At 61.2% G+C, this 66,805-nt stretch overlaps 2 protein-coding genes across 2 annotated transcripts in view; both read left to right on the top strand.

Moving 5' to 3' along the window:
• LOC140690636 (uncharacterized) overlaps positions 1 to 11,443 on the top strand; it is a 21,471-nt gene extending 10,028 nt beyond the window's left edge. Inside the window, exons 3-5 of the mRNA XM_072952521.1 lie at positions 3,405 to 3,597; positions 9,890 to 10,836; positions 11,053 to 11,443. Of these exons, the coding sequence (XP_072808622.1) occupies positions 3,528 to 3,597; positions 9,890 to 10,836; positions 11,053 to 11,172 (1,137 nt within the window). The 5' untranslated portion in view covers positions 3,405 to 3,527 and the 3' untranslated portion in view covers positions 11,173 to 11,443. The remainder of the gene's footprint in view (positions 1 to 3,404; positions 3,598 to 9,889; positions 10,837 to 11,052) is intronic.
• Positions 11,444 to 38,712: 27,269 nt separating this feature from the next.
• LOC140690621 (uncharacterized) lies at positions 38,713 to 52,501 on the top strand. Its single transcript, XM_072952495.1, has 5 exons — positions 38,713 to 38,839; positions 41,406 to 41,532; positions 44,463 to 44,655; positions 50,948 to 51,894; positions 52,111 to 52,501. The coding sequence occupies exons 3-5, from the start codon at positions 44,586 to 44,588 to the stop codon at positions 52,228 to 52,230; spliced, it is 1,137 nt and encodes a 378-aa protein (XP_072808596.1). The 5' UTR covers positions 38,713 to 38,839; positions 41,406 to 41,532; positions 44,463 to 44,585; the 3' UTR covers positions 52,231 to 52,501.
• The last annotated feature ends 14,304 nt before the right edge of the window (positions 52,502 to 66,805 follow it).

Here is a 66,805-nt window from a genome sequence, read left to right as displayed (position 1 = left end):
AGGTAAACTAGACATGGCTGATACATGGACAGTGAGTGCAAAGTTAGAAAGCCTCTGGGTTTTCCCTCTTTAGGGAGGGAGAGGGAGGCTCAGCATAGGTCCTTGAGCTTCCGCGAGAAAAGTGGCTCTCAGCCCAGGTCGGCTGCGGGCGCCTCTGGGGTTGTCACACCTGAGGGGCCCTCTGTGGACGGGTCCTGTGTTCTTGGCACTGACGTGGATTTTCCTCCTCCTCTTCCCCAAGGGGCGGTAGAGGCTCGGGGGGCAGCTTCCAGCCGATCACGGCCATCCTGCTGCCCTCATGCACGCTGGCCCTGCACGCCCGGCAGCTGGACGTCAGGCTGCAGCTGGACTACGTCTCCGCCTCGCAGGTAAGAGGAGCCCCGCTGCTTCCCTGGGGGCCGGCAAGGGGGTCCCTCGGGAGGGGTTTCGGTTGGGGGCTCCTGGCTAGACGCCGCAGCCTTGTGAGTGGCACCGTTGGGGTGAAGGAGGCTGGTGCCAGGGACAGGGCAGGCCCAGGAGTGTGCAGGCCCAGGAGTGTGCATGCCCAGGAGTGTGCAGGCATAGGAGGGAGCAGGCCCAGTAGTGTGCAGGCCAAGTAGAGTGCAGGCCCTGAAGTTTGCAGGCCCAGCTGTGTGCAGACAGAGGAGTGTGCAGGCCAAGGAGGGTGCAGGCCCAGGGGTGTACAGGCCCAGGAGTGTGCAGGCCCAGGCGTGTGCAGACTCCGGAGTGTGCAGAGACAGGAGTGTGCAGGCCCAGAATTGTACAGGCCTAGGGCTGTGCAGGCCCAGCAGTGTTCAGGCCCAGGAGTGTGCAAAATCAGGAGTACACAGGCCCAGGTGTGTTCAGGCTCAAGATTGTGCATGTCCTGGAGTGTGCAGGCCCATGAGTGTGCAATCCAGGAGTGTGCAGGCCCAGTAGTGTGCAAGCCAGGGCCAGAGAAGGCCCATGCCAGGGAAGGCCCAGGAGTGTACAGATCCAGGATTGTGTAGGCCCAGGAGTGTGCATGCCCAGGAGTGTCCAGATGAGGGGTTTGAGACCGTGGTGGGATGTACTTCACGGGCATAAATAGCGTAAAAAGCATAAAACTACATGGTAGTGATGGTCGGACAGCATGGGAATGCACTTAATGTTCCTGAAATGCACAATTTAAAAGGGAAAAAAATCTGTATTTTATTAAAGGAAGTGGAAAATGGAAAAATACAGGATGCCATAAATGATGTAAAACAAATAAGCTAAACTAAAGAAAAACAAAACAAAAGCAAATTCAGGGGTAGGGAAGTCAACTTCGGGTAGGGGAGGGGATTTATGGTGGGATTTTGGAGAAGGTGTAGGAGGGTGCAGAGGGGGCAGAGCCCTAGGGGGTGATGATGCCTGAAATGGTTCTCCACTGCCCAGCGGCCCAGGTGCAGGTGCAGGAACTGCAGGCTTCTCAGGAGCAGCAAGATCAGCAGGAGCGGCAGGCTCTTCAGGAGTGGCAAGATCAGCAGGAGCGGCAGGCTCTTCAGGAGCGGCGGGCTCTTCAGGAATGGCAGGCTCTTCAGGAGCTGCAGGCTCTTCAGGAGCGGCTAGATGAGCAGGAATGGCAGGCTCTTCAGGAGCTGCAGGCTCTTCAGGAATGGCAGGCTCTTCAGGAGCTGCAGGCTCCTCAGGAGCGGCTAGATCAGCAGGAATGGCGGGCTCTTCAGGAGCAGCTAGATCAGCAGGAGCGTCAGGCTCTTCAGGATCGGTGGGCTCTTCAGGAGCGGCAGGCTCTTCAGGAGTGGCAAGATCAGCAGGAGCGGCAGGCTCTTCCGGAGCTGCAGGCTCTTCAGGAGCGGCTAGATCAGCAGGAACAGCAGGTTCTTCAGGAGTGGCTAGATCAGCAGGAATGGCGGGCTCTTCAGGAGCGGCTAGATCAGCAGGAACGGCAGGCGCTTCAGGAGCGGCGGGCTCTTCAGGAGTGGCGGGCTCTTCAGGAATGGCAGGCTCTTCAGGAGCTGCAGGCTCTTCAGGAGCGGCTAGATGAGCAGGAATGGCAGGCTCTTCAGGAGCTGCAGGCTCTTCAGGAATGGCAGGCTCTTCAGGAGCTGCAGGCTCCTCAGGAGCGGCTAGATCAGCAGGAATGGCGGGCTCTTCAGGAGCGGCTAGATCAGCAGGAATGGCGGGCTCTTCAGGAGCAGCTAGATCAGCAGGAATGGCGGGCTCTTCAGGAGCAGCTAGATCAGCAGGAGCGTCAGGCTCTTCAGGATCGGTGGGCTCTTCAGGAGCGGCAGGCTCTTCAGGAGTGGCAAGATCAGCAGGAGCGGCAGGCTCTTCAGGAGCTGCAGGCTCTTCAGGAGCGGCTAGATCAGCAGGAACAGCAGGTTCTTCAGGAGTGGCTAGATCAGCAGGAATGGCGGGCTCTTCAGGAGCGGCTAGATCAGCAGGAACGGCAGGCGCTTCAGGAGCGGCGGGCTCTTCAGGAGCGGCGGGCTCTTCAGGAGCGGCGGGCTCTTCAGGAATGGCAGGCTCTTCAGGAGCTGCAGGCTCCTTAGGAGCGGCTAGATCAGCAGGAATGGCGGGCTCTTCAGGAGCAGCTAGATCAGCAGGAATGGCGGGCTCTTCAGGAGCAGCTAGATCAGCAGGAGCGTCAGGCTCTTCAGGATCGGTGGGCTCTTCAGGAGCGGCAGGCTCTTCAGGAGTGGCAAGATCAGCAGGAGCGGCAGGCTCTTCAGGAGCTGCAGGCTCTTCAGGAGCGGCTAGATCAGCAGGAACAGCAGGTTCTTCAGGAGTGGCTAGATCAGCAGGAATGGCGGGCTCTTCAGGAGCGGCTAGATCAGCAGGAACGGCAGGCGCTTCAGGAGCGGCGGGCTCTTCAGGAGCGGCGGGCTCTTCAGGAGCGGCGGGCTCTTCAGGAATGGCAGGCTCTTCAGGAGCTGCAGGCTCCTTAGGAGCGGCTAGATCAGCAGGAATGGCGGGCTCTTCAGGAGCAGCTAGATCAGCAGGAGCGTCAGGCTCTTCAGGATCGGTGGGCTCTTCAGGAGCGGCAGGCTCTTCAGGAGCCGTGGGCTCTTCAGGAGCGGCGGGCTCTTCAGGAGCGGCTAGATCAGGAGGAGAGGCAGGCTCTTCAGGAGCTGCAGGTTGTTCAAGAGCGGCAAGATCAGCAGGAGCGGCAGGCTCTTCAGGAGCGGCTAGATGAGCAGGAGCAGCAGGCTCTTCAGGAGCTGCAGGCAAGATCCTGGGGAGAGACCTGGGCGATGTCTGGGCAGGAGGCTGTGGTGGTGGGGAGCCCTTCATACCCAGACTCTTCCGGAGCCTGTGCTGGCCTTCCACAGTGTGGCACACCAGCCCCTCACTTGGGGAGCTGGCATGAGTGTGCTGGTTCCCCGGATCCTGCGGTGTCTGGCTCTGCAATGACAGTGACCGGCAGCCGGCCCGGCCCGCAGGTCTCAGAGCCCTGCCTGGCCAGGACCACTCCTGCTTCTGCCCCACTCGACCGTCTGCTGCCTGATCAGACTGGGACCTTGGTCATCTCAGTCACCCGGGAGGCAAGAGACACACCCTAGGGCATGGGCGCCACCTCGGGCAGCAGGGCCCTGCCCCGGTTCTCCACATCCCAGCCAGCCCGCTTGGACCCAGGTTGGTGACGTGATCGGCCCCCCAGGCCTCTGACCCTTCCTCAGCCTGCTCTTGCTTGAGGCAGGACCCCCCCAACATGACTGCCCCACCGCCACCAGTCAGGAAGGGGCTGTGGGGCCACCCGGGTGGGGTCTGAGTGGTGGCCCGGCCTGGGCGGGCCTGCCCTGGGCCTCCCTGTGTTACCTTTCGGTCCCTCTGGCCAAAAGGCCAGAGGCGCCTGGGGTGAGACCCGACCCACTGTCGGCACTGTTGGCAAAGGCCGTTGCTGCGGGCTTTCCGCGGGCCGCGACCTCGGGATCTTGGGATGCAACAAAACATATCTGAGCTGAGCTGAGTTCACCAGCCAAGTCAGTTGAGAAGTGTCCTTCTCTACACAGCGGGTGCCTGGTGACCTGGGTCCCAAGTTGTGTTGGGCTCTGTTGCCAGGGAAGTGAGGTCACTTCCTGGGGTCCCCTTCCCCAAGCTTCCTCCTTACACAAAGCTCCCCAAGGGCCTTTTTGGGCTGTTGATGGCTCACTTCCCACCCCATGCCATGTCCACCCAGTGACACCAACTCGGCCCCTCCTATAGCCCTGGGGAGGCCTGGATGCAGCCAGGGTCACAGCTCTGATGACACAGCTGGCTTCAGACCCGGCTCCCCCGCCAGCAGTGCTGTCACCCTGGACAAGCCACCTGCTTCTCAGGGTCTCCCCAATCCCCCATCGGCGCAGTGGGGATCATCTGGACCCGGCTTCCTAGGAGAGCCATCATGTCTCTAGAACCACAAACACCTACTGCACCTGTCACCTCTGTGGGCTGGCATCACAGGGAGCTCATGCACAGACTCAGCAAAGGAAGGGCCCCACAGAGGGCTGGTGTGCAGGCCCAGGTGTGTGCAGGCACACGTAGGAGCAGGCCCAGTAGTGTGCAGGCCCAAGAGTGTGCAGGGGTAGGAGTGTGCAGACAGAGGAGTGCGCAGGACAAGGAGGGTGCAGGCCCAGGAGTGTGCAGGCCCTGGAGAGGACAATCCCTGGAACGTGCAGGCCCAGGACTGTGCAGACCAAGCAGTGTGCACCCCCAGGAGTGTGCAGGGCCAGGAGTGTGCAGGCACATGTGGGAGCAGCCCCAGTAGTGTGCAGACCCAGGAGTGTGCAGGCCGTGGAGTGTGCAGGCAAAGGAGGGTGCAGGCCCAGTCCAGGGCAGGTCCAGGAGTGTTCAGGCCCAGGAGTGTGCAGACACCGGAGTGTGCAGAGACAGGAGTGTGCAGGCCCAGGGCTGTGCAGACCCAGCAGTGTGCAGGCCCAGGAGTGTGCAGTCCCTGTACTGTGCAGAACCAGGGGACGTCAGGCCCCAGAGTGTGCAGGCCCAAGAAAGGGCAGGTCCAAGGGTGTTCAGGCGCAGGAATGGGGAGTCCCAGGACCGTGCCCACCAAGCAGAGGGCAGGCCCAGGTGTGTGCATGCCCAGGAGTGTGCAGGCACAGGAGGCAGCAGACCGAGGAGTGTGCAGACCCAGGTGTGTGCAGGCACAAGTGGGAGCAGTCCCAGTAGTGTGCAGGCCCAGAGTGTGCAGGTGCAGGATAGGGCCGGCCGAATTGGGGGCAGGCCCAGGAATTGGAAGGCGCAGGAGTGTGCAGGGCCAGAAGTGTGCTGTCCCAAGAGTGTGCAGTGCCAATAGTGTTCAGGCCCAGGAGTGTTCAGGACCAGGAGTTTGTAGGCCGAGGAGTATGTAGTCACAGGAGGGAGCAGGTACAGGAGTGTGGAAGCCCAGGAGTGTACAGGCCAATGTTCGTGCAGGCCCAGGTGTGCACAGGTCCAGGAGAGTGCATGCCCTGGTGTGTGCAGTCCCAGGAGTCTGCAGGCCCTGGGTTGTGCAGGCCCAGGAGTGTGTAGGTACAGGAGGGAGGAGGCCCAGGAGTTTGCAGGCAAGGAGTGTGTAAGGATAGATGCGTACAGGCCCTGGAGTGTGCAGGCCCTTGAGTGTGCACACGAGGGATTGTGCGAGCCCAGGAGAGGGCAGGCCCAGCAGTGTGCAGGCCCAGGAGTGTGCAGACACAGGAGGGATCAGTCACAGGAGTGTGCAGGTCCAGGAGTGTACAGGCCCAGGTGTGTTTAGGCCCAACATTGTGCAGGTCCAGGAGTGTGCAGGCCCAGGAGTGTGCAGACAGAGGAGTGTGCAGGCCAAGGAGGGTGCAGGCCCAGGCCAGGGAAGGCCCAGGAGTGTGCAGGAGCAGGAGTGTGCAGACACTGGAGTGTGCAGAGACAGGAGTGTGCAGGCCCAGGAGTGTGCCGGCACAGGTGGGAACAGGGCTAGGAGTGTGCAGGCATAGATGGGAGCAGGCCCAGGAGTGTACAAGCCCAGGTTTATGCAGGTCCAAGTGTGCGCAGGTCCAGGAGTGTGAAGGCCCAGGTGTCTGCTGTCCCAGGAGTGTGCAGGTCCTGAAGTTTGCAGGCCCAGGAGTGTACAAGCCCAGGTTCATGCAGGCCCGAGTGTTCGCAGGTCCAGGAGTATGAAGGCCCAGGTGTCTGCTGTCCCAGGAGTGTGCAGGTCCTGAAGATTGCAGGCCCAGGAGTGTGCAGACAAAGGTGTGTGCAGGCCAAGGAGGGTGTAGGTCCTGGAGTGTACAGGCCCAGGAGTGTGCAGGCCAAGGCGTGTGCAGACTCCGCAGTGTGCAGAGACAGGATTGTGCAGGCCCAAGATTGTACAGGCCTTGGGCTGTGCAGCCCAGCAGTGTTCAGGCCCAGGAGTGTGCAAAATCAGGATTATACAGGCCCAGGTGTGTTCAGGCTAAACATTGTGCATGTCTTGGAGTGTGCAGGCCTATGAGTGTGCAATCCAGGTGTGTGCGGGCCCAACAGTGTGCAAGCCTAGGCCAGAGAAGGCCCATGCAGGGAAGGCCCAGGAGTGTACAGATCCAGGAGTGTGCAGGCCCAGGAGTGTGCATGCCCAGGAGTGTGCAGGCACAGGAGGGAGCAGGCCGAGGAGTGTGCAGTGCCAGGTGTGTGCAGGCACAAGTGGGAGCAGGCCCAGTAGTGTGAAGGCCCAAGAATGTGCAGGTCCTGGAGAGGGCCGGCCGAATAGGGGGCAGGCCCAGGAGAGGGAAGGCCCAGGAGTTTGCAGGCTCTGGAATGTGCACACGAGGATTTGTGCGGACCCAGGAGAGGGCAGGCCCAGGAGTGAGCAGACAGAGGAGTGTACAGGCCCAGGAGTGTGCAGGACCAGGAGTGTGCAGACACTGGAGTGTGCAGAGACAGGAGTGTGCAGTCCTAGGATTGTGACGGCACAGGAGGGACAGGCGAAGAAGTGTGTCGGCATAGGTGGGAGCAGGCCCAGTAGTGTGCAGGCACAGGTGGTAGTAGGCTAATGAGTGTGAAAGCCAAGGAGTGTGCAGACACCGGAGTGTGCAGAGACAGGGGAGTTCATATCCTGGAGTCTACAGGCCGAGGAGTGTGCAGGCCCAGGTGTGTGCAGGCACAAGTGGGAGCAGGCCCAGTAGTGTGAAGGCCCAAGGATGTACAGGTCCAGAAGAGGGCCGGCCGAATTTGGGGCAGGCCCAGGAGAGGGAAGTCCCAGGAGTGTGCAGGACCTGGAGTGTGCAGACACAGGAGGGATCAGTCACAGGTGTGTGCAGGTCCAGGGGTATACAGGCCCAGGTGTGTGCAGGCCCAACATTTTGTAGGTCCAGGAGAGGGCAGGCCCAGGAGTGTGCAGACAGTGGAGTGTGCAGGAAAAGGAATACGCAGGCCCAGGCCAGGGCAGGCCCAGGAGTGTACAGGCCCATGTGTGTGCAGGCCCTGGAGTTTGCAGGCCAAGGAGTGTGCAGGCCCAGGAGTGTGCAGACAGAGGAGTGCACAGGACAAGGAAGGTGCAGGCCAAGGAATGTGCAGACCCTGGAGAGGACAATCCCTGGAATGTGCAGGCCCAGGAGTGTGCAGACCAAGCAGTGTGCACCCCCAGGAGTGTGCAGGGCAAGGAGTGTGCAGGCCCAGGAGTGTGCAGGCACAAGTGGGAGCAGCCCCAGTAGTGTGCAGACCCAGGAGTGTGCAGGCCTTGGAGTGTGCAGGCCCAGGAGGGTGCAAGCCCAGTCCAGGGCAGGTCCAGGAGTGTACAGGCCCAGGAGTGTGCAGACACCGGAGTGTGCAGAGACAGGAGTGTGCGGCCCACGGCTGTGCATACCCAGCAGTGTGCAGGCCCAGGAGTGTTCAGTCCCTGTAGTGTCTGGAACCAGGGGACGTCAGGCCCCAGAGTGTGCAGGCCCAAGAAAGGGCAGGCCCAAGGGTGTTCAGGCGCAGGAATGGGGAGTCCCATGACCATACCCACCAAGCAGAGGGCAGGCCCAGGCGTGTACATGCCTAGGAGTGTGCCGGCACAGGAGGGAGTACGCTCAGGAGTGTGCAGGCCAAGGAGTGTGCAGACCGGAGTGTGCAGAGACAGGAGAGTGCAGGCCCAGTATTGTACAGGCCTAGGGCTGTGTATTTCAATCCGTGTGTAGCCCCAGGAGTGTGCCGGCACAGATGGGAACAAGCCTAGCTGTGCACAGGCATAAGTGGTAACAGGCCCAGGAGTGTACAAGCCCAGGTTCATGCAGGCCGAGGTGTGCGCAGGTCCAGGAGTGTGTAGGCCCAGGTGTGTGCTGTCCCAGGAGTGTGCGGGCCTAGGAGAACACAGGCTCTGGAGTGTGCAGGCCCAGGAGTGTGGAGGTCCATGAGAGGGCCGGGCGAATTGGAGGCAGGCCCAGGAGAGGGAAGGCCCATGAGTGTGCAGGCCCTGAGTGTGCACTCGAGGGATTGTGCGGGCCCAGGAGAGGGCAGGCCCTGGGTGGTGCAGGCCCAGGAGTGTGTAGGTACAGGAGGGAGGAGGCCCAGGAGTTTGCAGGCAAGGAGTGTGTAAGGATAGATGCGTACAGGCCCTGGAGTGTGCAGGTAAACTAGACATGGCTGATACATGGACAGTGAGTGCAAAGTTAGAAAGCCTCTGGGTTTTCCCTCTTTAGGGAGGGAGAGGGAGGCTCAGCATAGGTCCTTGAGCTTCCGCGAGAAAAGTGGCTCTCAGTCCAGGTCGGCTGCGGGCGCCTCTGGGGTTGTCACACCTGAGGGGCCCTCTGTGGACGGGTCCTGTGTTCTTGGCACTGACGTGGATTTTCCTCCTCCTCTTCCCCAAGGGGCGGTAGAGGCTCGGGGGGCAGCTTCCAGCCGATCACGGCCATCCTGCTGCCCTCATGCACGCTGGCCCTGCACGCCCGGCAGCTGGACGTCAGGCTGCAGCTGGACTACGTCTCCGCCTCGCAGGTAAGAGGAGCCCCGCTGCTTCCCTGGGGGCCGGCAAGGGTGTCCCTCGGGAGGGGTTTCGGTTGGGGGCTCCTGGCTAGACGCCGCAGCCGTGTGAGTGGCACCGTTGGGGTGAAGGAGGCTGGTGCCAGGGACAGGGCAGGCCCAGGAGTGTGCAGGCCCAGGAGTGTGCATGCCCAGGAGTGTGCAGGCATAGGAGGGAGCAGGCCCAGTAGTGTGCAGGCCAAGTAGAGTGCAGGCCCTGAAGTTTGCAGGCCCAGCTGTGTGCAGACAGAGGAGTGTGCAGGCCAAGGAGGGTGCAGGCCCAGGGGTGTACAGGCCCAGGAGTGTGCAGGCCCAGGCGTGTGCAGACTCCGGAGTGTGCAGAGACAGGAGTGTGCAGGCCCAGAATTGTACAGGCCTAGGGCTGTGCAGGCCCAGCAGTGTTCAGGCCCAGGAGTGTGCAAAATCAGGAGTACACAGGCCCAGGTGTGTTCAGGCTCAAGATTGTGCATGTCCTGGAGTGTGCAGGCCCATGAGTGTGCAATCCAGGAGTGTGCAGGCCCAGTAGTGTGCAAGCCAGGGCCAGAGAAGGCCCATGCCAGGGAAGGCCCAGGAGTGTACAGATCCAGGATTGTGTAGGCCCAGGAGTGTGCATGCCCAGGAGTGCCCAGATGAGGGGTTTGAGGCCGTGGTGGGATGTACTTCACGGGCATAAATAGCGTAAAGAGCATAAAACTACATGGTAGTGATGGTCGGACAGCATGGGAATGCACTTAATGTTCCTGAAATGCACAATTTAAAAGGGAAAAAAATCTGTATTTTATTAAAGGAAGTGGAAAATGGAAAAATACAGGATGCCATAAATGATGTAAAACAAATAAACTAAACTAAAGAAAAACAAAACAAAAGCAAATTCAGGGGTAGGGAAGTCAACTTCGGGTAGGGGAGGGGATTTATGGTGGGATTTTGGAGAAGGTGTAGGAGGGTGCAGAGGGGGCAGAGCCCTAGGGGGTGATGATGCCTGAAATGGTTCTCCACTGCCCAGCGGCCCAGGTGCAGGTGCAGGAACTGCAGGCTTCTCAGGAGCAGCAAGATCAGCAGGAGCGGCAGGCTCTTCAGGAGTGGCAAGATCAGCAGGAGCGGCAGGCTCTTCAGGAGCGGCGGGCTCTTCAGGAATGGCAGGCTCTTCAGGAGCTGCAGGCTCTTCAGGAGCGGCTAGATGAGCAGGAATGGCAGGCTCTTCAGGAGCTGCAGGCTCTTCAGGAATGGCAGGCTCTTCAGGAGCTGCAGGCTCCTCAGGAGCGGCTAGATCAGCAGGAATGGCGGGCTCTTCAGGAGCGGCTAGATCAGCAGGAATGGCGGGCTCTTCAGGAGCAGCTAGATCAGCAGGAATGGCGGGCTCTTCAGGAGCAGCTAGATCAGCAGGAGCGTCAGGCTCTTCAGGATCGGTGGGCTCTTCAGGAGCGGCAGGCTCTTCAGGAGTGGCAAGATCAGCAGGAGCGGCAGGCTCTTCAGGAGCTGCAGGCTCTTCAGGAGCGGCTAGATCAGCAGGAACAGCAGGTTCTTCAGGAGTGGCTAGATCAGCAGGAATGGCGGGCTCTTCAGGAGCGGCTAGATCAGCAGGAACGGCAGGCGCTTCAGGAGCGGCGGGCTCTTCAGGAGCGGCGGGCTCTTCAGGAATGGCAGGCTCTTCAGGAGCTGCAGGCTCCTCAGGAGCGGCTAGATCAGCAGGAATGGCGGGCTCTTCAGGAGCAGCTAGATCAGCAGGAGCGTCAGGCTCTTCAGGATCGGTGGGCTCTTCAGGAGCGGCAGGCTCTTCAGGAGCCGTGGGCTCTTCAGGAGCGGCGGGCTCTTCAGGAGCGGCTAGATCAGGAGGAGAGGCAGGCTCTTCAGGAGCTGCAGGTTGTTCAAGAGCGGCAAGATCAGCAGGAGCGGCAGGCTCTTCAGGAGCGGCTAGATGAGCAGGAGCAGCAGGCTCTTCAGGAGCTGCAGGCAAGATCCTGGGGAGAGACCTGGGCGATGTCTGGGCAGGAGGCTGTGGTGGTGGGGAGCCCTTCATACCCAGACTCTTCCGGAGCCTGTGCTGGCCTTCCACAGTGTGGCACACCAGCCCCTCACTTGGGGAGCTGGCATGAGTGTCCTGGTTCCCTGGATCCTGCGGTGTCTGGCTCTGCAATGACAGTGACCGGCAGCCGGCCCGGCCCGCAGGTCTCAGAGCCCTGCCTGGCCAGGACCACTCCTGCTTCTGCCCCACTCGACCGTCTGCTGCCTGATCAGACTGGGACCTTGGTCATCTCAGTCACCCGGGAGGCAAGAGACACACCCTAGGGCATGGGCGCCACCTCGGGCAGCAGGGCCCTGCCCCGGTTCTCCACATCCCAGCCAGCCCGCTTGGACCCAGGTTGGTGACGTGATCGGCCCCCCAGGCCTCTGACCCTTCCTCAGCCTGCTCTTGCTTGAGGCAGGACCCCCCCAACATGACTGCCCCACCGCCACCAGTCAGGAAGGGGCTGTGGGGCCACCCGGGTGGGGTCTGAGTGGTGGCCCGGCCTGGGCGGGCCTGCCCTGGGCCTCCCTGTGTTACCTTTCGGTCCCTCTGGCCAAAAGGCCAGAGGCGCCTGGGGTGAGACCCGACCCACTGTCGGCACTGTTGGCAAAGGCCGTTGCTGCGGGCTTTCCGCGGGCCGCGACCTCGGGATCTTGGGATGCAACAAAACATGTCTGAGCTGAGCTGAGTTCACCAGCCAAGTCAGTTGAGAAGTGTCCTTCTCTACACAGCGGGTGCCTGGTGACCTGGGTCCCAAGTTGTGTTGGGCTCTGTTGCCAGGGAAGTGAGGTCACTTCCTGGGGTCCCCTTCCCCAAGCTTCCTCCTTACACAAAGCTCCCCAAGGGCCTTTTTGGGCTGTTGATGGCTCACTTCCCACCCCATGCCATGTCCACCCAGTGACACCAACTCGGCCCCTCCTATAGCCCTGGGGAGGCCTGGATGCAGCCAGGGTCACAGCTCTGATGACACAGCTGGCTTCAGACCCGGCTCCCCCGCCAGCAGTGCTGTCACCCTGGACAAGCCACCTGCTTCTCAGGGTCTCCCCAATCCCCCATCGGCGCAGTGGGGATCATCTGGACCCGGCTTCCTAGGAGAGCCATCATGTCTCTAGAACCACAAACACCTACTGCACCTGTCACCTCTGTGGGCTGGCATCACAGGGAGCTCATGCACAGACTCAGCAAAGGAAGGGCCCCACAGAGGGCTGGTGTGCAGGCCCAGGTGTGTGCAGGCACACGTAGGAGCAGGCCCAGTAGTGTGCAGGCCCAAGAGTGTGCAGGGGTAGGAGTGTGCAGACAGAGGAGTGCGCAGGACAAGGAGGGTGCAGGCCCAGGAGTGTGCAGGCCCTGGAGAGGACAATCCCTGGAACGTGCAGGCCCAGGACTGTGCAGACCAAGCAGTGTGCACCCCCAGGAGTGTGCAGGGCCAGGAGTGTGCAGGCACATGTGGGAGCAGCCCCAGTAGTGTGCAGACCCAGGAGTGTGCAGGCCGTGGAGTGTGCAGGCAAAGGAGGGTGCAGGCCCAGTCCAGGGCAGGTCCAGGAGTGTTCAGGCCCAGGAGTGTGCAGACACCGGAGTGTGCAGAGACAGGAGTGTGCAGGCCCAGGGCTGTGCAGACCCAGCAGTGTGCAGGCCCAGGAGTGTGCAGCCCCTGTACTGTGCAGAACCAGGGGACGTCAGGCCCCAGAGTGTGCAGGCCCAAGAAAGGGCAGGTCCAAGGGTGTTCAGGCGCAGGAATGGGGAGTCCCAGGACCGTGCCCACCAAGCAGAGGGCAGGCCCAGGCGTGTGCATGCCCAGGAGTGTGCAGGCACAGGAGGCAGCAGACCGAGGAGTGTGCAGACCCAGGTGTGTGCAGGCACAAGTGGGAGCAGTCCCAGTAGTGTGCAGGCCCAGAGTGTGCAGGTGCAGGATAGGGCCGGCCGAATTGGGGGCAGGCCCAGGAATTGGAAGGCGCAGGAGTGTGCAGGGCCAGAAGTGTGCTGTCCCAAGAGTGTGCAGTGCCAATAGTGTTCAGGCCCAGGAGTGTTCAGGACCAGGAGTTTGTAGGCCGAGGAGTATGTAGTCACAGGAGGGAGCAGGTACAGGAGTGTGGAAGCCCAGGAGTGTACAGGCCAATGTTCGTGCAGGCCCAGGTGTGCACAGGTCCAGGAGAGTGCATGCCCTGGTGTGTGCAGTCCCAGGAGTCTGCAGGCCCTGGGTTGTGCAGGCCCAGGAGTGTGTAGGTACAGGAGGGAGGAGGCCCAGGAGTTTGCAGGCAAGGAGTGTGTAAGGATAGATGCGTACAGGCCCTGGAGTGTGCAGGCCCTTGAGTGTGCACACGAGGGATTGTGCGAGCCCAGGAGAGGGCAGGCCCAGCAGTGTGCAGGCCCAGGAGTGTGCAGACACAGGAGGGATCAGTCACAGGAGTGTGCAGGTCCAGGAGTGTACAGGCCCAGGTGTGTTTAGGCCCAACATTGTGCAGGTCCAGGAGTGTGCAGGCCCAGGAGTGTGCAGACAGAGGAGTGTGCAGGCCAAGGAGGGTGCAGGCCCAGGCCAGGGAAGGCCCAGGAGTGTACAGGTCCAGGAGTGTGCAGGAGCAGGAGTGTGCAGACACTGGAGTGTGCAGAGACAGGAGTGTGCAGGCCCAGGAGTGTGCCGGCACAGGTGGGAACAGGGCTAGGAGTGTGCAGGCATAGATGGGAGCAGGCCCAGGAGTGTACAAGCCCAGGTTTATGCAGGTCCAAGTGTGCGCAGGTCCAGGAGTGTGAAGGCCCAGGTGTCTGCTGTTCCAGGAGTGTGCAGGTCCTGAAGTTTGCAGGCCCAGGAGTGTACAAGCCCAGGTTCACGCAGGCCCGAGTGTTCGCAGGTCCAGGAGTATGAAGGCCCAGGTGTCTGCTGTCCCAGGAGTGTGCAGGTCCTGAAGATTGCAGGCCCAGGAGTGTGCAGACAAAGGTGTGTGCAGGCCAAGGAGGGTGTAGGTCCTGGAGTGTACAGGCCCAGGAGTGTGCAGGCCAAGGCGTGTGCAGACTCCGCAGTGTGCAGAGACAGGATTGTGCAGGCCCAAGATTGTACAGGCCTTGGGCTGTGCAGCCCAGCAGTGTTCAGGCCCAGGAGTGTGCAAAATCAGGATTATACAGGCCCAGGTGTGTTCAGGCTAAACATTGTGCATGTCTTGGAGTGTGCAGGCCTATGAGTGTGCAATCCAGGTGTGTGCGGGCCCAACAGTGTGCAAGCCTAGGCCAGAGAAGGCCCATGCAGGGAAGGCCCAGGAGTGTACAGATCCAGGAGTGTGCAGGCCCAGGAGTGTGCATGCCCAGGAGTGTGCAGGCACAGGAGGGAGCAGGCCGAGGAGTGTGCAGTGCCAGGTGTGTGCAGGCACAAGTGGGAGCAGGCCCAGTAGTGTGAAGGCCCAAGAATGTGCAGGTCCTGGAGAGGGCCGGCCGAATAGGGGGCAGGCCCAGGAGAGGGAAGGCCCAGGAGTTTGCAGGCTCTGGAATGTGCACACGAGGATTTGTGCGGACCCAGGAGAGGGCAGGCCCAGGAGTGAGCAGACAGAGGAGTGTACAGGCCCAGGAGTGTGCAGGACCAGGAGTGTGCAGACACTGGAGTGTGCAGAGACAGGAGTGTGCAGTCCTAGGATTGTGACGGCACAGGAGGGACAGGCGAAGAAGTGTGTCGGCATAGGTGGGAGCAGGCCCAGTAGTGTGCAGGCACAGGTGGTAGTAGGCTAATGAGTGTGAAAGCCAAGGAGTGTGCAGACACCGGAGTGTCCAGAGACAGGGGAGTTCATATCCTGGAGTCTACAGGCCGAGGAGTGTGCAGGTCCAGGTGTGTGCAGGCACAAGTGGGAGCAGGCCCAGTAGTGTGAAGGCCCAAGGATGTACAGGTCCAGAAGAGGGCCGGCCGAATTTGGGGCAGGCCCAGGAGAGGGAAGTCCCAGGAGTGTGCAGGACCTGGAGTGTGCAGACACAGGAGGGATCAGTCACAGGTGTGTGCAGGTCCAGGGGTATACAGGCCCAGGTGTGTGCAGGCCCAACATTTTGTAGGTCCAGGAGAGGGCAGGCCCAGGAGTGTGCAGACAGCGGAGTGTGCAGGAAAAGGAATACGCAGGCCCAGGCCAGGGCAGGCCCAGGAGTGTACAGGCCCATGTGTGTGCAGGCCCTGGAGTTTGCAGGCCAAGGAGTGTGCAGGCCCAGGAGTGTGCAGACAGAGGAGTGCACAGGACAAGGAAGGTGCAGGCCAAGGAATGTGCAGACCCTGGAGAGGACAATCCCTGGAATGTGCAGGCCCAGGAGTGTGCAGACCAAGCAGTGTGCACCCCCAGGAGTGTGCAGGGCAAGGAGTGTGCAGGCCCAGGAGTGTGCAGGCACAAGTGGGAGCAGCCCCAGTAGTGTGCAGACCCAGGAGTGTGCAGGCCTTGGAGTGTGCAGGCCCAGGAGGGTGCAAGCCCAGTCCAGGGCAGGTCCAGGAGTGTACAGGCCCAGGAGTGTGCAGACACCGGAGTGTGCAGAGACAGGAGTGTGCGGCCCACGGCTGTGCATACCCAGCAGTGTGCAGGCCCAGGAGTGTTCAGTCCCTGTAGTGTCTGGAACCAGGGGACGTCAGGCCCCAGAGTGTGCAGGCCCAAGAAAGGGCAGGCCCAAGGGTGTTCAGGCGCAGGAATGGGGAGTCCCATGACCATACCCACCAAGCAGAGGGCAGGCCCAGGCGTGTACATGCCTAGGAGTGTGCCGGCACAGGAGGGAGTACGCTCAGGAGTGTGCAGGCCAAGGAGTGTGCAGACCGGAGTGTGCAGAGACAGGAGAGTGCAGGCCCAGTATTGTACAGGCCTAGGGCTGTGTATTTCAATCCGTGTGTAGCCCCAGGAGTGTGCCGGCACAGATGGGAACAAGCCTAGCTGTGCACAGGCATAAGTGGTAACAGGCCCAGGAGTGTACAAGCCCAGGTTCATGCAGGCCGAGGTGTGCGCAGGTCCAGGAGTGTGTAGGCCCAGGTGTGTGCTGTCCCAGGAGTGTGCGGGCCTAGGAGAACACAGGCTCTGGAGTGTGCAGGCCCAGGAGTGTGGAGGTCCATGAGAGGGCCGGGCGAATTGGAGGCAGGCCCAGGAGAGGGAAGGCCCATGAGTGTGCAGGCCCTGAGTGTGCACTCGAGGGATTGTGCGGGCCCAGGAGAGGGCAGGCCCTGGGTGGTGCAGGCCCAGGAGTGTGTAGGTACAGGAGGGAGGAGGCCCAGGAGTTTGCAGGCAAGGAGTGTGTAAGGATAGATGCGTACAGGCCCTGGAGTGTGCAGGTAAACTAGACATGGCTGATACATGGACAGTGAGTGCAAAGTTAGAAAGCCTCTGGGTTTTCCCTCTTTAGGGAGGGAGAGGGAGGCTCAGCATAGGTCCTTGAGCTTCCGCGAGAAAAGTGGCTCTCAGTCCAGGTCGGCTGCGGGCGCCTCTGGGGTTGTCACACCTGAGGGGCCCTCTGTGGACGGGTCCTGTGTTCTTGGCACTGACGTGGATTTTCCTCCTCCTCTTCCCCAAGGGGCGGTAGAGGCTCGGGGGGCAGCTTCCAGCCGATCACGGCCATCCTGCTGCCCTCATGCACGCTGGCCCTGCACGCCCGGCAGCTGGACGTCAGGCTGCAGCTGGACTACGTCTCCGCCTCGCAGGTAAGAGGAGCCCCGCTGCTTCCCTGGGGGCCGGCAAGGGTGTCCCTCGGGAGGGGTTTCGGTTGGGGGCTCCTGGCTAGACGCCGCAGCCGTGTGAGTGGCACCGTTGGGGTGAAGGAGGCTGGTGCCAGGGACAGGGCAGGCCCAGGAGTGTGCATGCCCAGGAGTGTGCAGGCATAGGAGGGAGCAGGCCCAGTAGTGTGCAGGCCAAGTAGAGTGCAGGCCCTGAAGTTTGCAGGCCCAGCTGTGTGCAGACAGAGGAGTGTGCAGGCCAAGGAGGGTGCAGGCCCAGGGGTGTACAGGCCCAGGAGTGTGCAGGCCCAGGCGTGTGCAGACTCCGGAGTGTGCAGAGACAGGAGTGTGCAGGCCCAGAATTGTACAGGCCTAGGGCTGTGCAGGCCCAGCAGTGTTCAGGCCCAGGAGTGTGCAAAATCAGGAGTACACAGGCCCAGGTGTGTTCAGGCTCAAGATTGTGCATGTCCTGGAGTGTGCAGGCCCATGAGTGTGCAATCCAGGAGTGTGCAGGCCCAGTAGTGTGCAAGCCAGGGCCAGAGAAGGCCCATGCCAGGGAAGGCCCAGGAGTGTACAGATCCAGGATTGTGTAGGCCCAGGAGTGTGCATGCCCAGGAGTGTCCAGATGAGGGGTTTGAGGCCGTGGTGGGATGTACTTCACGGGCATAAATAGCGTAAAGAGCATAAAACTACATGGTAGTGATGGTCGGACAGCATGGGAATGCACTTAATGTTCCTGAAATGCACAATTTAAAAGGGAAAAAAATCTGTATTTTATTAAAGGAAGTGGAAAATGGAAAAATACAGGATGCCATAAATGATGTAAAACAAATAAACTAAACTAAAGAAAAACAAAACAAAAGCAAATTCAGGGGTAGGGAAGTCAACTTCGGGTAGGGGAGGGGATTTATGGTGGGATTTTGGAGAAGGTGTAGGAGGGTGCAGAGGGGGCAGAGCCCTAGGGGGTGATGATGCCTGAAATGGTTCTCCACTGCCCAGTGGCCCAGGTGCAGGTGCAGGAACTGCAGGCTTCTCAGGAGCAGCAAGATCAGCAGGAGCGGCAGGCTCTTCAGGAGTGGCAAGATCAGCAGGAGCGGCAGGCTCTTCAGGAGCGGCGGGCTCTTCAGGAATGGCAGGCTCTTCAGGAGCTGCAGGCTCTTCAGGAGCGGCTAGATGAGCAGGAATGGCAGGCTCTTCAGGAGCTGCAGGCTCTTCAGGAATGGCAGGCTCTTCAGGAGCTGCAGGCTCTTCAGGAGCGGCTAGATCAGCAGGAACAGCAGGTTGTTCAGGAGTGGCTAGATCAGCAGGAATGGCGGGCTCTTCAGAAGCGGCTAGATCAGCAGGAATGGCGGGCTCTTCAGGAGCAGCTAGATCAGCAGGAGCGTCAGGCTCTTCAGGATCGGTGGGCTCTTCAGGAGCGGCAGGCTCTTCAGGAGCCGTGGACTCTTCAGGAGCGGCGGGCTCTTCAGGAGCGGCTAGATCAGGAGGAGAGGCAGGCTCTTCAGGAGCTGCAGGTTGTTCAAGAGCGGCAAGATCAGCAGGAGCGGCAGGCTCTTCAGGAGCGGCTAGATGAGCAGGAGCAGCAGGCTCTTCAGGAGCTGCAGGCAAGATCCTGGGGAGAGACCTGGGCGATGTCTGGGCAGGAGGCTGTGGTGGTGGGGAGCCCTTCATACCCAGACTCTTCCGGAGCCTGTGCTGGCCTTCCGCAGTGTGGCACACCAGCCCCTCACTTGGGGAGCTGGCATGAGTGTCCTGGTTCCCCGGATCCTGCGGTGTCTGGCTCTGCAATGACAGTGACCGGCAGCCGGCCCGGCCCGCAGGTCTCAGAGCCCTGCCTGGCCAGGACCACTCCTGCTTCTGCCCCACTCGACCGTCTGCTGCCTGATCAGACTGGGACCTTGGTCATCTCAGTCACCCGGGAGGCAAGAGACACACCCTAGGGCATGGGCGCCACCTCGGGCAGCAGGGCCCTGCCCCGGTTCTCCACATCCCAGCCAGCCCGCTTGGACCCAGGTTGGTGACGTGATCGGCCCCCCAGGCCTCTGACCCTTCCTCAGCCTGCTCTTGCTTGAGGCAGGACCCCCCCAACATGACTGCCCCACCGCCACCAGTCAGGAAGGGGCTGTGGGGCCACCCGGGTGGGGTCTGAGTGGTGGCCCGGCCTGGGCGGGCCTGCCCTGGGCCTCCCTGTGTTACCTTTCGGTCCCTCTGGCCAAAAGGCCAGAGGCGCCTGGGGTGAGACCCGACCCACTGTCGGCACTGTTGGCAAAGGCCGTTGCTGCGGGCTTTCCGGGGGCCGCGACCTCGGGATCTTGGGATGCAACAAAACATGTCTGAGCTGAGCTGAGTTCACCAGCCAAGTAGGTTGAGAAGTGTCCTTCTCTACACAGCGGGTGCCTGGTGACCTGGGTCCCAAGTTCTGTTGGGCTCTGTTGCCAGGGAAGTGAGGTCACTTCCTGGGGTCCCCTTCCCCAAGCTTCCTCCTTACACAAAGCTCCCCAAGGGCCTTTTTGGGCTGTTGATGGCTCACTTCCCACCCCATGCCATGTCCACCCAGTGACACCAACTCGGCCCCTCCTATAGCCCTGGGGAGGCCTGGATGCAGCCAGGGTCACAGCTCTGATGACACAGCTGGCTTCAGACCCGGCTCCCCCGCCAGCAGTGCTGTCACCCTGGACAAGCCACCTGCTTCTCAGGGTCTCCCCAATCCCCCATCGGCGCAGTGGGGATCATCTGGACCCGGCTTCCTAGGAGAGCCATCATGTCTCTAGAACCACAAACACCTACTGCACCTGTCACCTCTGTGGGCTGGCATCACAGGGAGCTCATGCACAGACTCAGCAAAGGAAGGGCCCCACAGAGGGCTGGTGTGCAGGCCAAGGAGTGTGCAGGCCCAGGACTGTGCAGACGAGGCATTGTGTGGGCCCAGGAGAGGGCAGGCCTAGGAGTGTGCAGGGACAGAAGTGTGCAGGCCCAGGAGTGTGCAGGGCCAGTAGTGTTCAGGCCCCGGAGAGTGCAGGAAAGGTGAGGGCCATCACAGGAGAGGGCAGGGCCAAATGGGGCAGGCCAAGGAGTGTGCAGGACAAGGAGTTTGTAGGCCGAGGAGTATGCGGTCACAGGAGTGAGCAGGCCCAGGTGTGTGCAGTCCTTGGAGTGTGCAGGCCCAGGAGAGGGCATGCCCTGGAATGTGCAGGCCCAGGAGTGTGTAGGTACAGGAGGGAGCAGGCCCAGGAGTTTGCAGACGAAGGAGTGTGTAGGGACAGAAGCGAGCAGGCCCTGGAGTGTGCAGCGCCAGGAGTGTGCTGGTCCATGAGAGGGTCGGCCGAAGTGGGGGCTGGCCCGGGATAGGTCATGGCCAGGGGTGTGTAGGTCAAGACTGTGCTTGCCCAGGATTATACAGTCCCAGGAGTGAGCATGTACAGGAGTGTGCAGGCCCAGGAGTGTAGAAGCCCAGGTTTGTGCAGGCCCAGGTGTGCGCAGGTCCAGGAGCATGCAGGCCCAGGTGTGTGCAGTCCCAGGAGAGTGCAGGCCCTGGAGAGGACAGGCCCTCGAATGTGCAGGCCCAGGAGTGTGCAGGCCAAGCAGTGAGCACCCCCAGGAGTGTGTAGGCCCAGGAGTGTACAGGCCCAGGAGTGTGCAGCCCCAGGCGTGTGCAGACTCCGGAGTGTGCAGACACAGGGGTGTGCAGGCCCAGGACTGTACAGGTTAGGGCTGTGCAGGCCTAGCAGTGTCCAGGCCCAGGAGTGTGCAAAATCAGGAGTATACAGGCCCAGGTGTGTTCAGGCTCAAGATTGTGCATGTCCTGGAGTGTGCAGGCCCATGAGTGTGCAATCCAGGAGTGTGCGGGCCCAGTAGTGTGCAAGCCAGGGCCAGAGAAGGCCCATACCAGGGAAGGCCCAGGAGTGTACATATCCAGGGGTGTGCAGGCCCATGAGTGTGCAGGCCCAGAGTGTGCACTCGAGGGATTGTGCGGGCCCAGGAGAGGGCAGGCCCAGCAGTGTGCAGGCCCAGGAGTGTGCAGACACAGGAGGGATCAGTCACAGGAGTGTGCAGATCCAGGAGTATACAGGCCCAGGTGTGTGCAGGCCCAACCTTGTGCAGGCCCAGGAATGTGCAGACAGAGGAGTGTGCAGGCCAAGGAGGGTGCAGGCCCAGGCCAGGGCAGGCCTAAGAGGGTACAGACCCTGGAGTGTGCAGGCCCAGGAGTATGCATGCCCAGGGCTGTGAGTCCCAGCAGTGTTCAGGCCCAGGAGTGTGCAGAATCAGGAGTATACAGGCCCAGGTGTGTTCAGGCTCAAGATTGTGCCTGTCCTGGAGTGTGCAGGCCCATGAGTGTGCAATCAAGGAGTGTGCGGGTCCAGTAGTGTGCAAGCCCAGGCCAGAGAAGGCCCATGCCAGGGAAGGCCCAGGAGTGTACAGATCCAGGATTGTGCTGGCCCAGGAGTGTGCATGCGCAGGACTGTGCACGCACAAGAGGGAGCAGGCCGAGGAGGGTGCAGTCCCAGGTGTGTGCAGGCACAAGTGGGAGCAGGCCCAGTAGTGTGAAGGCCCAAGAATGTGCAGGTCCTGGAGAGGGCCGGCCGAATAGGGGGCAGGCCCAGGAGAGGGAAGGCCCAGGAGTTTGCAGGCTCTGGAATGTGCACACGAGGATTTGTGCGGACCCAGGAGAGGGCAGGCCCAGGAGTGAGCAGACAGAGGAGTGTACAGGCCCAGGAGTGTGCAGGACCAGGAGTGTGCAGACACTGGAGTGTGCAGAGACAGGAGTGTGCAGGCCCAGGAGTGTGCCGGCACAGGTGGGAACAGGGCTAGGAGTGTGCAGGCATAGATGGGAGCAGGCCCAGGAGTGTACAAGCCCAGGTTTATGCAGGTCCAAGTGTGCGCAGGTCCAGGAGTATGAAGGCCCAGGTGTCTGCTGTCCCAGGAGTGTGCAGGTCCTGAAGTTTGCAGGCCCAGGAGTGTACAAGCCCAGGTTCACGCAGGCCCGAGTGTTCGCAGGTCCAGGAGTATGAAGGCCCAGGTGTCTGCTGTCCCAGGAGTGTGCAGGTCCTGAAGATTGCAGGCCCAGGAGTGTGCAGACAAAGGTGTGTGCAGGCCAAGGAGGGTGTAGGTCCTGGAGTGTACAGGCCCAGGAGTGTGCAGGCCAAGGTGTGTGCAGACTCCGCAGTGTGCAGAGACAGGATTGTGCAGGCCCAAGATTGTACAGGCCTTGGGCTGTGCAGCCCAGCAGTGTTCAGGCCCAGGAGTGTGCAAAATCAGGATTATACAGGCCCAGGTGTGTTCAGGCTAAACATTGTGCATGTCTTGGAGTGTGCAGGCCTATGAGTGTGCAATCCAGGTGTGTGCGGGCCCAACAGTGTGCAAGCCTAGGCCAGAGAAGGCCCATGCAGGGAAGGCCCAGGAGTGTACAGATCCAGGAGTGTGCAGGCCCAGGAGTGTGCATGCCCAGGAGTGTGCAGGCACAGGAGGGAGCAGGCCGAGGAGTGTGCAGTGCCAGGTGTGTGCAGGCACAAGTGGGAGCAGGCCCAGTAGTGTGAAGGCCCAAGAATGTGCAGGTCCTGGAGAGGGCCGGCCGAATAGGGGGCAGGCCCAGGAGAGGGAAGGCCCAGGAGTTTGCAGGCTCTGGAATGTGCACACGAGGATTTGTGCGGACCCAGGAGAGGGCAGGCCCAGGAGTGAGCAGACAGAGGAGTGTACAGGCCCAGGAGTGTGCAGGACCAGGAGTGTGCAGACACTGGAGTGTGCAGAGACAGGAGTGTGCAGGCCCAGGAGTGTGCCGGCACAGGTGGGAACAGGGCTAGGAGTGTGCAGGCATAGATGGGAGCAGGCCCAGGAGTGTACAAGCCCAGGTTTATGCAGGTCCAAGTGTGCGCACGTCCAGGAGTATGAAGGCCCAGGTGTCTGCTGTCCCAGGAGTGTGCAGGTCCTGAAGTTTGCAGGCCCAGGAGTGTGCTGACACAGTAGGGATCAGTCACAGGAGTGTGCAGGTCCAGGAGTGTGCCGGCCCAGGTGTGTGCAGGCCCAACATTGTGCAGTCCCAGGAGTGTGCAGGCCCAGGTATGTGCAGGCCCAGGCCATGGCAGGCCCAGGAGGGTACAGACCCTGGAGTGTGCAGACCCAGGAGTATGCATGCCCAGGGCTGTGAGGCCCAGCATTTTTCAGGCCCTGGAGTGTACAGAATCAGGTGTATACAGGCCAAGGTGTGTTAATGCCCAAGATTGTGCAGGTCCTGTTGTGTGCAGACCCATGAGTGTGCAGTTCGAGCAGTGTGCAGGCCCAGTAGTGTTCAGGCCCAGGAGTGTGCAAAATCAGGAGTATACAGGTCCAGGTGTGTTCAGGCTCAAGATTGTGCATGTCCTGGAGTGTGCAGGCCCATGAGTGTGCAATCCAGGAGTGTGCAGGCCCAGTAGTGTGCAAGCCAGGGCCAGAGAAGGCCCATGCCAGGGAAGGCCCAGGAGTGTACAGATCCAGGAGTGTGCAGGCCCAGGAGTGTGCATGCCCAGGAGTGTCCAGAGGAGGGGTTTGAGGCCGTGGTGGGATGTACTTCACAGGCATAAATAGCGTAAAGAGCATAAAACTACATGATAGTGATGGTCGGACAGCATGGGAATGCACTTAATGTTCCTGAAATGCACAATTTAAAAGGGAAAAAAATCTGTATTTTATTAAAGGAGGTGGAAAATTGAAAAATATAGGATGCCATAAATGATGTAAAACAAATAACCTAAACTAAAGAAAAACAAAACAAAAGCAAATTCAGGGGTAGGGAAGTCAACTTCGGGTAGGGGAGGGGATTTATGGTGGGATTTTGGAGAAGGTGTAGGAGGGTGCAGAGGGGCACAGCCCTAGTGGGTGATGATGCCTAAAATGGTTCTCCACTGCCCAGCGGCCCAGGTGCAGGTGCAGGAACTGCAGGCTTCTCAGGAGCAGCAAGATCAGCAGGAGCAGCAGGCTCTTCAGGAGTGGCAAGATCAGCAGGAGCTGCAGGCTCTTCAGGAGTGGCAAGATCAGCAGGAGCTGCAGGCTCTTCAGGAGTGGCAAGATCAGCAGGAGCGGCAGGCTCTTCAGGAGCTGCAGGCTCTTCAGGATCGGCTAGATCAGCAGGAACGGCAGGTTCTTCAGGAGCGGCTAGATCAGCAGGAATGGCGGGCTCTTCAGGAGTGTCTAGATCAGCAGGAACGGCAGGCGCTTCAGGAGCGGCGGGCTCTTCAGGAATGGCAGGCTCTTCAGGAGCCGTGGGCTCTTCAGGAGCGGCTAGATCAGCAGGAGAGGCAGGCTCTTCAGGAGAGGCAGGCTCTTCAGGAGCGGCTAGATCAGCAGGAGCGGCAGGCTCTTCAGGAGCAGCGGGCTCTTCAGGAGCGGCTAGATCAGCAGGAACGGCGGGCTCTTCATATGCAGTTGGAGCAGCAGGATCTTCATGTTCAGCAGGAGCAGCTGGAGGGAGTTCGCGTTCTCCTGCTGGACCCTGGTGGTCCTGTTTTTGTTCTCTGGCGTCTTCCCCTGCCCCTGCCTGCTCTGGACCTGTAACTGTTGGACGTGGAGAGAGCTTTAAGTCTAGTGGTTGTGCTCAGGCACAACCTGGAAAAAGGTACCCACATGGCTCCCTTTCCACGTGCCTTTTCAAGGACAGAAATCTTCCCAGAGCTTTGCAGACAGCTCCCACCGAGCAAGTGCCCACAGGCACTTGTTCTGTGACTGAATTCTTCCAGACAGGTGGTCTGAGGCCCGTCTTTGTTCTGGTCCCAACAGCAGACTTTGGGAATGCCTCCCTGTGTGGCCCAGCCCTCCGCCCTCCCTCACCTACACACCCGCACCGGCCCTGCCCTTCTCACCTTTGGGCTGTGCTTCGGGGGGCTCCTGGCCCTCTACCTGAATCCCCGGGTGGTGGGCCCGGTGCTCCAGGTCAGAGCCGGGGGTGCTGAGCTGCCCCTCAGCCCTGGGCAAGATCCTGGGGAGAGACCTGGGCGACGTCTGGGCAGGAGGCCGTGGTGGTGGGGAGCCCTTCATACCCAGACTCTTCCGGAGCCTGTGCTGGCCTTCCACAGTGTGGCACACCAGCCCCTCACTTGGGGAGCTGGCATGAGTGTCCTGGTTCCCCGGATCCTGCGGTGTCTGGCTCTGCAATGACAGTGACCGGCAGCCGGCCCGGCCCGCAGGTCTCAGAGCCCTGCCTGGCCAGGACCACTCCTGCTTCTGCCCCACTCGACCGTCTGCTGCCTGATCAGACTGGGACCTTGGTCATCTCAGTCACCCGGGAGGCAAGAGACACACCCTAGGGCATGGGCGCCACCTCGGGCAGCAGGGCCCTGCCCCGGTTCTCCACATCCCAGCCAGCCCGCTTGGACCCAGGTTGGTGACGTGATCGGCCCCCCAGGCCTCTGACCCTTCCTCAGCCTGCTCTTGCTTGAGGCAGGACCCCCCCAACATGACTGCCCCACCGCCACCAGTCAGGAAGGGGCTGTGGGGCCACCCTGGTGGGGTCTGAGTGGTGGCCCGGCCTGGGCGGGCCTGCCCTGGGCCTCCCTGTGTTACCTTTCGGTCCCTCTGGCCAAAAGGCCAGAGGCGCCTGGGGTGAGACCCGACCCACTGTCGGCACTGTTGGCAAAGGCCGTTGCTGCGGGCTTTCCGCGGGCCGCGACCTCGGGATCTTGGGATGCAACAAAACATGTCTGAGCTGAGCTGAGTTCACCAGCCAAGTCAGTTGAGAAGTGTCCTTCTCTACACAGCGGGTGCCTGGTGACCTGGGTCCCAAGTTGTGTTGGGCTCTGTTGCCAGGGAAGTGAGGTCACTTCCTGGGGTCCCCTTCCCCAAGCTTCCTCCTTACACAAAGCTCCCCAAGGGCCTTTTTGGGCTGTTGATGGCTCACTTCCCACCCCATGCCATGTCCACCCAGTGACACCAACTCGGCCCCTCCTATAGCCCTGGGGAGGCCTGGATGCAGCCAGGGTCACAGCTCTGATGACACAGCTGGCTTCAGACCCGGCTCCCCCGCCAGCAGTGCTGTCACCCTGGACAAGCCACCTGCTTCTCAGGGTCTCCCCAATCCCCCATCGGCGCAGTGGGGATCATCTGGACCCGGCTTCCTAGGAGAGCCATCATGTCTCTAGAACCACAAACACCTACTGCACCTGTCACCTCTGTGGGCTGGCATCACAGGGAGCTCATGCACAGACTCAGCAAAGGAAGGGCCCCACAGAGGGCTGGTGTGCAGGCCAAGGAGTGTGCAGGCCCAGGACTGTGCAGACGAGGCATTGTGTGGGCCCAGGAGAGGGCAGGCCTAGGAGTGTGCAGGGACAGAAGTGTGCAGGCCCAGGAGTGTGCAGGGCCAGTAGTGTTCAGGCCCCGGAGAGTGCAGGAAAGGTGAGGGCCATCACAGGAGAGGGCAGGGCCAAATGGGGCAGGCCAAGGAGTGTGCAGGACAAGGAGTTTGTAGGCCGAGGAGTATGCGGTCACAGGAGTGAGCAGGCCCAGGTGTGTGCAGTCCTTGGAGTGTGCAGGCCCAGGAGAGGGCATGCCCTGGAATGTGCAGGCCCAGGAGTGTGTAGGTACAGGAGGGAGCAGGCCCAGGGGTTTGCAGACGAAGGAGTGTGTAGGGACAGATGCGAGCAGGCCCTGGAGTGTGCAGCGCCAGGAGTGTGCTGGTCCATGAGAGGGTCGGCCGAAGTGGGGGCTGGCCCGGGATAGGGCATGGCCAGGGGTGTGTAGGTCAAGACTGTGCTTGCCCAGGATTATACAGTCCCAGGAGTGAGCATGTACAGGAGTGTGCAGGCCCAGGAGTGTAGAAGCCCAGGTTTGTGCAGGCCCAGGTGTGCGCAGGTCCAGGAGCATGCAGGCCCAGGTGTGTGCAGTCCCAGGAGAGTGCAGGCCCTGGAGAGGACAGGCCCTCGAATGTGCAGGCCCAGGAGTGTGCAGGCCAAGCAGTGAGCACCCCCAGGAGTGTGTAGGCCCAGGAGTGTACAGGCCCAGGAGTGTGCAGCCCCAGGCGTGTGCAGACTCCGGAGTGTGCAGACACAGGGGTGTGCAGGCCCAGGACTGTACAGGTTAGGGCTGTGCAGGCCTAGCAGTGTCCAGGCCCAGGAGTGTGCAAAATCAGGAGTATACAGGCCCAGGTGTGTTCAGGCTCAAGATTGTGCATGTCCTGGAGTGTGCAGGCCCATGAGTGTGCAATCCAGGAGTGTGCAGGCCCAGTAGTGTGCAAGCCAGGGCCAGAGAAGGCCCATACCAGGGAAGGCCCAGGAGTGTACATATCCAGGGGTGTGCAGGCCCATGAGTGTGCAGGCCCAGAGTGTGCACTCGAGGGATTGTGCGGGCCCAGGAGAGGGCAGGCCCAGCAGTGTGCAGGCCCAGGAGTGTGCAGACACAGGAGGGATCAGTCACAGGAGTGTGCAGGTCCTGAAGTTTGCAGGCCCAGGAGTGTACAAGCCCAGGTTTATGCAGGCCCGAGTGTTCGCAGGTCCAGGAGTATGAAGGCCCAGGTGTCTGCTGTCCCAGGAGTGTGCAGGTCCTGAAGATTGCAGGCCCAGGAGTGTGCAGACAAAGGTGTGTGCAGGCCAAGGAGGGTGTAGGTCCTGGAGTGTGCAGGCCAAGGCGTGTGCAGACTCCGCAGTGTGCAGAGACAGGATTGTGCAGGCCCAAGATTGTACAGGCCTTGGGCTGTGCAGCCCAGCAGTGTTCAGGCCCAGGAGTGTGCAAAATCAGGATTATACAGGCCCAGGTGTGTTCAGGCTAAACATTGTGCATGTCTTGGAGTGTGCAGGCCTATGAGTGTGCAATCCAGGTGTGTGCGGGCCCAACAGTGTGCAAGCCTAGGCCAGAGAAGGCCCATGCAGGGAAGGCCCAGGAGTGTACAGATCCAGGAGTGTGCAGGCCCAGGAGTGTGCATGCCCAGGTGGGAACAGGGCTAGGATTGTGCAGGCATAGATGGGAGCAGGCCCAGGAGTGTACAAGCCCAGGTTTATGCAGGTCCAAGTGTGCGCAGGTCCAGAAGTGTGAAGGCCCAGGTGTCTGCTGTCCCAGGAGTGTGCAGGTCCTGAAGTTTGCAGGCCCAGGAGTGTACAAGCCCAGGTTCATGCAGGCCCGAGTGTTCGCAGGTCCAGGAGTATGAAGGCCCATGTGTCTGCTGTCCCAGGAGTGTGCAGGTCCTGAAGATTGCAGGCCCAGGAGTGTGCAGACAAAGGTGTGTGCAGGCCAAGGAGGGTGTAGGTCCTGGAGTGTACAGGCCCAGGAGTGTGCAGGCCAAGGCGTGTGCAGACTCCGCAGTGTGCAGAGACAGGATTGTGCAGGCCCAAGATTGTACAGGCCTTGGGCTGTGCAGCCCAGCAGTGTTCAGGCCCAGGAGTGTGCAAAATCAGGATTATACAGGCCCAGGTGTGTTCAGGCTAAACATTGTGCATGTCTTGGAGTGTGCAGGCCTATGAGTGTGCAATCCAGGTGTGTGCGGGCCCAACAGTGTGCAAGCCTAGGCCAGAGAAGGCCCATGCAGGGAAGGCCCAGGAGTGTACAGATCCAGGAGTGTGCAGGCCCAGGAGTGTGCATGCCCAGGAGTGTGCAGGCACAGGAGGGAGCAGGCCGAGGAGTGTGCAGTGCCAGGTGTGTGCAGGCACAAGTGGGAGCAGGCCCAGTAGTGTGAAGGCCCAAGAATGTGCAGGTCCTGGAGAGGGCCGGCCGAATAGGGGGCAGGCCCAGGAGAGGGAAGGCCCAGGAGTTTGCAGGCTCTGGAATGTGCACACGAGGATTTGTGCGGACCCAGGAGAGGGCAGGCCCAGGAGTGAGCAGACAGAGGAGTGTACAGGCCCAGGAGTGTGCAGGACCAGGAGTGTGCAGACACTGGAGTGTGCAGAGACAGGAGTGTGCAGTCCTAGGATTGTGACGGCACAGGAGGGACAGGCGAAGAAGTGTGTCGGCATAGGTGGGAGCAGGCCCAGTAGTGTGCAGGCACAGGTGGTAGTAGGCTAATGAGTGTGAAAGCCAAGGAGTGTGCAGACACCGGAGTGTGCAGAGACAGGGGAGTTCATATCCTGGAGTCTACAGGCCGAGGAGTGTGCAGGCCCAGGTGTGTGCAGGCACAAGTGGGAGCAGGCCCAGTAGTGTGAAGGCCCAAGGATGTACAGGTCCAGAAGAGGGCCGGCCGAATTTGGGGCAGGCCCAGGAGAGGGAAGTCCCAGGAGTGTGCAGGACCTGGAGTGTGCAGACACAGGAGGGATCAGTCACAGGTGTGTGCAGGTCCAGGGGTATACAGGCCCAGGTGTGTGCAGGCCCAACATTTTGTAGGTCCAGGAGAGGGCAGGCCCAGGAGTGTGCAGACAGTGGAGTGTGCAGGAAAAGGAATACGCAGGCCCAGGCCAGGGCAGGCCCAGGAGTGTACAGGCCCATGTGTGCGCAGGCCCTGGAGTTTGCAGGCCAAGGAGTGTGCAGGCCCAGGAGTGTGCAGACAGAGGAGTGCACAGGACAAGGAAGGTGCAGGCCAAGGAATGTGCAGACCCTGGAGAGGACAATCCCTGGAATGTGCAGGCCCAGGAGTGTGCAGACCAAGCAGTGTGCACCCCCAGGAGTGTGCAGGGCAAGGAGTGTGCAGGCCCAGGAGTGTGCAGGCACAAGTGGGAGCAGCCCCAGTAGTGTGCAGACCCAGGAGTGTGCAGGCCTTGGAGTGTGCAGGCCCAGGAGGGTGCAAGCCCAGTCCAGGGCAGGTCCAGGAGTGTACAGGCCCAGGAGTGTGCAGACACCGGAGTGTGCAGAGACAGGAGTGTGCGGCCCACGGCTGTGCATACCCAGCAGTGTGCAGGCCCAGGAGTGTTCAGTCCCTGTAGTGTCTGGAACCAGGGGACGTCAGGCCCCAGAGTGTGCAGGCCCAAGAAAGGGCAGGCCCAAGGGTGTTCAGGCGCAGGAATGGGGAGTCCCATGACCATACCCACCAAGCAGAGGGCAGGCCCAGGCGTGTACATGCCTAGGAGTGTGCCGGCACAGGAGGGAGTACGCTCAGGAGTGTGCAGGCCAAGGAGTGTGCAGACCGGAGTGTGCAGAGACAGGAGAGTGCAGGCCCAGTATTGTACAGGCCTAGGGCTGTGTATTTCAATCCGTGTGTAGCCCCAGGAGTGTGCCGGCACAGATGGGAACAAGCCTAGCTGTGCACAGGCATAAGTGGTAACAGGCCCAGGAGTGTACAAGCCCAGGTTCATGCAGGCCGAGGTGTGCGCAGGTCCAGGAGTGTGTAGGCCCAGGTGTGTGCTGTCCCAGGAGTGTGCGGGCCTAGGAGAACACAGGCTCTGGAGTGTGCAGGCCCAGGAGTGTGGAGGTCCATGAGAGGGCCGGGCGAATTGGAGGCAGGCCCAGGAGAGGGAAGGCCCATGAGTGTGCAGGCCCTGAGTGTGCACTCGAGGGATTGTGCGGGCCCAGGAGAGGGCAGGCCCTGGGTGGTGCAGGCCCAGGAGTGTGTAGGTACAGGAGGGAGGAGGCCCAGGAGTTTGCAGGCAAGGAGTGTGTAAGGATAGATGCGTACAGGCCCTGGAGTGTGCAGGTAAACTAGACATGGCTGATACATGGACAGTGAGTGCAAAGTTAGAAAGCCTCTGGGTTTTCCCTCTTTAGGGAGGGAGAGGGAGGCTCAGCATAGGTCCTTGAGCTTCCGCGAGAAAAGTGGCTCTCAGTCCAGGTCGGCTGCGGGCGCCTCTGGGGTTGTCACACCTGAGGGGCCCTCTGTGGACGGGTCCTGTGTTCTTGGCACTGACGTGGATTTTCCTCCTCCTCTTCCCCAAGGGGCAGTAGAGGCTCGGGGGGCAGCTTCCAGCCGATCACGGCCATCCTGCTGCCCTCATGCACGCTGGCCCTGCACGCCCGGCAGCTGGACGTCAGGCTGCAGCTGGACTACGTCTCCGCCTCGCAGGTAAGAGGAGCCCCGCTGCTTCCCTGGGGGCCGGCAAGGGGGTCCCTCGGGAGGGGTTTCGGTTGGGGGCTCCTGGCTAGACGCCGCAGCCGTGTGAGTGGCACCGTTGGGGTGAAGGAGGCTGGTGCCAGGGACAGGGCAGGCCCAGGAGTGTGCAGGCCCAGGAGTGTGCATGCCCAGGAGTGTGCAGGCATAGGAGGGAGCAGGCCCAGTAGTGTGCAGGCCAAGTAGAGTGCAGGCCCTGAAGTTTGCAGGCCCAGCTGTGTGCAGACAGAGGAGTGTGCAGGCCAAGGAGGGTGCAGGCCCAGGGGTGTACAGGCCCAGGAGTGTGCAGGCCCAGGCGTGTGCAGACTCCGGAGTGTGCAGAGACAGGAGTGTTCAGGCCCAGAATTGTACAGGCCTAGGGCTGTGCAGGCCCAGCAGTGTTCAGGCCCAGGAGTGTGCAAAATCAGGAGTACACAGGCCCAGGTGTGTTCAGGCTCAAGATTGTGCATGTCCTGGAGTGTGCAGGCCCATGAGTGTGCAATCCAGGAGTGTGCAAGCCCAGTAGTGTGCAAGCCAGGGCCAGAGAAGGCCCATGCCAGGGAAGGCCCAGGAGTGTACAGATCCAGGATTGTGTAGGCCCAGGAGTGTGCATGCCCAGGAGTGCCCAGATGAGGGGTTTGAGGCCGTGGTGGGATGTACTTCACGGGCATAAATAGCGTAAAGAGCATAAAACTACATGGTAGTGATGGTCGGACAGCATGGGAATGCACTTAATGTTCCTGAAATGCACAATTTAAAAGGGAAAAAAATCTGTATTTTATTAAAGGAAGTGGAAAATGGAAAAATACAGGATGCCATAAATGATGTAAAACAAATAAACTAAACTAAAGAAAAACAAAACAAAAGCAAATTCAGGGGTAGGGAAGTCAACTTCGGGTAGGGGAGGGGATTTATGGTGGGATTTTGGAGAAGGTGTAGGAGGGTGCAGAGGGGGCAGAGCCCTAGGGGGTGATGATGCCTGAAATGGTTCTCCACTGCCCAGCGGCCCAGGTGCAGGTGCAGGAACTGCAGGCTTCTCAGGAGCAGCAAGATCAGCAGGAGCGGCAGGCTCTTCAGGAGTGGCAAGATCAGCAGGAGCGGCAGGCTCTTCAGGAGCGGCGGGCTCTTCAGGAATGGCAGGCTCTTCAGGAGCTGCAGGCTCTTCAGGAGCGGCTAGATGAGCAGGAATGGCAGGCTCTTCAGGAGCTGCAGGCTCTTCAGGAATGGCAGGCTCTTCAGGAGCTGCAGGCTCCTCAGGAGCGGCTAGATCAGCAGGAATGGCGGGCTCTTCAGGAGCGGCTAGATCAGCAGGAATGGCGGGCTCTTCAGGAGCAGCTAGATCAGCAGGAATGGCGGGCTCTTCAGGAGCAGCTAGATCAGCAGGAGCGTCAGGCTCTTCAGGATCGGTGGGCTCTTCAGGAGCGGCAGGCTCTTCAGGAGTGGCAAGATCAGCAGGAGCGGCAGGCTCTTCAGGAGCTGCAGGCTCTTCAGGAGCGGCTAGATCAGCAGGAACAGCAGGTTCTTCAGGAGTGGCTAGATCAGCAGGAATGGCGGGCTCTTCAGGAGCGGCTAGATCAGCAGGAACGGCAGGCGCTTCAGGAGCGGCGGGCTCTTCAGGAGCGGCGGGCTCTTCAGGAATGGCAGGCTCTTCAGGAGCTGCAGGCTCCTCAGGAGCGGCTAGATCAGCAGGAATGGCGGGCTCTTCAGGAGCAGCTAGATCAGCAGGAGCGTCAGGCTCTTCAGGATCGGTGGGCTCTTCAGGAGCGGCAGGCTCTTCAGGAGCCGTGGGCTCTTCAGGAGCGGCGGGCTCTTCAGGAGCGGCTAGATCAGGAGGAGAGGCAGGCTCTTCAGGAGCTGCAGGTTGTTCAAGAGCGGCAAGATCAGCAGGAGCGGCAGGCTCTTCAGGAGCGGCTAGATGAGCAGGAGCAGCAGGCTCTTCAGGAGCTGCAGGCAAGATCCTGGGGAGAGACCTGGGCGATGTCTGGGCAGGAGGCTGTGGTGGTGGGGAGCCCTTCATACCCAGACTCTTCCGGAGCCTGTGCTGGCCTTCCACAGTGTGGCACACCAGCCCCTCACTTGGGGAGCTGGCATGAGTGTCCTGGTTCCCCGGATCCTGCGGTGTCTGGCTCTGCAATGACAGTGACCGGCAGCCGGCCCGGCCCGCAGGTCTCAGAGCCCTGCCTGGCCAGGACCACTCCTGCTTCTGCCCCACTCGACCGTCTGCTGCCTGATCAGACTGGGACCTTGGTCATCTCAGTCACCCGGGAGGCAAGAGACACACCCTAGGGCATGGGCGCCACCTCGGGCAGCAGGGCCCTGCCCCGGTTCTCCACATCCCAGCCAGCCCGCTTGGACCCAGGTTGGTGACGTGATCGGCCCCCCAGGCCTCTGACCCTTCCTCAGCCTGCTCTTGCTTGAGGCAGGACCCCCCCAACATGACTGCCCCACCGCCACCAGTCAGGAAGGGGCTGTGGGGCCACCCTGGTGGGGTCTGAGTGGTGGCCCGGCCTGGGCGGGCCTGCCCTGGGCCTCCCTGTGTTACCTTTCGGTCCCTCTGGCCAAAAGGCCAGAGGCGCCTGGGGTGAGACCCGACCCACTGTCGGCACTGTTGGCAAAGGCCGTTGCTGCGGGCTTTCCGCGGGCCGCGACCTCGGGATCTTGGGATGCAACAAAACATGTCTGAGCTGAGCTGAGTTCACCAGCCAAGTCAGTTGAGAAGTGTCCTTCTCTACACAGCGGGTGCCTGGTGACCTGGGTCCCAAGTTCTGTTGGGCTCTGTTGCCAGGGAAGTGAGGTCACTTCCTGGGGTCCCCTTCCCCAAGCTTCCTCCTTACACAAAGCTCCCCAAGGGCCTTTTTGGGCTGTTGATGGCTCACTTCCCACCCCATGCCATGTCCACCCAGTGACACCAACTCGGCCCCTCCTATAGCCCTGGGGAGGCCTGGATGCAGCCAGGGTCACAGCTCTGATGACACAGCTGGCTTCAGACCCGGCTCCCCCGCCAGCAGTGCTGTCACCCTGGACAAGCCACCTGCTTCTCAGGGTCTCCCCAATCCCCCATCGGCGCAGTGGGGATCATCTGGACCCGGCTTCCTAGGAGAGCCATCATGTCTCTAGAACCACAAACACCTACTGCACCTGTCACCTCTGTGGGCTGGCATCACAGGGAGCTCATGCACAGACTCAGCAAAGGAAGGGCCCCACAGAGGGCTGGTGTGCAGGCCCAGGTGTGTGCAGGCACACGTAGGAGCAGGCCCAGTAGTGTGCAGGCCCAAGAGTGTGCAGGGGTAGGAGTGTGCAGACAGAGGAGTGCGCAGGACAAGGAGGGTGCAGGCCCAGGAGTGTGCAGGCCCTGGAGAGGACAATCCCTGGAACGTGCAGGCCCAGGACTGTGCAGACCAAGCAGTGTGCACCCCCAGGAGTGTGCAGGGCCAGGAGTGTGCAGGCACATGTGGGAGCAGCCCCAGTAGTGTGCAGACCCAGGAGTGTGCAGGCCGTGGAGTGTGCAGGCAAAGGAGGGTGCAGGCCCAGTCCAGGGCAGGTCCAGGAGTGTTCAGGCCCAGGAGTGTGCAGACACCGGAGTGTGCAGAGACAGGAGTGTGCAGGCCCAGGGCTGTGCAGACCCAGCAGTGTGCAGGCCCAGGAGTGTGCAGTCCCTGTACTGTGCAGAACCAGGGGACGTCAGGCCCCAGAGTGTGCAGGCCCAAGAAAGGGCAGGTCCAAGGGTGTTCAGGCGCAGGAATGGGGAGTCCCAGGACCGTGCCCACCAAGCAGAGGGCAGACCCAGGCGTGTGCATGCCCAGGAGTGTGCAGGCACAGGAGGCAGCAGACCGAGGAGTGTGCAGACCCAGGTGTGTGCAGGCACAAGTGGGAGCAGTCCCAGTAGTGTGCAGGCCCAGAGTGTGCAGGTGCAGGATAGGGCCGGCCGAATTGGGGGCAGGCCCAGGAATTGGAAGGCGCAGGAGTGTGCAGGGCCAGAAGTGTGCTGTCCCAAGAGTGTGCAGTGCCAATAGTGTTCAGGCCCAGGAGTGTTCAGGACCAGGAGTTTGTAGGCCGAGGAGTATGTAGTCACAGGAGGGAGCAGGTACAGGAGTGTGGAAGCCCAGGAGTGTACAGGCCAATGTTCGTGCAGGCCCAGGTGTGCACAGGTCCAGGAGAGTGCATGCCCTGGTGTGTGCAGTCCCAGGAGTCTGCAGGCCCTGGGTTGTGCAGGCCCAGGAGTGTGTAGGTACAGGAGGGAGGAGGCCCAGGAGTTTGCAGGCAAGGAGTGTGTAAGGATAGATGCGTACAGGCCCTGGAGTGTGCAGGCCCTTGAGTGTGCACACGAGGGATTGTGCGAGCCCAGGAGAGGGCAGGCCCAGCAGTGTGCAGGCCCAGGAGTGTGCAGACACAGGAGGGATCAGTCACAGGAGTGTGCAGGTCCAGGAGTGTACAGGCCCAGGTGTGTTTAGGCCCAACATTGTGCAGGTCCAGGAGTGTGCAGGCCCAGGAGTGTGCAGACAGAGGAGTGTGCAGGCCAAGGAGTGTACAGGCCCAGGAGTGTGCAGACACCGGAGTGTGCAGAGACAGGAGTGTGCGGCCCACGGCTGTGCATACCCAGCAGTGTGCAGGCCCAGGAGTGTTCAGTCCCTGTAGTGTCTGGAACCAGGGGACGTCAGGCCCCAGAGTGTGCAGGCCCAAGAAAGGGCAGGCCCAAGGGTGTTCAGGCGCAGGAATGGGGAGTCCCATGACCATACCCACCAAGCAGAGGGCAGGCCCAGGCGTGTACATGCCTAGGAGTGTGCCGGCACAGGAGGGAGTACGCTCAGGAGTGTGCAGGCCAAGGAGTGTGCAGACCGGAGTGTGCAGAGACAGGAGAGTGCAGGCCCAGTATTGTACAGGCCTAGGGCTGTGTATTTCAATCCGTGTGTAGCCCCAGGAGTGTGCCGGCACAGATGGGAACAAGCCTAGCTGTGCACAGGCATAAGTGGTAACAGGCCCAGGAGTGTACAAGCCCAGGTTCATGCAGGCCGAGGTGTGCGCAGGTCCAGGAGTGTGTAGGCCCAGGTGTGTGCTGTCCCAGGAGTGTGCGGGCCTAGGAGAACACAGGCTCTGGAGTGTGCAGGCCCAGGAGTGTGGAGGTCCATGAGAGGGCCGGGCGAATTGGAGGCAGGCCCAGGAGAGGGAAGGCCCATGAGTGTGCAGGCCCTGAGTGTGCACTCGAGGGATTGTGCGGGCCCAGGAGAGGGCAGGCCCTGGGTGGTGCAGGCCCAGGAGTGTGTAGGTACAGGAGGGAGGAGGCCCAGGAGTTTGCAGGCAAGGAGTGTGTAAGGATAGATGCGTACAGGCCCTGGAGTGTGCAGGTAAACTAGACATGGCTGATACATGGACAGTGAGTGCAAAGTTAGAAAGCCTCTGGGTTTTCCCTCTTTAGGGAGGGAGAGGGAGGCTCAGCATAGGTCCTTGAGCTTCCGCGAGAAAAGTGGCTCTCAGCCCAGGTCGGCTGCGGGCGCCTCTGGGGTTGTCACACCTGAGGGGCCCTCTGTGGACGGGTCCTGTGTTCTTGGCACTGACGTGGATTTTCCTCCTCCTCTTCCCCAAGGGGCGGTAGAGGCTCCGGGGGCAGCTTCCAGCCGATCACGGCCATCCTGCTGCCCTCATGCACGCTGGCCCTGCACGCCCGGCAGCTGGACGTCAGGCTGCAGCTGGACTACGTCTCCGCCTCGCAGGTAAGAGGAGCCCCGCTGCTTCCCTGGGGGCCGGCAAGGGAGTCCCTCGGGAGGGGTTTCGGTTGGGGGCTCCTGGCTAGATGCCGCAGCCGTGTGAGTGGCACCGTTGGGGTGAAGGAGGCTGGTGCCAGGGACAGGTCAGGCCCAGGAGTGTGCAGGCCCAGGAGTGTGCATGCCCAGGAGTGTGCAGGCATAGGAGGGAGCAGGCCCAGTAGTGTGCAGGCCAAGTAGAGTGCAGGCCCTGAAGTTTGCAGGCCCAGCTGTGTGCAGACAGAGGAGTGTGCAGGCCAAGGAGGGTGCAGGCCCAGGGGTGTACAGGCCCAGGAGTGTGCAGGCCCAGGCGTGTGCAGACTCCGGAGTGTGCAGAGACAGGAGTGTGCAGGCCCAGGATTGTACAGGCCTAGGGCTGTGCAGGCCCAGCAGTGTTCAGGCCCAGGAGTGTGCAAAATCAGGAGTATACAGGCCCAGGTGTGTTCAGGCTCAAGATTGTGCAAGTCCTGGAGTGTGCAGGCCCATGAGTGTGCAATCCAGGAGTGTGCGGGCCCAGTAGTGTGCAAGCCAGGACCAGAGAAGGCCCATTTCAGGGAAGGCCCAGGAGTGTACATATCCAGGGGTGTGCAGGACCAGGAGTGTGCAGACACTGGAGTGTGCAGAGACAGGAGTGTGCAGTCCCAGGATTGTGACGGCACAGGAGAGACAGGCGAAGAAGTGTGTCGGCATAGGTGGGAGCAGGCCCAGTAGTGTGCAGGCACAGGTGGTAGTAGGCTAATGAGTGTGAAAGCCAAGGAGTGTGCAGACACCGGAGTGTGCAGAGACAGGGGAGTTCATATCCTGGAGTCTACAGGCCGAGGAGTGTGCAGGCCCAGGTGTGTGCAGGCACAAGTGGGAGCAGGCCCAGTAGTGTGAAGGCCCAAGGATGTACAGGTCCAGAAGAGGGCCGGCCGAATTTGGGGCAGGCCCAGGAGAGGGAAGTCCCAGGAGTGTGCAGGACCTGGAGTGTGCAGACACAGGAGGGATCAGTCACAGGTGTGTGCAGGTCCAGGGGTATACAGGCCCAGGTGTGTGCAGGCCCAACATTTTGTAGGTCCAGGAGAGGGCAGGCCCAGGAGTGTGCAGACAGTGGAGTGTGCAGGAAAAGGAATACGCAGGCCCAGGCCAGGGCAGGCCCAGGAGTGTACAGGCCCATGTGTGTGCAGGCCCTGGAGTTTGCAGGCCAAGGAGTGTGCAGGCCCAGGAGTGTGCAGACAGAGGAGTGCACAGGACAAGGAAGGTGCAGGCCAAGGAATGTGCAGACCCTGGAGAGGACAATCCCTGGAATGTGCAGGCCCAGGAGTGTGCAGACCAAGCAGTTTGCACCCCCAGGAGTGTGCAGGGCAAGGAGTGTGCAGGCCCAGGAGTGTGCAGGCACAAGTGGGAGCAGCCCCAGTAGTGTGCAGACCCAGGAGTGTGCAGGCCTTGGAGTGTGCAGGCCCAGGAGGGTGCAAGCCCAGTCCAGGGCAGGTCCAGGAGTGTACAGGCCCAGGAGTGTGCAGACACCGGAGTGTGCAGAGACAGGAGTGTGCGGCCCACGGCTGTGCATACCCAGCAGTGTGCAGGCCCAGGAGTGTTCAGTCCCTGTAGTGTCTGGAACCAGGGGACGTCAGGCCCCAGAGTGTGCAGGCCCAAGAAAGGGCAGGCCCAAGGGTGTTCAGGCGCAGGAATGGGGAGTCCCATGACCATACCCACCAAGCAGAGGGCAGGCCCAGGCGTGTACATGCCTAGGAGTGTGCCGGCACAGGAGGGAGTACGCTCAGGAGTGTGCAGGCCAAGGAGTGTGCAGACCGGAGTGTGCAGAGACAGGAGAGTGCAGGCCCAGTATTGTACAGGCCTAGGGCTGTGTATTTCAATCCGTGTGTAGCCCCAGGAGTGTGCCGGCACAGATGGGAACAAGCCTAGCTGTGCACAGGCATAAGTGGTAACAGGCCCAGGAGTGTACAAGCCCAGGTTCATGCAGGCCGAGGTGTGCGCAGGTCCAGGAGTGTGTAGGCCCAGGTGTGTGCTGTCCCAGGAGTGTGCGGGCCTAGGAGAACACAGGCTCTGGAGTGTGCAGGCCCAGGAGTGTGGAGGTCCATGAGAGGGCCGGGCGAATTGGAGGCAGGCCCAGGAGAGGGAAGGCCCATGAGTGTGCAGGCCCTGAGTGTGCACTCGAGGGATTGTGCGGGCCCAGGAGAGGGCAGGCCCTGGGTGGTGCAGGCCCAGGAGTGTGTAGGTACAGGAGGGAGGAGGCCCAGGAGTTTGCAGGCAAGGAGTGTGTAAGGATAGATGCGTACAGGCCCTGGAGTGTGCAGGTAAACTAGACATGGCTGATACATGGACAGTGAGTGCAAAGTTAGAAAGCCTCTGGGTTTTCCCTCTTTAGGGAGGGAGAGGGAGGCTCAGCATAGGTCCTTGAGCTTCCGCGAGAAAAGTGGCTCTCAGCCCAGGTCGGCTGCGGGCGCCTCTGGGGTTGTCACACCTGAGGGGCCCTCTGTGGACGGGTCCTGTGTTCTTGGCACTGACGTGGATTTTCCTCCTCCTCTTCCCCAAGGGGCGGTAGAGGCTCCGGGGGCAGCTTCCAGCCGATCACGGCCATCCTGCTGCCCTCATGCACGCTGGCCCTGCACGCCCGGCAGCTGGACGTCAGGCTGCAGCTGGACTACGTCTCCGCCTCGCAGGTAAGAGGAGCCCCGCTGCTTCCCTGGGGGCCGGCAAGGGAGTCCCTCGGGAGGGGTTTCGGTTGGGGGCTCCTGGCTAGATGCCGCAGCCGTGTGAGTGGCACCGTTGGGGTGAAGGAGGCTGGTGCCAGGGACAGGTCAGGCCCAGGAGTGTGCAGGCCCAGGAGTGTGCATGCCCAGGAGTGTGCAGGCATAGGAGGGAGCAGGCCCAGTAGTGTGCAGGCCAAGTAGAGTGCAGGCCCTGAAGTTTGCAGGCCCAGCTGTGTGCAGACAGAGGAGTGTGCAGGCCAAGGAGGGTGCAGGCCCAGGGGTGTACAGGCCCAGGAGTGTGCAGGCCCAGGCGTGTGCAGACTCCGGAGTGTGCAGAGACAGGAGTGTGCAGGCCCAGGATTGTACAGGCCTAGGGCTGTGCAGGCCCAGCAGTGTTCAGGCCCAGGAGTGTGCAAAATCAGGAGTATACAGGCCCAGGTGTGTTCAGGCTCAAGATTGTGCAAGTCCTGGAGTGTGCAGGCCCATGAGTGTGCAATCCAGGAGTGTGCGGGCCCAGTAGTGTGCAAGCCAGGACCAGAGAAGGCCCATTTCAGGGAAGGCCCAGGAGTGTACATATCCAGGGGTGTGCAGGACCAGGAGTGTGCAGACACTGGAGTGTGCAGAGACAGGAGTGTGCAGTCCCAGGATTGTGACGGCACAGGAGGGACAGGCGAAGAAGTGTGTCGGCATAGGTGGGAGCAGGCCCAGTAGTGTGCAGGCACAGGTGGTAGTAGGCTAATGAGTGTGAAAGCCAAGGAGTGTGCAGACACCGTAGTGTGCAGAGACAGGGGAGTGCATATCCTGGAGTCTACAGGCCGAGGAGTGTGCAGGCCCAGGTGTGTGCAGGCACAAGTGGGAGCAGGCCCAGTAGTGTGAAGGCCCAAGGATGTACAGGTCCAGGAGAGGGCCGGCCGAATTTGGGGCAGGCCCAGGAGAGGGAAGTCCCAGGAGTGTGCAGGATCTGGAGTGTGCAGACACAGGAGGGATCAGTCACAGGTGTGTGCAGGTCCAGGGGTATACAGGCCCAGGTGTGTGCAGGCCCAACATTTTGTAGGTCCAGGAGAGGGCAGGCCCAGGAGTGTGCAGACAGTGGAGTGTGCAGGAAAAGGAATACGCAGGCCCAGGCCAGGGCAGGCCCAGGAGTGTACAGGCCCATGTGTGTGCAGGCCCTGGAGTTTGCAGGCCAAGGAGTGTGCAGGCCCAGGAGTGTGCAGACAGAGGAGTGCACAGGACAAGGAAGGTGCAGGCCAAGGAATGTGCAGACCCTGGAGAGGACAATCCCTGGAATGTGCAGGCCCAGGAGTGTGCAGACCAAGCAGTGTGCACCCCCAGGAGTGTGCAGGGCAAGGAGTGTGCAGGCCCAGGAGTGTGCAGGCACAAGTGGGAGCAGCCCCAGTAGTGTGCAGACCCAGGAGTGTGCAGGCCTTGGAGTGTGCAGGCCCAGGAGGGTGCAAGCCCAGTCCAGGGCAGGTCCAGGAGTGTACAGGCCCAGGAGTGTGCAGACACCGGAGTGTGCAGAGACAGGAGTGTGCGGCCCACGGCTGTGCATACCCAGCAGTGTGCAGGCCCAGGAGTGTTCAGTCCCTGTAGTGTCTGGAACCAGGGGACGTCAGGCCCCAGAGTGTGCAGGCCCAAGAAAGGGCAGGCCCAAGGGTGTTCAGGCGCAGGAATGGGGAGTCCCATGACCATACCCACCAAGCAGAGGGCAGGCCCAGGCGTGTACATGCCTAGGAGTGTGCCGGCACAGGAGGGAGTACGCTCAGGAGTGTGCAGGCCAAGGAGTGTGCAGACCGGAGTGTGCAGAGACAGGAGAGTGCAGGCCCAGTATTGTACAGGCCTAGGGCTGTGTATTTCAATCCGTGTGTAGCCCCAGGAGTGTGCCGGCACAGATGGGAACAAGCCTAGCTGTGCACAGGCATAAGTGGTAACAGGCCCAGGAGTGTACAAGCCCAGGTTCATGCAGGCCGAGGTGTGCGCAGGTCCAGGAGTGTGTAGGCCCAGGTGTGTGCTGTCCCAGGAGTGTGCGGGCCTAGGAGAACACAGGCTCTGGAGTGTGCAGGCCCAGGAGTGTGGAGGTCCATGAGAGGGCCGGGCGAATTGGAGGCAGGCCCAGGAGAGGGAAGGCCCATGAGTGTGCAGGCCCTGAGTGTGCACTCGAGGGATTGTGCGGGCCCAGGAGAGGGCAGGCCCTGGGTGGTGCAGGCCCAGGAGTGTGTAGGTACAGGAGGGAGGAGGCCCAGGAGTTTGCAGGCAAGGAGTGTGTAAGGATAGATGCGTACAGGCCCTGGAGTGTGCAGGTAAACTAGACATGGCTGATACATGGACAGTGAGTGCAAAGTTAGAAAGCCTCTGGGTTTTCCCTCTTTAGGGAGGGAGAGGGAGGCTCAGCATAGGTCCTTGAGCTTCCGCGAGAAAAGTGGCTCTCAGTCCAGGTCGGCTGCGGGCGCCTCTGGGGTTGTCACACCTGAGGGGCCCTCTGTGGACGGGTCCTGTGTTCTTGGCACTGACGTGGATTTTCCTCCTCCTCTTCCCCAAGGGGCGGTAGAGGCTCCGGGGGCAGCTTCCAGCCGATCACGGCCATCCTGCTGCCCTCATGCACGCTGGCCCTGCACGCCCGGCAGCTGGACGTCAGGCTGCAGCTGGACTACGTCTCCGCCTCGCAGGTAAGAGGAGCCCCGCTGCTTCCCTGGGGGCCGGCAAGGGTGTCCCTCGGGAGGGGTTTCGGTTGGGGGCTCCTGGCTAGACGCCGCAGCCGTGTGAGTGGCACCGTTGGGGTGAAGGAGGCTGGTGCCAGGGACAGGGCAGGCCCAGGAGTGTGCAGGCCCAGGAGTGTGCAGGCATAGGAGGGAGCAGGCCCAGTAGTGTGCAGGCCAAGTAGAGTGCAGGCCCTGAAGTTTGCAGGCCCAGCTGTGTGCAGACAGAGGAGTGTGCAGGCCAAGGAGGGTGCAGGCCCAGGGGTGTACAGGCCCAGGAGTGTGCAGGCCCAGGCGTGTGCAGACTCCGGGGTGTGCAGAGACAGGAGTGTGCAGGCCCAGAATTGTACAGGCCTAGGGCTGTGCAGGCCCAGCAGTGTTCAGGCCCAGGAGTGTGCAAAATCAGGAGTACACAGGCCCAGGTGTGTTCAGGCTCAAGATTGTGCATGTCCTGGAGTGTGCAGGCCCATGAGTGTGCAATCCAGGAGTGTGCAGGCCCAGTAGTGTGCAAGCCAGGGCCAGAGAAGGCCCATGCCAGGGAAGGCCCAGGAGTGTACAGATCCAGGATTGTGTAGGCCCAGGAGTGTGCATGCCCAGGAGTGTCCAGATGAGGGGTTTGAGGCCGTGGTGGGATGTACTTCACGGGCATAAATAGCGTAAAGAGCATAAAACTACATGGTAGTGATGGTCGGACAGCATGGGAATGCACTTAATGTTCCTGAAATGCACAATTTAAAAGGGAAAAAAATCTGTATTTTATTAAAGGAAGTGGAAAATGGAAAAATACAGGATGCCATAAATGATGTAAAACAAATAAACTAAACTAAAGAAAAACAAAACAAAAGCAAATTCAGGGGTAGGGAAGTCAACTTCGGGTAGGGGAGGGGATTTATGGTGGGATTTTGGAGAAGGTGTAGGAGGGTGCAGAGGGGGCAGAGCCCTAGGGGGTGATGATGCCTGAAATGGTTCTCCACTGCCCAGCGGCCCAGGTGCAGGTGCAGGAACTGCAGGCTTCTCAGGAGCAGCAAGATCAGCAGGAGCGGCAGGCTCTTCAGGAGTGGCAAGATCAGCAGGAGCGGCAGGCTCTTCAGGAGCGGCGGGCTCTTCAGGAATGGCAGGCTCTTCAGGAGCTGCAGGCTCTTCAGGAGCGGCTAGATGAGCAGGAATGGCAGGCTCTTCAGGAGCTGCAGGCTCTTCAGGAATGGCAGGCTCTTCAGGAGCTGCAGGCTCCTCAGGAGCGGCTAGATCAGCAGGAATGGCGGGCTCTTCAGGAGCGGCTAGATCAGCAGGAATGGCGGGCTCTTCAGGAGCAGCTAGATCAGCAGGAATGGCGGGCTCTTCAGGAGCAGCTAGATCAGCAGGAGCGTCAGGCTCTTCAGGATCGGTGGGCTCTTCAGGAGCGGCAGGCTCTTCAGGAGTGGCAAGATCAGCAGGAGCGGCAGGCTCTTCAGGAGCTGCAGGCTCTTCAGGAGCGGCTAGATCAGCAGGAACAGCAGGTTCTTCAGGAGTGGCTAGATCAGCAGGAATGGCGGGCTCTTCAGGAGTGGCTAGATCAGCAGGAACGGCAGGCGCTTCAGGAGCGGCGGGCTCTTCAGGAGCGGCGGGCTCTTCAGGAGCGGCGGGCTCTTCAGGAATGGCAGGCTCTTCAGGAGCTGCAGGCTCCTTAGGAGCGGCTAGATCAGCAGGAATGGCGGGCTCTTCAGGAGCAGCTAGATCAGCAGGAATGGCGGGCTCTTCAGGAGCAGCTAGATCAGCAGGAGCGTCAGGCTCTTCAGGATCGGTGGGCTCTTCAGGAGCGGCAGGCTCTTCAGGAGTGGCAAGATCAGCAGGAGCGGCAGGCTCTTCAGGAGCTGCAGGCTCTTCAGGAGCGGCTAAATCAGCAGGAACAGCAGGTTCTTCAGGAGTGGCTAGATCAGCAGGAATGGCGGGCTCTTCAGGAGCGGCTAGATCAGCAGGAATGGCAGGCGCTTCAGGAGCGGCGGGCTCTTCAGGAGCGGCGGGCTCTTCAGGAATGGCAGGCTCTTCAGGAGCTGCAGGCTCCTTAGGAGCGGCTAGATCAGCAGGAATGGCGGGCTCTTCAGGAGCAGCTAGATCAGCAGGAATGGCGGGCTCTTCAAGAGCAGCTAGATCAGCAGGAGCGTCAGGCTCTTCAGGATCGGTGGGCTCTTCAGGAGCGGCAGGCTCTTCAGGAGTGGCAAGATCAGCAGGAGCGGCAGGCTTTTCAGGAGCTGCAGGCTCTTCAGGAGCGGCTAGATCAGCAGGAACAGCAGGTTCTTCAGGAGTGGCTAGATCAGCAGGAATGGCGGGCTCTTCAGGAGCGGCTAGATCAGCAGGAACGGCAGGCGCTTCAGGAGCGGCGGGCTCTTCAGGAGCGGCGGGCTCTTCAGGAGCGGCGGGCTCTTCAGGAATGGCAGGCTCCTTAGGAGCGGCTAGATCAGCAGGAATGGCGGGCTCTTCAGGAGCAGCTAGATCAGCAGGAGCGTCAGGCTCTTCAGGATCGGTGGGCTCTTCAGGAGCGGCAGGCTCTTCAGGAGCGGCGGGCTCTTCAGGAGCGGCTAGATCAGGAGGAGAGGCAGGCTCTTCAGGAGCTGCAGGTTGTTCAAGAGCGGCAAGATCAGCAGGAGCGGCAGGCTCTTCAGGAGCGGCTAGATGAGCAGGAGCAGCAGGCTCTTCAGGAGCTGCAGGCAAGATCCTGGGGAGAGACCTGGGCGATGTCTGGGCAGGAGGCTGTGGTGGTGGGGAGCCCTTCATACCCAGACTCTTCCGGAGCCTGTGCTGGCCTTCCACAGTGTGGCACACCAGCCCCTCACTTGGGGAGCTGGCATGAGTGTCCTGGTTCCCTGGATCCTGCGGTGTCTGGCTCTGCAATGACAGTGACCGGCAGCCGGCCCGGCCCGCAGGTCTCAGAGCCCTGCCTGGCCAGGACCACTCCTGCTTCTGCCCCACTCGACCGTCTGCTGCCTGATCAGACTGGGACCTTGGTCATCTCAGTCACCCGGGAGGCAAGAGACACACCCTAGGGCATGGGCGCCACCTCGGGCAGCAGGGCCCTGCCCCGGTTCTCCACATCCCAGCCAGCCCGCTTGGACCCAGGTTGGTGACGTGATCGGCCCCCCAGGCCTCTGACCCTTCCTCAGCCTGCTCTTGCTTGAGGCAGGACCCCCCCAACATGACTGCCCCACCGCCACCAGTCAGGAAGGGGCTGTGGGGCCACCCGGGTGGGGTCTGAGTGGTGGCCCGGCCTGGGCGGGCCTGCCCTGGGCCTCCCTGTGTTACCTTTCGGTCCCTCTGGCCAAAAGGCCAGAGGCGCCTGGGGTGAGACCCGACCCACTGTCGGCACTGTTGGCAAAGGCCGTTGCTGCGGGCTTTCCGCGGGCCGCGACCTCGGGATCTTGGGATGCAACAAAACATGTCTGAGCTGAGCTGAGTTCACCAGCCAAGTCAGTTGAGAAGTGTCCTTCTCTACACAGCGGGTGCCTGGTGACCTGGGTCCCAAGTTGTGTTGGGCTCTGTTGCCAGGGAAGTGAGGTCACTTCCTGGGGTCCCCTTCCCCAAGCTTCCTCCTTACACAAAGCTCCCCAAGGGCCTTTTTGGGCTGTTGATGGCTCACTTCCCACCCCATGCCATGTCCACCCAGTGACACCAACTCGGCCCCTCCTATAGCCCTGGGGAGGCCTGGATGCAGCCAGGGTCACAGCTCTGATGACACAGCTGGCTTCAGACCCGGCTCCCCCGCCAGCAGTGCTGTCACCCTGGACAAGCCACCTGCTTCTCAGGGTCTCCCCAATCCCCCATCGGCGCAGTGGGGATCATCTGGACCCGGCTTCCTAGGAGAGCCATCATGTCTCTAGAACCACAAACACCTACTGCACCTGTCACCTCTGTGGGCTGGCATCACAGGGAGCTCATGCACAGACTCAGCAAAGGAAGGGCCCCACAGAGGGCTGGTGTGCAGGCCCAGGTGTGTGCAGGCACACGTAGGAGCAGGCCCAGTAGTGTGCAGGCCCAAGAGTGTGCAGGGGTAGGAGTGTGCAGACAGAGGAGTGCGCAGGACAAGGAGGGTGCAGGCCCAGGAGTGTGCAGGCCCTGGAGAGGACAATCCCTGGAACGTGCAGGCCCAGGACTGTGCAGACCAAGCAGTGTGCACCCCCAGGAGTGTGCAGGGCCAGGAGTGTGCAGGCACATGTGGGAGCAGCCCCAGTAGTGTGCAGACCCAGGAGTGTGCAGGCCGTGGAGTGTGCAGGCAAAGGAGGGTGCAGGCCCAGTCCAGGGCAGGTCCAGGAGTGTTCAGGCCCAGGAGTGTGCAGACACCGGAGTGTGCAGAGACAGGAGTGTGCAGGCCCAGGGCTGTGCAGACCCAGCAGTGTGCAGGCCCAGGAGTGTGCAGTCCCTGTACTGTGCAGAACCAGGGGACGTCAGGCCCCAGAGTGTGCAGGCCCAAGAAAGGGCAGGTCCAAGGGTGTTCAGGCGCAGGAATGGGGAGTCCCAGGACCGTGCCCACCAAGCAGAGGGCAGGCCCAGGCGTGTGCATGCCCAGGAGTGTGCAGGCACAGGAGGCAGCAGACCGAGGAGTGTGCAGACCCAGGTGTGTGCAGGCACAAGTGGGAGCAGTCCCAGTAGTGTGCAGGCCCAGAGTGTGCAGGTGCAGGATAGGGCCGGCCGAATTGGGGGCAGGCCCAGGAATTGGAAGGCGCAGGAGTGTGCAGGGCCAGAAGTGTGCTGTCCCAAGAGTGTGCAGTGCCAATAGTGTTCAGGCCCAGGAGTGTTCAGGACCAGGAGTTTGTAGGCCGAGGAGTATGTAGTCACAGGAGGGAGCAGGTACAGGAGTGTGGAAGCCCAGGAGTGTACAGGCCAATGTTCGTGCAGGCCCAGGTGTGCACAGGTCCAGGAGAGTGCATGCCCTGGTGTGTGCAGTCCCAGGAGTCTGCAGGCCCTGGGTTGTGCAGGCCCAGGAGTGTGTAGGTACAGGAGGGAGGAGGCCCAGGAGTTTGCAGGCAAGGAGTGTGTAAGGATAGATGCGTACAGGCCCTGGAGTGTGCAGGCCCTTGAGTGTGCACACGAGGGATTGTGCGAGCCCAGGAGAGGGCAGGCCCAGCAGTGTGCAGGCCCAGGAGTGTGCAGACACAGGAGGGATCAGTCACAGGAGTGTGCAGGTCCAGGAGTGTACAGGCCCAGGTGTGTTTAGGCCCAACATTGTGCAGGTCCAGGAGTGTGCAGGCCCAGGAGTGTGCAGACAGAGGAGTGTGCAGGCCAAGGAGGGTGCAGGCCCAGGCCAGGGAAGGCCCAGGAGTGTACAGGTCCAGGAGTGTGCAGGAGCAGGAGTGTGCAGACACTGGAGTGTGCAGAGACAGGAGTGTGCAGGCCCAGGAGTGTGCCGGCACAGGTGGGAACAGGGCTAGGAGTGTGCAGGCATAGATGGGAGCAGGCCCAGGAGTGTACAAGCCCAGGTTTATGCAGGTCCAAGTGTGCGCAGGTCCAGGAGTGTGAAGGCCCAGGTGTCTGCTGTCCCAGGAGTGTGCAGGTCCTGAAGTTTGCAGGCCCAGGAGTGTACAAGCCCAGGTTCATGCAGGCCCGAGTGTTCGCAGGTCCAGGAGTATGAAGGCCCAGGTGTCTGCTGTCCCAGGAGTGTGCAGGTCCTGAAGATTGCAGGCCCAGGAGTGTGCAGACAAAGGTGTGTGCAGGCCAAGGAGGGTGTAGGTCCTGGAGTGTACAGGCCCAGGAGTGTGCAGGCCAAGGCGTGTGCAGACTCCGCAGTGTGCAGAGACAGGATTGTGCAGGCCCAAGATTGTACAGGCCTTGGGCTGTGCAGCCCAGCAGTGTTCAGGCCCAGGAGTGTGCAAAATCAGGATTATACAGGCCCAGGTGTGTTCAGGCTAAACATTGTGCATGTCTTGGAGTGTGCAGGCCTATGAGTGTGCAATCCAGGTGTGTGCGGGCCCAACAGTGTGCAAGCCTAGGCCAGAGAAGGCCCATGCAGGGAAGGCCCAGGAGTGTACAGATCCAGGAGTGTGCATGCCCAGGAGTGTGCAGGCACAGGAGGGAGCAGGCCGAGGAGTGTGCAGTGCCAGGTGTGTGCAGGCACAAGTGGGAGCAGGCCCAGTAGTGTGAAGGCCCAAGAATGTGCAGGTCCTGGAGAGGGCCGGCCGAATAGGGGGCAGGCCCAGGAGAGGGAAGGCCCAGGAGTTTGCAGGCTCTGGAATGTGCACACGAGGATTTGTGCGGACCCAGGAGAGGGCAGGCCCAGGAGTGAGCAGACAGAGGAGTGTACAGGCCCAGGAGTGTGCAGGACCAGGAGTGTGCAGACACTGGAGTGTGCAGAGACAGGAGTGTGCAGTCCTAGGATTGTGACGGCACAGGAGGGACAGGCGAAGAAGTGTGTCGGCATAGGTGGGAGCAGGCCCAGTAGTGTGCAGGCACAGGTGGTAGTAGGCTAATGAGTGTGAAAGCCAAGGAGTGTGCAGACACCGGAGTGTGCAGAGACAGGGGAGTTCATATCCTGGAGTCTACAGGCCGAGGAGTGTGCAGGCCCAGGTGTGTGCAGGCACAAGTGGGAGCAGGCCCAGTAGTGTGAAGGCCCAAGGATGTACAGGTCCAGAAGAGGGCCGGCCGAATTTGGGGCAGGCCCAGGAGAGGGAAGTCCCAGGAGTGTGCAGGACCTGGAGTGTGCAGACACAGGAGGGATCAGTCACAGGTGTGTGCAGGTCCAGGGGTATACAGGCCCAGGTGTGTGCAGGCCCAACATTTTGTAGGTCCAGGAGAGGGCAGGCCCAGGAGTGTGCAGACAGTGGAGTGTGCAGGAAAAGGAATACGCAGGCCCAGGCCAGGGCAGGCCCAGGAGTGTACAGGCCCATGTGTGTGCAGGCCCTGGAGTTTGCAGGCCAAGGAGTGTGCAGGCCCAGGAGTGTGCAGACAGAGGAGTGCACAGGACAAGGAAGGTGCAGGCCAAGGAATGTGCAGACCCTGGAGAGGACAATCCCTGGAATGTGCAGGCCCAGGAGTGTGCAGACCAAGCAGTGTGCACCCCCAGGAGTGTGCAGGGCAAGGAGTGTGCAGGCCCAGGAGTGTGCAGGCACAAGTGGGAGCAGCCCCAGTAGTGTGCAGACCCAGGAGTGTGCAGGCCTTGGAGTGTGCAGGCCCAGGAGGGTGCAAGCCCAGTCCAGGGCAGGTCCAGGAGTGTACAGGCCCAGGAGTGTGCAGACACCGGAGTGTGCAGAGACAGGAGTGTGCGGCCCACGGCTGTGCATACCCAGCAGTGTGCAGGCCCAGGAGTGTTCAGTCCCTGTAGTGTCTGGAACCAGGGGACGTCAGGCCCCAGAGTGTGCAGGCCCAAGAAAGGGCAGGCCCAAGGGTGTTCAGGCGCAGGAATGGGGAGTCCCATGACCATACCCACCAAGCAGAGGGCAGGCCCAGGCGTGTACATGCCTAGGAGTGTGCCGGCACAGGAGGGAGTACGCTCAGGAGTGTGCAGGCCAAGGAGTGTGCAGACCGGAGTGTGCAGAGACAGGAGAGTGCAGGCCCAGTATTGTACAGGCCTAGGGCTGTGTATTTCAATCCGTGTGTAGCCCCAGGAGTGTGCCGGCACAGATGGGAACAAGCCTAGCTGTGCACAGGCATAAGTGGTAACAGGCCCAGGAGTGTACAAGCCCAGGTTCATGCAGGCCGAGGTGTGCGCAGGTCCAGGAGTGTGTAGGCCCAGGTGTGTGCTGTCCCAGGAGTGTGCGGGCCTAGGAGAACACAGGCTCTGGAGTGTGCAGGCCCAGGAGTGTGGAGGTCCATGAGAGGGCCGGGCGAATTGGAGGCAGGCCCAGGAGAGGGAAGGCCCATGAGTGTGCAGGCCCTGAGTGTGCACTCGAGGGATTGTGCGGGCCCAGGAGAGGGCAGGCCCTGGGTGGTGCAGGCCCAGGAGTGTGTAGGTACAGGAGGGAGGAGGCCCAGGAGTTTGCAGGCAAGGAGTGTGTAAGGATAGATGCGTACAGGCCCTGGAGTGTGCAGGTAAACTAGACATGGCTGATACATGGACAGTGAGTGCAAAGTTAGAAAGCCTCTGGGTTTTCCCTCTTTAGGGAGGGAGAGGGAGGCTCAGCATAGGTCCTTGAGCTTCCGCGAGAAAAGTGGCTCTCAGTCCAGGTCGGCTGCGGGCGCCTCTGGGGTTGTCACACCTGAGGGGCCCTCTGTGGACGGGTCCTGTGTTCTTGGCACTGACGTGGATTTTCCTCCTCCTCTTCCCCAAGGGGCGGTAGAGGCTCGGGGGGCAGCTTCCAGCCGATCACGGCCATCCTGCTGCCCTCATGCACGCTGGCCCTGCACGCCCGGCAGCTGGACGTCAGGCTGCAGCTGGACTACGTCTCCGCCTCGCAGGTAAGAGGAGCCCCGCTGCTTCCCTGGGGGCCGGCAAGGGGGTCCCTCGGGAGGGGTTTCGGTTGGGGGCTCCTGGCTAGACGCCGCAGCCGTGTGAGTGGCACCGTTGGGGTGAAGGAGGCTGGTGCCAGGGACAGGGCAGGCCCAGGAGTGTGCAGGCCCAGGAGTGTGCATGCCCAGGAGTGTGCAGGCATAGGAGGGAGCAGGCCCAGTAGTGTGCAGGCCAAGTAGAGTGCAGGCCCTGAAGTTTGCAGGCCCAGCTGTGTGCAGACAGAGGAGTGTGCAGGCCAAGGAGGGTGCAGGCCCAGGGGTGTACAGGCCCAGGAGTGTGCAGGCCCAGGCGTGTGCAGACTCCGGAGTGTGCAGAGACAGGAGTGTTCAGGCCCAGAATTGTACAGGCCTAGGGCTGTGCAGGCCCAGCAGTGTTCAGGCCCAGGAGTGTGCAAAATCAGGAGTACACAGGCCCAGGTGTGTTCAGGCTCAAGATTGTGCATGTCCTGGAGTGTGCAGGCCCATGAGTGTGCAATCCAGGAGTGTGCAGGCCCAGTAGTGTGCAAGCCAGGGCCAGAGAAGGCCCATGCCAGGGAAGGCCCAGGAGTGTACAGATCCAGGATTGTGTAGGCCCAGGAGTGTGCATGCCCAGGAGTGCCCAGATGAGGGGTTTGAGGCCGTGGTGGGATGTACTTCACGGGCATAAATAGCGTAAAGAGCATAAAACTACATGGTAGTGATGGTCGGACAGCATGGGAATGCACTTAATGTTCCTGAAATGCACAATTTAAAAGGGAAAAAAATCTGTATTTTATTAAAGGAAGTGGAAAATGGAAAAATACAGGATGCCATAAATGATGTAAAACAAATAAACTAAACTAAAGAAAAACAAAACAAAAGCAAATTCAGGGGTAGGGAAGTCAACTTCGGGTAGGGGAGGGGATTTATGGTGGGATTTTGGAGAAGGTGTAGGAGGGTGCAGAGGGGGCAGAGCCCTAGGGGGTGATGATGCCTGAAATGGTTCTCCACTGCCCAGCGGCCCAGGTGCAGGTGCAGGAACTGCAGGCTTCTCAGGAGCAGCAAGATCAGCAGGAGCGGCAGGCTCTTCAGGAGTGGCAAGATCAGCAGGAGCGGCAGGCTCTTCAGGAGCGGCGGGCTCTTCAGGAATGGCAGGCTCTTCAGGAGCTGCAGGCTCTTCAGGAGCGGCTAGATGAGCAGGAATGGCAGGCTCTTCAGGAGCTGCAGGCTCTTCAGGAATGGCAGGCTCTTCAGGAGCTGCAGGCTCCTCAGGAGCGGCTAGATCAGCAGGAATGGCGGGCTCTTCAGGAGCGGCTAGATCAGCAGGAATGGCGGGCTCTTCAGGAGCAGCTAGATCAGCAGGAATGGCGGGCTCTTCAGGAGCAGCTAGATCAGCAGGAGCGTCAGGCTCTTCAGGATCGGTGGGCTCTTCAGGAGCGGCAGGCTCTTCAGGAGTGGCAAGATCAGCAGGAGCGGCAGGCTCTTCAGGAGCTGCAGGCTCTTCAGGAGCGGCTAGATCAGCAGGAACAGCAGGTTCTTCAGGAGTGGCTAGATCAGCAGGAATGGCGGGCTCTTCAGGAGCGGCTAGATCAGCAGGAACGGCAGGCGCTTCAGGAGCGGCGGGCTCTTCAGGAGCGGCGGGCTCTTCAGGAATGGCAGGCTCTTCAGGAGCTGCAGGCTCCTCAGGAGCGGCTAGATCAGCAGGAATGGCGGGCTCTTCAGGAGCAGCTAGATCAGCAGGAGCGTCAGGCTCTTCAGGATCGGTGGGCTCTTCAGGAGCGGCAGGCTCTTCAGGAGCCGTGGGCTCTTCAGGAGCGGCGGGCTCTTCAGGAGCGGCTAGATCAGGAGGAGAGGCAGGCTCTTCAGGAGCTGCAGGTTGTTCAAGAGCGGCAAGATCAGCAGGAGCGGCAGGCTCTTCAGGAGCGGCTAGATGAGCAGGAGCAGCAGGCTCTTCAGGAGCTGCAGGCAAGATCCTGGGGAGAGACCTGGGCGATGTCTGGGCAGGAGGCTGTGGTGGTGGGGAGCCCTTCATACCCAGACTCTTCCGGAGCCTGTGCTGGCCTTCCACAGTGTGGCACACCAGCCCCTCACTTGGGGAGCTGGCATGAGTGTCCTGGTTCCCTGGATCCTGCGGTGTCTGGCTCTGCAATGACAGTGACCGGCAGCCGGCCCGGCCCGCAGGTCTCAGAGCCCTGCCTGGCCAGGACCACTCCTGCTTCTGCCCCACTCGACCGTCTGCTGCCTGATCAGACTGGGACCTTGGTCATCTCAGTCACCCGGGAGGCAAGAGACACACCCTAGGGCATGGGCGCCACCTCGGGCAGCAGGGCCCTGCCCCGGTTCTCCACATCCCAGCCAGCCCGCTTGGACCCAGGTTGGTGACGTGATCGGCCCCCCAGGCCTCTGACCCTTCCTCAGCCTGCTCTTGCTTGAGGCAGGACCCCCCCAACATGACTGCCCCACCGCCACCAGTCAGGAAGGGGCTGTGGGGCCACCCGGGTGGGGTCTGAGTGGTGGCCCGGCCTGGGCGGGCCTGCCCTGGGCCTCCCTGTGTTACCTTTCGGTCCCTCTGGCCAAAAGGCCAGAGGCGCCTGGGGTGAGACCCGACCCACTGTCGGCACTGTTGGCAAAGGCCGTTGCTGCGGGCTTTCCGCGGGCCGCGACCTCGGGATCTTGGGATGCAACAAAACATGTCTGAGCTGAGCTGAGTTCACCAGCCAAGTCAGTTGAGAAGTGTCCTTCTCTACACAGCGGGTGCCTGGTGACCTGGGTCCCAAGTTGTGTTGGGCTCTGTTGCCAGGGAAGTGAGGTCACTTCCTGGGGTCCCCTTCCCCAAGCTTCCTCCTTACACAAAGCTCCCCAAGGGCCTTTTTGGGCTGTTGATGGCTCACTTCCCACCCCATGCCATGTCCACCCAGTGACACCAACTCGGCCCCTCCTATAGCCCTGGGGAGGCCTGGATGCAGCCAGGGTCACAGCTCTGATGACACAGCTGGCTTCAGACCCGGCTCCCCCGCCAGCAGTGCTGTCACCCTGGACAAGCCACCTGCTTCTCAGGGTCTCCCCAATCCCCCATCGGCGCAGTGGGGATCATCTGGACCCGGCTTCCTAGGAGAGCCATCATGTCTCTAGAACCACAAACACCTACTGCACCTGTCACCTCTGTGGGCTGGCATCACAGGGAGCTCATGCACAGACTCAGCAAAGGAAGGGCCCCACAGAGGGCTGGTGTGCAGGCCCAGGTGTGTGCAGGCACACGTAGGAGCAGGCCCAGTAGTGTGCAGGCCCAAGAGTGTGCAGGGGTAGGAGTGTGCAGACAGAGGAGTGCGCAGGACAAGGAGGGTGCAGGCCCAGGAGTGTGCAGGCCCTGGAGAGGACAATCCCTGGAACGTGCAGGCCCAGGACTGTGCAGACCAAGCAGTGTGCACCCCCAGGAGTGTGCAGGGCCAGGAGTGTGCAGGCACATGTGGGAGCAGCCCCAGTAGTGTGCAGACCCAGGAGTGTGCAGGCCGTGGAGTGTGCAGGCAAAGGAGGGTGCAGGCCCAGTCCAGGGCAGGTCCAGGAGTGTTCAGGCCCAGGAGTGTGCAGACACCGGAGTGTGCAGAGACAGGAGTGTGCAGGCCCAGGGCTGTGCAGACCCAGCAGTGTGCAGGCCCAGGAGTGTGCAGTCCCTGTACTGTGCAGAACCAGGGGACGTCAGGCCCCAGAGTGTGCAGGCCCAAGAAAGGGCAGGTCCAAGGGTGTTCAGGCGCAGGAATGGGGAGTCCCAGGACCGTGCCCACCAAGCAGAGGGCAGGCCCAGGCGTGTGCATGCCCAGGAGTGTGCAGGCACAGGAGGCAGCAGACCGAGGAGTGTGCAGACCCAGGTGTGTGCAGGCACAAGTGGGAGCAGTCCCAGTAGTGTGCAGGCCCAGAGTGTGCAGGTGCAGGATAGGGCCGGCCGAATTGGGGGCAGGCCCAGGAATTGGAAGGCGCAGGAGTGTGCAGGGCCAGAAGTGTGCTGTCCCAAGAGTGTGCAGTGCCAATAGTGTTCAGGCCCAGGAGTGTTCAGGACCAGGAGTTTGTAGGCCGAGGAGTATGTAGTCACAGGAGGGAGCAGGTACAGGAGTGTGGAAGCCCAGGAGTGTACAGGCCAATGTTCGTGCAGGCCCAGGTGTGCACAGGTCCAGGAGAGTGCATGCCCTGGTGTGTGCAGTCCCAGGAGTCTGCAGGCCCTGGGTTGTGCAGGCCCAGGAGTGTGTAGGTACAGGAGGGAGGAGGCCCAGGAGTTTGCAGGCAAGGAGTGTGTAAGGATAGATGCGTACAGGCCCTGGAGTGTGCAGGCCCTTGAGTGTGCACACGAGGGATTGTGCGAGCCCAGGAGAGGGCAGGCCCAGCAGTGTGCAGGCCCAGGAGTGTGCAGACACAGGAGGGATCAGTCACAGGAGTGTGCAGGTCCAGGAGTGTACAGGCCCAGGTGTGTTTAGGCCCAACATTGTGCAGGTCCAGGAGTGTGCAGGCCCAGGAGTGTGCAGACAGAGGAGTGTGCAGGCCAAGGAGGGTGCAGGCCCAGGCCAGGGAAGGCCCAGGAGTGTGCAGGAGCAGGAGTGTGCAGACACTGGAGTGTGCAGAGACAGGAGTGTGCAGGCCCAGGAGTGTGCCGGCACAGGTGGGAACAGGGCTAGGAGTGTGCAGGCATAGATGGGAGCAGGCCCAGGAGTGTACAAGCCCAGGTTTATGCAGGTCCAAGTGTGCGCAGGTCCAGGAGTGTGAAGGCCCAGGTGTCTGCTGTCCCAGGAGTGTGCAGGTCCTGAAGTTTGCAGGCCCAGGAGTGTACAAGCCCAGGTTCATGCAGGCCCGAGTGTTCGCAGGTCCAGGAGTATGAAGGCCCAGGTGTCTGCTGTCCCAGGAGTGTGCAGGTCCTGAAGATTGCAGGCCCAGGAGTGTGCAGACAAAGGTGTGTGCAGGCCAAGGAGGGTGTAGGTCCTGGAGTGTACAGGCCCAGGAGTGTGCAGGCCAAGGCGTGTGCAGACTCCGCAGTGTGCAGAGACAGGATTGTGCAGGCCCAAGATTGTACAGGCCTTGGGCTGTGCAGCCCAGCAGTGTTCAGGCCCAGGAGTGTGCAAAATCAGGATTATACAGGCCCAGGTGTGTTCAGGCTAAACATTGTGCATGTCTTGGAGTGTGCAGGCCTATGAGTGTGCAATCCAGGTGTGTGCGGGCCCAACAGTGTGCAAGCCTAGGCCAGAGAAGGCCCATGCAGGGAAGGCCCAGGAGTGTACAGATCCAGGAGTGTGCAGGCCCAGGAGTGTGCATGCCCAGGAGTGTGCAGGCACAGGAGGGAGCAGGCCGAGGAGTGTGCAGTGCCAGGTGTGTGCAGGCACAAGTGGGAGCAGGCCCAGTAGTGTGAAGGCCCAAGAATGTGCAGGTCCTGGAGAGGGCCGGCCGAATAGGGGGCAGGCCCAGGAGAGGGAAGGCCCAGGAGTTTGCAGGCTCTGGAATGTGCACACGAGGATTTGTGCGGACCCAGGAGAGGGCAGGCCCAGGAGTGAGCAGACAGAGGAGTGTACAGGCCCAGGAGTGTGCAGGACCAGGAGTGTGCAGACACTGGAGTGTGCAGAGACAGGAGTGTGCAGTCCTAGGATTGTGACGGCACAGGAGGGACAGGCGAAGAAGTGTGTCGGCATAGGTGGGAGCAGGCCCAGTAGTGTGCAGGCACAGGTGGTAGTAGGCTAATGAGTGTGAAAGCCAAGGAGTGTGCAGACACCGGAGTGTGCAGAGACAGGGGAGTTCATATCCTGGAGTCTACAGGCCGAGGAGTGTGCAGGCCCAGGTGTGTGCAGGCACAAGTGGGAGCAGGCCCAGTAGTGTGAAGGCCCAAGGATGTACAGGTCCAGAAGAGGGCCGGCCGAATTTGGGGCAGGCCCAGGAGAGGGAAGTCCCAGGAGTGTGCAGGACCTGGAGTGTGCAGACACAGGAGGGATCAGTCACAGGTGTGTGCAGGTCCAGGGGTATACAGGCCCAGGTGTGTGCAGGCCCAACATTTTGTAGGTCCAGGAGAGGGCAGGCCCAGGAGTGTGCAGACAGTGGAGTGTGCAGGAAAAGGAATACGCAGGCCCAGGCCAGGGCAGGCCCAGGAGTGTACAGGCCCATGTGTGTGCAGGCCCTGGAGTTTGCAGGCCAAGGAGTGTGCAGGCCCAGGAGTGTGCAGACAGAGGAGTGCACAGGACAAGGAAGGTGCAGGCCAAGGAATGTGCAGACCCTGGAGAGGACAATCCCTGGAATGTGCAGGCCCAGGAGTGTGCAGACCAAGCAGTGTGCACCCCCAGGAGTGTGCAGGGCAAGGAGTGTGCAGGCCCAGGAGTGTGCAGGCACAAGTGGGAGCAGCCCCAGTAGTGTGCAGACCCAGGAGTGTGCAGGCCTTGGAGTGTGCAGGCCCAGGAGGGTGCAAGCCCAGTCCAGGGCAGGTCCAGGAGTGTACAGGCCCAGGAGTGTGCAGACACCGGAGTGTGCAGAGACAGGAGTGTGCGGCCCACGGCTGTGCATACCCAGCAGTGTGCAGGCCCAGGAGTGTTCAGTCCCTGTAGTGTCTGGAACCAGGGGACGTCAGGCCCCAGAGTGTGCAGGCCCAAGAAAGGGCAGGCCCAAGGGTGTTCAGGCGCAGGAATGGGGAGTCCCATGACCATACCCACCAAGCAGAGGGCAGGCCCAGGCGTGTACATGCCTAGGAGTGTGCCGGCACAGGAGGGAGTACGCTCAGGAGTGTGCAGGCCAAGGAGTGTGCAGACCGGAGTGTGCAGAGACAGGAGAGTGCAGGCCCAGTATTGTACAGGCCTAGGGCTGTGTATTTCAATCCGTGTGTAGCCCCAGGAGTGTGCCGGCACAGATGGGAACAAGCCTAGCTGTGCACAGGCATAAGTGGTAACAGGCCCAGGAGTGTACAAGCCCAGGTTCATGCAGGCCGAGGTGTGCGCAGGTCCAGGAGTGTGTAGGCCCAGGTGTGTGCTGTCCCAGGAGTGTGCGGGCCTAGGAGAACACAGGCTCTGGAGTGTGCAGGCCCAGGAGTGTGGAGGTCCATGAGAGGGCCGGGCGAATTGGAGGCAGGCCCAGGAGAGGGAAGGCCCATGAGTGTGCAGGCCCTGAGTGTGCACTCGAGGGATTGTGCGGGCCCAGGAGAGGGCAGGCCCTGGGTGGTGCAGGCCCAGGAGTGTGTAGGTACAGGAGGGAGGAGGCCCAGGAGTTTGCAGGCAAGGAGTGTGTAAGGATAGATGCGTACAGGCCCTGGAGTGTGCAGGTAAACTAGACATGGCTGATACATGGACAGTGAGTGCAAAGTTAGAAAGCCTCTGGGTTTTCCCTCTTTAGGGAGGGAGAGGGAGGCTCAGCATAGGTCCTTGAGCTTCCGCGAGAAAAGTGGCTCTCAGTCCAGGTCGGCTGCGGGCGCCTCTGGGGTTGTCACACCTGAGGGGCCCTCTGTGGACGGGTCCTGTGTTCTTGGCACTGACGTGGATTTTCCTCCTCCTCTTCCCCAAGGGGCGGTAGAGGCTCGGGGGGCAGCTTCCAGCCGATCACGGCCATCCTGCTGCCCTCATGCACGCTGGCCCTGCACGCCCGGCAGCTGGACGTCAGGCTGCAGCTGGACTACGTCTCCGCCTCGCAGGTAAGAGGAGCCCCGCTGCTTCCCTGGGGGCCGGCAAGGGGGTCCCTCGGGAGGGGTTTCGGTTGGGGGCTCCTGGCTAGACGCCGCAGCCGTGTGAGTGGCACCGTTGGGGTGAAGGAGGCTGGTGCCAGGGACAGGGCAGGCCCAGGAGTGTGCAGGCCCAGGAGTGTGCATGCCCAGGAGTGTGCAGGCATAGGAGGGAGCAGGCCCAGTAGTGTGCAGGCCAAGTAGAGTGCAGGCCCTGAAGTTTGCAGGCCCAGCTGTGTGCAGACAGAGGAGTGTGCAGGCCAAGGAGGGTGCAGGCCCAGGGGTGTACAGGCCCAGGAGTGTGCAGGCCCAGGCGTGTGCAGACTCCGGAGTGTGCAGAGACAGGAGTGTTCAGGCCCAGAATTGTACAGGCCTAGGGCTGTGCAGGCCCAGCAGTGTTCAGGCCCAGGAGTGTGCAAAATCAGGAGTACACAGGCCCAGGTGTGTTCAGGCTCAAGATTGTGCATGTCCTGGAGTGTGCAGGCCCATGAGTGTGCAATCCAGGAGTGTGCAGGCCCAGTAGTGTGCAAGCCAGGGCCAGAGAAGGCCCATGCCAGGGAAGGCCCAGGAGTGTACAGATCCAGGATTGTGTAGGCCCAGGAGTGTGCATGCCCAGGAGTGCCCAGATGAGGGGTTTGAGGCCGTGGTGGGATGTACTTCACGGGCATAAATAGCGTAAAGAGCATAAAACTACATGGTAGTGATGGTCGGACAGCATGGGAATGCACTTAATGTTCCTGAAATGCACAATTTAAAAGGGAAAAAAATCTGTATTTTATTAAAGGAAGTGGAAAATGGAAAAATACAGGATGCCATAAATGATGTAAAACAAATAAACTAAACTAAAGAAAAACAAAACAAAAGCAAATTCAGGGGTAGGGAAGTCAACTTCGGGTAGGGGAGGGGATTTATGGTGGGATTTTGGAGAAGGTGTAGGAGGGTGCAGAGGGGGCAGAGCCCTAGGGGGTGATGATGCCTGAAATGGTTCTCCACTGCCCAGCGGCCCAGGTGCAGGTGCAGGAACTGCAGGCTTCTCAGGAGCAGCAAGATCAGCAGGAGCGGCAGGCTCTTCAGGAGTGGCAAGATCAGCAGGAGCGGCAGGCTCTTCAGGAGCGGCGGGCTCTTCAGGAATGGCAGGCTCTTCAGGAGCTGCAGGCTCTTCAGGAGCGGCTAGATGAGCAGGAATGGCAGGCTCTTCAGGAGCTGCAGGCTCTTCAGGAATGGCAGGCTCTTCAGGAGCTGCAGGCTCCTCAGGAGCGGCTAGATCAGCAGGAATGGCGGGCTCTTCAGGAGCGGCTAGATCAGCAGGAATGGCGGGCTCTTCAGGAGCAGCTAGATCAGCAGGAATGGCGGGCTCTTCAGGAGCAGCTAGATCAGCAGGAGCGTCAGGCTCTTCAGGATCGGTGGGCTCTTCAGGAGCGGCAGGCTCTTCAGGAGTGGCAAGATCAGCAGGAGCGGCAGGCTCTTCAGGAGCTGCAGGCTCTTCAGGAGCGGCTAGATCAGCAGGAACAGCAGGTTCTTCAGGAGTGGCTAGATCAGCAGGAATGGCGGGCTCTTCAGGAGCGGCTAGATCAGCAGGAACGGCAGGCGCTTCAGGAGCGGCGGGCTCTTCAGGAGCGGCGGGCTCTTCAGGAATGGCAGGCTCTTCAGGAGCTGCAGGCTCCTCAGGAGCGGCTAGATCAGCAGGAATGGCGGGCTCTTCAGGAGCAGCTAGATCAGCAGGAGCGTCAGGCTCTTCAGGATCGGTGGGCTCTTCAGGAGCGGCAGGCTCTTCAGGAGCCGTGGGCTCTTCAGGAGCGGCGGGCTCTTCAGGAGCGGCTAGATCAGGAGGAGAGGCAGGCTCTTCAGGAGCTGCAGGTTGTTCAAGAGCGGCAAGATCAGCAGGAGCGGCAGGCTCTTCAGGAGCGGCTAGATGAGCAGGAGCAGCAGGCTCTTCAGGAGCTGCAGGCAAGATCCTGGGGAGAGACCTGGGCGATGTCTGGGCAGGAGGCTGTGGTGGTGGGGAGCCCTTCATACCCAGACTCTTCCGGAGCCTGTGCTGGCCTTCCACAGTGTGGCACACCAGCCCCTCACTTGGGGAGCTGGCATGAGTGTCCTGGTTCCCCGGATCCTGCGGTGTCTGGCTCTGCAATGACAGTGACCGGCAGCCGGCCCGGCCCGCAGGTCTCAGAGCCCTGCCTGGCCAGGACCACTCCTGCTTCTGCCCCACTCGACCGTCTGCTGCCTGATCAGACTGGGACCTTGGTCATCTCAGTCACCCGGGAGGCAAGAGACACACCCTAGGGCATGGGCGCCACCTCGGGCAGCAGGGCCCTGCCCCGGTTCTCCACATCCCAGCCAGCCCGCTTGGACCCAGGTTGGTGACGTGATCGGCCCCCCAGGCCTCTGACCCTTCCTCAGCCTGCTCTTGCTTGAGGCAGGACCCCCCCAACATGACTGCCCCACCGCCACCAGTCAGGAAGGGGCTGTGGGGCCACCCGGGTGGGGTCTGAGTGGTGGCCCGGCCTGGGCGGGCCTGCCCTGGGCCTCCCTGTGTTACCTTTCGGTCCCTCTGGCCAAAAGGCCAGAGGCGCCTGGGGTGAGACCCGACCCACTGTCGGCACTGTTGGCAAAGGCCGTTGCTGCGGGCTTTCCGCGGGCCGCGACCTCGGGATCTTGGGATGCAACAAAACATGTCTGAGCTGAGCTGAGTTCACCAGCCAAGTCAGTTGAGAAGTGTCCTTCTCTACACAGCGGGTGCCTGGTGACCTGGGTCCCAAGTTGTGTTGGGCTCTGTTGCCAGGGAAGTGAGGTCACTTCCTGGGGTCCCCTTCCCCAAGCTTCCTCCTTACACAAAGCTCCCCAAGGGCCTTTTTGGGCTGTTGATGGCTCACTTCCCACCCCATGCCATGTCCACCCAGTGACACCAACTCGGCCCCTCCTATAGCCCTGGGGAGGCCTGGATGCAGCCAGGGTCACAGCTCTGATGACACAGCTGGCTTCAGACCCGGCTCCCCCGCCAGCAGTGCTGTCACCCTGGACAAGCCACCTGCTTCTCAGGGTCTCCCCAATCCCCCATCGGCGCAGTGGGGATCATCTGGACCCGGCTTCCTAGGAGAGCCATCATGTCTCTAGAACCACAAACACCTACTGCACCTGTCACCTCTGTGGGCTGGCATCACAGGGAGCTCATGCACAGACTCAGCAAAGGAAGGGCCCCACAGAGGGCTGGTGTGCAGGCCCAGGTGTGTGCAGGCACACGTAGGAGCAGGCCCAGTAGTGTGCAGGCCCAAGAGTGTGCAGGGGTAGGAGTGTGCAGACAGAGGAGTGCGCAGGACAAGGAGGGTGCAGGCCCAGGAGTGTGCAGGCCCTGGAGAGGACAATCCCTGGAACGTGCAGGCCCAGGACTGTGCAGACCAAGCAGTGTGCACCCCCAGGAGTGTGCAGGGCCAGGAGTGTGCAGGCACATGTGGGAGCAGCCCCAGTAGTGTGCAGACCCAGGAGTGTGCAGGCCGTGGAGTGTGCAGGCAAAGGAGGGTGCAGGCCCAGTCCAGGGCAGGTCCAGGAGTGTTCAGGCCCAGGAGTGTGCAGACACCGGAGTGTGCAGAGACAGGAGTGTGCAGGCCCAGGGCTGTGCAGACCCAGCAGTGTGCAGGCCCAGGAGTGTGCAGCCCCTGTACTGTGCAGAACCAGGGGACGTCAGGCCCCAGAGTGTGCAGGCCCAAGAAAGGGCAGGTCCAAGGGTGTTCAGGCGCAGGAATGGGGAGTCCCAGGACCGTGCCCACCAAGCAGAGGGCAGGCCCAGGCGTGTGCATGCCCAGGAGTGTGCAGGCACAGGAGGCAGCAGACCGAGGAGTGTGCAGACCCAGGTGTGTGCAGGCACAAGTGGGAGCAGTCCCAGTAGTGTGCAGGCCCAGAGTGTGCAGGTGCAGGATAGGGCCGGCCGAATTGGGGGCAGGCCCAGGAATTGGAAGGCGCAGGAGTGTGCAGGGCCAGAAGTGTGCTGTCCCAAGAGTGTGCAGTGCCAATAGTGTTCAGGCCCAGGAGTGTTCAGGACCAGGAGTTTGTAGGCCGAGGAGTATGTAGTCACAGGAGGGAGCAGGTACAGGAGTGTGGAAGCCCAGGAGTGTACAGGCCAATGTTCGTGCAGGCCCAGGTGTGCACAGGTCCAGGAGAGTGCATGCCCTGGTGTGTGCAGTCCCAGGAGTCTGCAGGCCCTGGGTTGTGCAGGCCCAGGAGTGTGTAGGTACAGGAGGGAGGAGGCCCAGGAGTTTGCAGGCAAGGAGTGTGTAAGGATAGATGCGTACAGGCCCTGGAGTGTGCAGGCCCTTGAGTGTGCACACGAGGGATTGTGCGAGCCCAGGAGAGGGCAGGCCCAGCAGTGTGCAGGCCCAGGAGTGTGCAGACACAGGAGGGATCAGTCACAGGAGTGTGCAGGTCCAGGAGTGTACAGGCCCAGGTGTGTTTAGGCCCAACATTGTGCAGGTCCAGGAGTGTGCAGGCCCAGGAGTGTGCAGACAGAGGAGTGTGCAGGCCAAGGAGGGTGCAGGCCCAGGCCAGGGAAGGCCCAGGAGTGTACAGGTCCAGGAGTGTGCAGGAGCAGGAGTGTGCAGACACTGGAGTGTGCAGAGACAGGAGTGTGCAGGCCCAGGAGTGTGCCGGCACAGGTGGGAACAGGGCTAGGAGTGTGCAGGCATAGATGGGAGCAGGCCCAGGAGTGTACAAGCCCAGGTTTATGCAGGTCCAAGTGTGCGCAGGTCCAGGAGTATGAAGGCCCAGGTGTCTGCTGTCCCAGGAGTGTGCAGGTCCTGAAGTTTGCAGGCCCAGGAGTGTACAAGCCCAGGTTCATGCAGGCCCGAGTGTTCGCAGGTCCAGGAGTATGAAGGCCCAGGTGTCTGCTGTCCCAGGAGTGTGCAGGTCCTGAAGATTGCAGGCCCAGGAGTGTGCAGACAAAGGTGTGTGCAGGCCAAGGAGGGTGTAGGTCCTGGAGTGTACAGGCCCAGGAGTGTGCAGGCCAAGGCGTGTGCAGACTCCGCAGTGTGCAGAGACAGGATTGTGCAGGCCCAAGATTGTACAGGCCTTGGGCTGTGCAGCCCAGCAGTGTTCAGGCCCAGGAGTGTGCAAAATCAGGATTATACAGGCCCAGGTGTGTTCAGGCTAAACATTGTGCATGTCTTGGAGTGTGCAGGCCTATGAGTGTGCAATCCAGGTGTGTGCGGGCCCAACAGTGTGCAAGCCTAGGCCAGAGAAGGCCCATGCAGGGAAGGCCCAGGAGTGTACAGATCCAGGAGTGTGCAGGCCCAGGAGTGTGCATGCCCAGGAGTGTGCAGGCACAGGAGGGAGCAGGCCGAGGAGTGTGCAGTGCCAGGTGTGTGCAGGCACAAGTGGGAGCAGGCCCAGTAGTGTGAAGGCCCAAGAATGTGCAGGTCCTGGAGAGGGCCGGCCGAATAGGGGGCAGGCCCAGGAGAGGGAAGGCCCAGGAGTTTGCAGGCTCTGGAATGTGCACACGAGGATTTGTGCGGACCCAGGAGAGGGCAGGCCCAGGAGTGAGCAGACAGAGGAGTGTACAGGCCCAGGAGTGTGCAGGACCAGGAGTGTGCAGACACTGGAGTGTGCAGAGACAGGAGTGTGCAGTCCTAGGATTGTGACGGCACAGGAGGGACAGGCGAAGAAGTGTGTCGGCATAGGTGGGAGCAGGCCCAGTAGTGTGCAGGCACAGGTGGTAGTAGGCTAATGAGTGTGAAAGCCAAGGAGTGTGCAGACACCGGAGTGTGCAGAGACAGGGGAGTTCATATCCTGGAGTCTACAGGCCGAGGAGTGTGCAGGCCCAGGTGTGTGCAGGCACAAGTGGGAGCAGGCCCAGTAGTGTGAAGGCCCAAGGATGTACAGGTCCAGAAGAGGGCCGGCCGAATTTGGGGCAGGCCCAGGAGAGGGAAGTCCCAGGAGTGTGCAGGACCTGGAGTGTGCAGACACAGGAGGGATCAGTCACAGGTGTGTGCAGGTCCAGGGGTATACAGGCCCAGGTGTGTGCAGGCCCAACATTTTGTAGGTCCAGGAGAGGGCAGGCCCAGGAGTGTGCAGACAGTGGAGTGTGCAGGAAAAGGTATACGTAGGCCCAGGCCAGGGCAGGCCCAGGAGTGTACAGGCCCATGTGTGTGCAGGCCCTGGAGTTTGCAGGCCAAGGAGTGTGCAGGCCCAGGAGTGTGCAGACAGAGGAGTGCACAGGACAAGGAAGGTGCAGGCCAAGGAATGTGCAGACCCTGGAGAGGACAATCCCTGGAATGTGCAGGCCCAGGAGTGTGCAGACCAAGCAGTGTGCACCCCCAGGAGTGTGCAGGGCAAGGAGTGTGCAGGCCCAGGAGTGTGCAGGCACAAGTGGGAGCAGCCCCAGTAGTGTGCAGACCCAGGAGTGTGCAGGCCTTGGAGTGTGCAGGCCCAGGAGGGTGCAAGCCCAGTCCAGGGCAGGTCCAGGAGTGTACAGGCCCAGGAGTGTGCAGACACCGGAGTGTGCAGAGACAGGAGTGTGCGGCCCACGGCTGTGCATACCCAGCAGTGTGCAGGCCCAGGAGTGTTCAGTCCCTGTAGTGTCTGGAACCAGGGGACGTCAGGCCCCAGAGTGTGCAGGCCCAAGAAAGGGCAGGCCCAAGGGTGTTCAGGCGCAGGAATGGGGAGTCCCATGACCATACCCACCAAGCAGAGGGCAGGCCCAGGCGTGTACATGCCTAGGAGTGTGCCGGCACAGGAGGGAGTACGCTCAGGAGTGTGCAGGCCAAGGAGTGTGCAGACCGGAGTGTGCAGAGACAGGAGAGTGCAGGCCCAGTATTGTACAGGCCTAGGGCTGTGTATTTCAATCCGTGTGTAGCCCCAGGAGTGTGCCGGCACAGATGGGAACAAGCCTAGCTGTGCACAGGCATAAGTGGTAACAGGCCCAGGAGTGTACAAGCCCAGGTTCATGCAGGCCGAGGTGTGCGCAGGTCCAGGAGTGTGTAGGCCCAGGTGTGTGCTGTCCCAGGAGTGTGCGGGCCTAGGAGAACACAGGCTCTGGAGTGTGCAGGCCCAGGAGTGTGGAGGTCCATGAGAGGGCCGGGCGAATTGGAGGCAGGCCCAGGAGAGGGAAGGCCCATGAGTGTGCAGGCCCTGAGTGTGCACTCGAGGGATTGTGCGGGCCCAGGAGAGGGCAGGCCCTGGGTGGTGCAGGCCCAGGAGTGTGTAGGTACAGGAGGGAGGAGGCCCAGGAGTTTGCAGGCAAGGAGTGTGTAAGGATAGATGCGTACAGGCCCTGGAGTGTGCAGGTAAACTAGACATGGCTGATACATGGACAGTGAGTGCAAAGTTAGAAAGCCTCTGGGTTTTCCCTCTTTAGGGAGGGAGAGGGAGGCTCAGCATAGGTCCTTGAGCTTCCGCGAGAAAAGTGGCTCTCAGCCCAGGTCGGCTGCGGGCGCCTCTGGGGTTGTCACACCTGAGGGGCCCTCTGTGGACGGGTCCTGTGTTCTTGGCACTGACGTGGATTTTCCTCCTCCTCTTCCCCAAGGGGCGGTAGAGGCTCCGGGGGCAGCTTCCAGCCGATCACGGCCATCCTGCTGCCCTCATGCACGCTGGCCCTGCACGCCCGGCAGCTGGACGTCAGGCTGCAGCTGGACTACGTCTCCGCCTCGCAGGTAAGAGGAGCCCCGCTGCTTCCCTGGGGGCCGGCAAGGGAGTCCCTCGGGAGGGGTTTCGGTTGGGGGCTCCTGGCTAGATGCCGCAGCCGTGTGAGTGGCACCGTTGGGGTGAAGGAGGCTGGTGCCAGGGACAGGTCAGGCCCAGGATTGTGCAGGCCCAGGAGTGTGCATGCCCAGGAGTGTGCAGGCATAGGAGGGAGCAGGCCCAGTAGTGTGCAGGCCAAGTAGAGTGCAGGCCCTGAAGTTTGCAGGCCCAGCTGTGTGCAGACAGAGGAGTGTGCAGGCCAAGGAGGGTGCAGGCCCAGGGGTGTACAGGCCCAGGAGTGTGCAGGCCCAGGCGTGTGCAGACTCCGGAGTGTGCAGAGACAGGAGTGTGCAGGCCCAGGATTGTACAGGCCTAGGGCTGTGCAGGCCCAGCAGTGTTCAGGCCCAGGAGTGTGCAAAATCAGGAGTATACAGGCCCAGGTGTGTTCAGGCTCAAGATTGTGCAAGTCCTGGAGTGTGCAGGCCCATGAGTGTGCAATCCAGGAGTGTGCGGGCCCAGTAGTGTGCAAGCCAGGACCAGAGAAGGCCCATTTCAGGGAAGGCCCAGGAGTGTACATATCCAGGGGTGTGCAGGACCAGGAGTGTGCAGACACTGGAGTGTGCAGAGACAGGAGTGTGCAGTCCCAGGATTGTGACGGCACAGGAGGGACAGGCGAAGAAGTGTGTCGGCATAGGTGGGAGCAGGCCCAGTAGTGTGCAGGCACAGGTGGTAGTAGGCTAATGAGTGTGAAAGCCAAGGAGTGTGCAGACACCGGAGTGTGCAGAGACAGGGGAGTGCATATCCTGGAGTCTACAGGCCGAGGAGTGTGCAGGCCCAGGTGTGTGCAGGCACAAGTGGGAGCAGGCCCAGTAGTGTGAAGGCCCAAGGATGTACAGGTCCAGGAGAGGGCCGGCCGAATTTGGGGCAGGCCCAGGAGAGGGAAGTCCCAGGAGTGTGCAGGACCTGGAGTGTGCAGACACAGGAGGGATCAGTCACAGGTGTGTGCAGGTCCAGGGGTATACAGGCCCAGGTGTGTGCAGGCCCAACATTTTGTAGGTCCAGGAGAGGGCAGGCCCAGGAGTGTGCAGACAGTGGAGTGTGCAGGAAAAGGAATACGCAGGCCCAGGCCAGGGCAGGCCCAGGAGTGTACAGGCCCATGTGTGTGCAGGCCCTGGAGTTTGCAGGCCAAGGAGTGTGCAGGCCCAGGAGTGTGCAGACAGAGGAGTGCACAGGACAAGGAAGGTGCAGGCCAAGGAATGTGCAGACCCTGGAGAGGACAATCCCTGGAATGTGCAGGCCCAGGAGTGTGCAGACCAAGCAGTGTGCACCCCCAGGAGTGTGCAGGGCAAGGAGTGTGCAGGCCCAGGAGTGTGCAGGCACAAGTGGGAGCAGCCCCAGTAGTGTGCAGACCCAGGAGTGTGCAGGCCTTGGAGTGTGCAGGCCCAGGAGGGTGCAAGCCCAGTCCAGGGCAGGTCCAGGAGTGTACAGGCCCAGGAGTGTGCAGACACCGGAGTGTGCAGAGACAGGAGTGTGCGGCCCACGGCT

The sequence above is a fragment of the Vicugna pacos genome, chromosome 31 (genome assembly GCF_048564905.1).
Source record: "Vicugna pacos chromosome 31, VicPac4, whole genome shotgun sequence".
Taxonomy (NCBI): Eukaryota; Metazoa; Chordata; class Mammalia; order Artiodactyla; family Camelidae; genus Vicugna; species Vicugna pacos.
Note: the sequence above shows the minus strand (reverse complement) of the source record. Positions and strands in the feature narration are given on the sequence as shown.

Excerpts from the sequence above, each read along its gene's own strand:
- LOC140690621 (XM_072952495.1), top strand. The coding sequence starts at position 44,586 with ATGGGCGCCACCTCGGGCAGCAGGGCCCTGCCCCGGTTCTCCACATCC. Across the intron at positions 44,656-50,947 it reads GCCAGCCCGCTTGGACCCAG|CGGCCCAGGTGCAGGTGCAG; the intron begins GTTGGTGACGTG and ends TCCACTGCCCAG. Across the intron at positions 51,895-52,110 it reads AGGCTCTTCAGGAGCTGCAG|GTCTCAGAGCCCTGCCTGGC; the intron begins GCAAGATCCTGG and ends CCCGGCCCGCAG.